This window comes from Schistocerca nitens, chromosome 11 (assembly GCF_023898315.1).
Source record: "Schistocerca nitens isolate TAMUIC-IGC-003100 chromosome 11, iqSchNite1.1, whole genome shotgun sequence".
Taxonomy (NCBI): Eukaryota; Metazoa; Arthropoda; class Insecta; order Orthoptera; family Acrididae; genus Schistocerca; species Schistocerca nitens.
Window position 1 is genome coordinate 82,524,438 of NC_064624.1, and position 72,089 is coordinate 82,596,526.

General features: G+C 38.8%; 1 long non-coding RNA gene across 1 annotated transcript; it reads right to left on the reverse strand.

Annotated features, from left to right (window-relative positions):
- Positions 1–14,153: 14,153 nt before the first annotated feature.
- LOC126212937 (uncharacterized) lies at positions 14,154–44,273 on the reverse strand. Its single transcript, XR_007541009.1, has 5 exons — positions 44,147–44,273; positions 37,706–37,774; positions 29,772–29,829; positions 23,205–23,307; positions 14,154–14,395 (listed from the first exon to the last, which is right to left on the reverse strand). It is a non-coding gene; the product is annotated as an uncharacterized LOC126212937 (long non-coding RNA).
- Between the last annotated feature and the right edge of the window lie 27,816 nt (positions 44,274–72,089).

Genomic DNA, 72,089 nt, shown 5'->3' on the forward strand with positions numbered 1-72,089 from the left:
GCAAATGTGGGAAAATGGATGAAATGTAAGGGATATGTAGTGAAATGCCTCTTACATTTTTCCAGTTTCTGTATGATATCTGTACTTAATATACATCAAAACACATGTTGGATGCTTGCTTATTTTCTAATATATGTTTTCGGGCTTGACCTAGTAGCTTTATTTTTTATTATGAAAATGTGTTAGTTATGGGAAAGTGCATTTAAATATGGCGCAAACAAAGTATTAGGCAAACCCAGATATCTGTCTGTTATCACAACCTTTATTTCTCATCCACTGAGTTCCACAATTCCAGTTATCACTTTTCAACCTAATGTAGACCTCAGGCTATATTACAATTAAACTTGTTACTCCAGCCAAGCATTCAAGGAAAAAGGGGGCACTGGGGCATGAAATCCAATATAGTACTCTAGCTCAGATACGTGCTCTTACCCAATCTGTGTTACCGATATGCTTAAATTTAGATTGTTGTTGATCTGTAAACAAACAGCTATATGTCAATTATGTTTTCTTCAAATCCAGTTTATTTTTATGTGATCTTTTGACAAAAAGAGATGAATGAGGGATTTTTAATAGTATCTAAGCAATACTGAGATCTCCAAATTGTATGATTGTTATAGTTGCAAGTCACTGATTGTCAGAGTGTATCAGGTAGAGATAAATGTGAAACAAAACATTTTGAATAAATCATGAAGCTTTCGGTCAGTTTCAACTAATATTTTTTATGTAGTAGACAGTCACAATTTTCTTCCGTATTTTGATATATATACATACTACACAAACAACCAAATGATACATGGTGTAGGGTACCTTGTACCACTACAAATCATTTTCTTTCCTGTTCCACTTACAAGTAGAGTGAGGGAAGAAAGGCTATCTATATGCTTCCATACGAGCCCCGATTTCTCATATATTCTAAATTTTCTCAGTAGTGTTGTAGAAAAAGAACTCTGTCTTCCCTCCATTCTCATATTAGTTTGTCAAGCATCTTTATAATACTCGCACATTATTTGAACCTATCAGTAACCTTCGTCGATCCGTTATGGAAATTTACCAACAGCCCTCCTCCCCTCCCCATGAACTATCCATGGACCTTGCCGTTGGTGGGGAAGCTTGCGTGCCTCAACGATACAGATAGCCATACCGTAGGTGCTACCACAACAGAGGGGTATCTGTTGAGAGGCCAGAAAAACGTGTGGTTCCTGAAGAGGGGCAGCAGCCTTTTCAGTAGTTGCAGGGGCAACAGTCTGGATGATTGACTGATCTGGCCTTGTAACACTAACCAAAATGGCCTTGCTGTTCTGGTACTGCGAACGGCTGAAAGCAATGGGAAACTACAGTCGTAATTCTTCCCGAGGGCATGCAGCTTTACTCTAGAGAGCTGCATCAAACCAGTCTCGGGACTGAAGACCACAACAACAACAACAACAACAACAACAACAAGTGCTACCCAGTTTCGGCATTACATTGATGCCATCTTCCGGCCCCATTCGTCATACTCGTAAAATTGGTATACACGGAAGGAGCCATATAACTTGATCCGTGAATCAATCGTCCTACAACAGCTTAACACCTGAGTCTGTGTCGCCTAGCCACCAAGAGCTGTTGCAGGATGATTGATTCACGGATCCAGTTATATGGCTCCTTCCGTGTATACAGATTTCACGACTATGGTGAATGGGGCCTGAAGATGGCATCAATGTAATGCCGAAAGTGAGTAGCACATAGAAATTCATAAAATAAAATAAATTTCTACAGTGCATACGGCTGTTGGTAAATTATTGCATCAAGAAGTACTCTACATGGGTGGTCTAAGTGGTCTTCCCCTCATTCCCAATCTTGCAAAACATATCCATCTTCCCAGAGGAAGGAACTAATGGACCTGAAAATTAGAAATGTTATTTTATTCTAGTGCTGTTCTTATCTCATACTTCACAAAAAGCATTTCATAATTTTACAATGAGTATTGTCAGCCTCACATATAGCAGTAACATTAAAATCCTGTTTAATATGAACCTTAGTGTTAAACAGCATATGCATCCTTCAGTCCAAGCATTATGTTTAATTATAATTAATTATAGAAGGAGAGGCTAATAAAATAGTTTTTCACTTTGTATTTTTTTAATATCTTAGAATTTCCAGTTTTCTGCCTGGTACCTAGCAGCAACCTGTTTGACTGTTGTATTAGAATATAAAATTCTATCCTGAATCATAGACAGGGATGTGTAGTCTACATGAACAATATTTTTACTTCCAGCATTTTGCAAGTTCATTTCACTGAACATAGTAAAACTATCCCTGTTATTAACAACAAATACTATTAGTGAGTAAATATATTAACATGTAAGTGTAAGACTCCCAAGGACACTGAAGAGAGTTTTGTAAGGTGCTCAGCTATCAGTTTTACACAATAATTTTACTCATGTGGCTAAAGAGTTACGTTAAACATCCACATCAAATTTGTATAAAATCCCAAGATTTTCAGATAGCCTCAATCACCGTCAGCATGGACTAAGTCTGACTGCCATAAAACTGGTGAGGTTCACAGTTTTATGCCCAGTGGATGGCACATGATTGGCTAAATTACATCATGATGACAACATGGTGATGGCATATGCTAAGATGACAATCTCTGCATTCGTAGGCTATATTAGTGTTGCTGTCCAGCATGGCTTGCAGTGCCATCACTCATATCGGATGATGACTATCATACAGTATAGGTACCCAGATATACGAGTGGTTTCAAGACTTCTTACGTAATAGAATCCAGTAAATTGTCAACGATGGTGAATATTCATCAGAGACAGGAGTTCCATCAGGAGTGCCACAGGGAAGTGTGATAGGACTGCTATTATTTTCTGTATATGTAAGTGATTTGGCAGACAGGGTGTGCAGCAATCTGCAGTTGTTTGTTGATGATGTTGTGGTGTATGTGAAGATGTCTTCATTGAGTGACCTTAGGAGGATACAAGATAACTTAGACAAAGTTTCCAGTTGGTGTGATGAATGGCAGCTAGCTCTAATGTAGAAAAACGTATATAACGCAGATGAGTAGGAGAAACTGTTGTGTAATGTTCGAAATACTGCATTAAAGTTAAGTTTTTTAAATAATTCAGCATAATGTAGCAAAGTGATATGAAATGGAACAGGCATGTTAGGGTAAGGTATTAATGGTAGACTTTGGTTTATTAGGAGATTTTTGGAAAAGTGTAGGTCATCTGTTCAAAAATGGTTCAAATGGCTCTGAGCACTATGGGACTCAACTGCTGAGGTCATAAGTCCCCTAGAACTTAGAACTACTTAAACCTAACTAGCCTAAGGACAACACACACATCCATGCCCGAGGCAGGATTCGAACCTGCGACCGTAGCGGTCGCGCGGTTCCAGACTGTAGCGCCAGAACTGCTCGGCCACCAGCGGCCGGCGTAGGTCATCTGTAACGGTCTCTGCGCATAGGGCACTAGTGCAACACATACTTGAGTACTGCTGTTGTTTCTGCGATCCCCGCCAGGATTAAAGGAAAGGTGGGCTGCAGATTTGTTATGAACAATATGCAAGTATTATGGAAATGCTTTGGGAACTCAAATGGGAATCTGTGGAGGGAAAGAAATGTTCTTTTTGAGGAATAGTTTTGAGAAAATTTGGAGAACCGACACTTGAAGCTGACTGCAGAAAGATTTTACTGCCACTAATGTACATTTCACCACTAAGATCAGATGAGAGAAATTGGGGCTCTTACAGAGGCATGTAGACAGTCATATACCCCTCTCTCTATTTGTGAGTGGAACAGGAAAGGAAATGAATAAAATATCATCAGTTTCCAAGCCACGTCAATTTGAAAACTCCGAGGCAAGAAAATTACCAGTAGCGGTACAAGATACCCCCTGTCACACTCCACATGGTGGCTTGCAGAGTATGTGTGTAGATGTAAAACTATGTAAAGTTCTCCTCTGCAATTTTTCTTTCTCAAGTGCATGTTTCCATGTATTGATTTAGTTATACTAGCTAATTTGAAACTGTTTTAAAATATTAAGTTTCATATTCAGATATATTAACTTGTGTGTGAGATTTGATCTGTTCTTGTATCTAGCTAAAACTAAAACCAAGAGCAAGTAAACAAATAAATAAATAGCTAGGTGTGTTACCAGTGTCTCTTGAAGCTGTGACCATACAGTCTAATTTCTACTGCTTCCCTAATCACAGACACAGTTGGAGTCATGGGCCTGAATCCTCGTCTGTACAAACAGCCTGTTTATTCATTAGGCTGTTCTTGGAAACTGCTGCTTTTAGTGTTCCTGTACTTAAGGTGGCAATGTTCAACACAACAATTAGCAACAGTCTGTATAGAGTGCCCTTCACAACAGATACCGCAATTACAAGTAATTTTATAAATCCTCAGTACTCTGAGGCGAAGAGTATTTTTGACAGATCGTGTCTCTCTAATTTTCCTGGTTGGCCAAAAGATCGATCTGATTCTGTGGCCAGTTTAGACTCTACTTATCTTATTTGTTGTTGCACCACAGAATGGGAAGCATTCTACATGCTGGACCACATGGCTCAGTTGAATGGTATCAAGCCTTGTTTTCTTTGACAGATTTGACCTAATTACACAGGCTTGCATGAGTAATGGAAAGGTGAACAGGCATGGGCAAAGGACGAACTACGCTAAATAGGAAATAAAGGGGTGAGGGTGAGGGCTTGAGGTGATGAGATGCTCAGAGCCGTAAGAGATTATATCACAACATTAAGATAAGACTGTGGAATGCACATCCTAATGCATAATTGAAATTTTTATAGCACTGTATTATACGAATTAATAGCAGCCCCACTTTCATCACATAATTTGTTAGATAGCCAATACCTAAATTACACAATATCTTAACAAATGCGAACAATCTCATGCTTGGATGAATACGCAAACACAAACATTATTTCAATACTACTCATGAAGATAAAAAAAAAAGTCATTAAAAATAGAAAACAGTAGACAATATCCAAACACGGGGAGAAGAAAGAGAGCCTTCACCCATCTGCAAAACCACAGGCCAGACCAGTTTCACAAAGACTGTATAACTGCACACAGCACCTAATGTCTGTCAATACCAGTCATTATAAGATGACCTCTACATTTACCTGTTAGTGTTGGCATATGCAGTCACCAGTACCAGGTACTTTCTGTTTACATCTTCCTTTGATCATGCATGGTCATTTTCCATTTAATCACCCACAATCAACTCCATCTTCTTTTCTTGCTCCCCTACCCTCACTTGCGCATCCCACCGGTAATCATTGTAAAAATAAATTGATGTGTTTCTTTTAACCAGGATGAGTGATTTGTGTTTAACAGATACAATAGATGACATCTTATCAGATATGAAAAACAGTACTGTAATTTTAATGCTATTCATTGTGTATTCAAATGCATATCATTTTCTTATATATAATGTTGGAGTACATGATCTCTTAAACTATTGCTTCTCTTCATTGCATTTTTGGTGTTTGTAAATTTTAAGACACTTTATTGTAATGTGACTTCTATAGTGCAGTGGCATTATAAGTCAATAAAGATAAACCTGCCAAGGGCCCAATGCTTCTCCACAATCCTCCTGCCTATTCTGGTGCATATTTATCCATGCTTCTTCCTATTCCGACTCACTCATCGATTGTAAATAATATTATGTATAATACATACCTATATACAGTTGCGATAATTTAATAACATGTTAATGCACTATGAAATTTCACTTTCGCTTTATTATGTGTTTTTGCAACACCTGATAGACTTACAGTAGGTCTCCCTTCCATATTTTAAGTTTGGCAATGCTACAGATTGCTAGCTGTCATTTATATAAGGTGTGAAACTTTGCTTCTGCCATTTTTCCCCAATATTGAGGCTTTAATAAAACAAATTGGTTACACATGTATCATTCAATGTATTTTCCATCGCTGACCGCTACTTTCTCCCATCTTTTGGGCAATGTACGAATCCCGCATCGAAAAAATTGTTCATCTTTTGAAGCAATCCACGAATTGATCCAATTTGTAGCTTCTTCATGAGATCGGAAGTGTTGGTCAGCCAGGCCATGTGCCATTGATCTAAACAGATGATATTCAGAGGGGGCAATGTCTGGAGAACATGGGAGTCAGGTAGGGCTTCCCATTTTAATGTTTAGAGGTACGTTTTGAACTCTTTTGCAATGTGGGGTCATGCTGCAAAATCTATTGTGCCTCTCACTGTATTGCGGCCGTTTGTCTTTCAATGCGCCCGTCATTGTTTCACTTGGTTTTAACACCTCACAGTACAAGACGCCAAACTGGTCCCACTAAATGCAGAGCATGATCTTGGAGCCGTGAATATCCGGTTTGGCCGTCGACGTGGAAGCATGGCCGGGATATCCCCATTGTTTAGGGTTATCGTAATGAACCCATTTTTGTCCCCGGTTACAATGTGATGCAGAAATCCCTTCCATTTTTGCCTCTGATGCAACTGTTCACAAACACACAAATGCTGTTCACCGTCTCTTGGTTTCAGCTCACAGGGGACCCAAGTTCCTTCTTTTTGAACCATGCCCATAGCCTTGAGACATTTTGAAATGGTTTGCTGTGTCACTCCCACTAATCGTGCCAATTCTTCTTGAGTTTGAAGAAAGTCTTCACTCAGCAATGTCTCCAATTCTGCATGTTCAAAATCATTCTCTCTTTCACCACTATGCCGGTCTGCGACGTTAAAATCACCATTCTTGAAGCATTGAAACCACTCGCAACACTTTCTTTCACTAATAGCATCCTTACCATACATACTTGAGAGCATTTGAAGAGACTCAGCCGCTGGTTTCTTCATATTGAAACAAAACAGTAACATATGACTCTTCAGTTTCACCTGGTGTATTTCTTGCTCGAACAGTCCACGGGTGTACTGTTCGAGCAAAACGGTAACACCTCCCACAAATGACGAGAATTAGGCTCGTACACAGACATTTTGAATCAAGAACAACTTTATGATGCATACACAAATAGAGTAATGACTGTGCTGACCGAGGTTCAAGCTAACTGCCTGACATCTGCGATCTATTTCTTTCGACCGCTATGTACATGGTGGCAGCCAGTCAAGGAATATTTTAGGGAATTGGTTTAAAAAAATTATTTCAAAGGCCCAGTCAAATCTTTACAAGTTTACTCCTAGAGCAACTTACGCTGTGCCTACGTGACACAAATAACCTGTCTTTCAAAACTGAGGCAGTTCTGTCGAGTTGAAGCTGCTGACAAGAGACACCCTGAGACCTCTGCTGAAACGTATTCACGCCATTGGTTTTAGCCAATAGTGTGTGTGGGATACACGTCACGTGTGTGGATGCTAGAGTGTTCTGCGGTGTGGAACACAGTTGCCTCACTCTGTTGCAATCCAGACCTCGAGCAGAACAGACGTCTTTTTGGAAGGCAGAGCCTCTGGCTCTGCTTTTCATGACCAGCCACCAATGTAAGTTAACATGAACCGCTTCCCCTTCCGTTGCCCATATCAATTAATTGTTTGACGTCCTAGACAAGCCTGCTAACTTCTGACCGTAGGCGCACCCCTTGTATGCCATATGCTGAAATATATTATCTTTCCTGTTCTGTCATTTAACAGCAGCCCTGGATGCCCACTCTCAACTCCCGTCCACTCGACCTCCTGCACACTGTCGTCACGAGGCATATGTAACAACCTTCCCCCCTTCCCTGCCCATATACAGTATAGCTACTTAACGTTGTCGCCACGTATCGGGAAACGGTGTAAGCAAAGTTGTACACGATGTATAAGCTGAGATTATTTTGTACTCCTCCCACTGTGTTGTCTTGTTCTTCTGCCTTCCCTTCACTTTCCAAACCATACTCCCTTACTCATACCACACGTATTAATGATGAACTTTTGTTGGGATGTGATCTTTTGTGCCTTTATGATTCTTAGTTATCATGAAGGAAAAGACCCTTTACATTTATTTTATGGTGTTACAGTTGATTTTGTTAACTGTCCATAAAAATTTGACACTAGATCCTAGCACCACTACAATCATGCTACCGAGTTATATGTTATGATTGCTGATTTTGTAATGGCATAGCACTGTCAGTTGAGCACCAATGTTACAATAGATAATACTTGACATAATGAGATTTTCACTCTGCAGTGGAGTGTGCGGTGATATGAAACTTCCTGGCAAATTTGTGCCGGACCGAGACTCAAACATTGGACCTTTGCCTTTTGTGGGCAAGTGCTCTACCAACTGAGCTACCTATGCATGACTCACGCTCCGTCCTCACAGCTTTTCTTCCACTAGGAGATGAGGTACTGACAGAAGGAAAGCTGAGAGAACGGGGCGTGAGTCATGCTTGGGTAGCTCAGCTGGTAGAGCACTTGCCCGCGAAAGGCAAAGGTCCCGAGTTAGAGCCTCGGTCCGGCACACAGTTTTAATATGCCAGGAAGTTTCAATTCTTGACATGATATTCTGAAATTAGGTTTTCCTGTGGTATGTTAACTAGTTTGTTGATGAACCCACATGTTTGCTCTTAATGTGTCATACAGAATTTGTGCACGTATGGCAGCTGTGATGTTTTCTGACAGTCTAAAGACGGGCATTGCCTAAAATGCATTAATAAGAAAATTTAAATTACAATTGGGCTCTTCTTGTTAGTGACTCAAAACGGTAATAAATACATGCTCAGTTACTCATATAATCGTCATGGGCCTCTTGAGTGACTTCAGTTTGAAAATTTAACTGGAAACTGCAATAAATTATCACTACAATTACATATCTTGCATCTCAAAACAGCTTCTGTGTTCCAGTTACAATATTTAGCTGTCACTTTCCTGTTATTGCTTGTTTAACATTTAGTCAACTATCTGGTGATTAAAATTTTTCATTCCACCTCATTTCCTCATGCATTTATTAAAAAAAGATAATAATAGAAAATACTCACAACTTAGAAATAATAGTACTTCGTTGTTAGAAAACCCACCTTTATTTGTTCTATTTCATGATCCTGCCATTGTTTGTTTCTACCTTTTTTAAAATTCAATCATTTTACAACTTTTTGCTATCTTTAGTGTATTTAAAAATATATAGCAGGTGATTCATACAAGCTACTGAAATACCAAGATGAGTTTAATCACAGCATTCCCAGAAATTCTATAGAATGAGTTAATACTGTGGTTAAGATCACTTTACAGAGAACTCTCTAAACAATCATTTAAAGTCTCATGTTGCAGTTTACCACTGTATTTGGTGAGATGCCAGTGTTTATTTTGGCAAATATATTATTGACTTAACGTGAAAGTTCAGTGGTTTTTAGAATACATGAGATTTGAAAATATATTCCAATTATTAGAAAAAATTTACTTCCTGTATTTGCTTTTAAAGCGCATCTGAAATCAATTATCTGTACTCTTTACTTTCAGTTGGTTCTTTTATTTCACTGCATCAATTCACTTTCTTGTATTTTATTGTTTTGACACATGCCTGCCAACTCATCAGGCCTAACATATTTAACCTGTAACTAGTACCACCAGATTGGCCGTGTTTACAGCAAGGAAGATTGTGACTACACCATTTTTTGTTTTAGTGTGGTGAGACTGACACCATCCTACTGCTTGAAAGATTGCTCTCCCAGACAGAAGTGGTGTTACATTCTCATAATGAAATGAAAGTAAGTGAACAGATATGTTAATGTTGAGGTGTAACATGAATTTATGAGGACCAGGAAGCTTGCTGTTGGTTGTGTTTCTATGTACAAAAGCTGTTGTATACGTGTGTCCACATAGCATGAAACTGGTTACAGATTGTGACACACACATCACCAACATTTGGAACTGGCCAAAGACCAAAACTGGCCAGTAACGCAATGAAGGCATCTTGCACAATAACACAGACAGCCTACAGTGGTTTCTCGAAATGGTTTCGTCATTTAGAAATGTGACAGATAAATGGTTCTCTTCAATAATAATAATAATAATAATAATAATAATTGTGACAGATAATAATAATAACCCCCGTGGAGGCCCGGGAAAAGGATAGGCCTCCGGTATGTTCTGCCAGTCGTAAAAGGCGACGAAATGAACAAACCACTAATATGGCTAACCCCCCTTTTAGTGTGATTAGTTGGTTCAGAACAGAACTAATGAAGCCTCGTACAAGCACTGTCATGGTCGGGGACGACGCTTGAACCCTATGCCCGTCCACAATGGTAACGACACTGCTAGCCACACAGAAAATGATTTAAATCCAAATAGAGGTGTTTTGCAGGATATGCTTCCTGCAACCACCCTAGAAGGAAAACAAAGACAGAGGATGAGATGGTCAGATGAAGTTAACCGACACCTCACGTTCTGTTATTACCAAGCAACAAACTTAGGAACCAACACAACTGGATACAGATCACAAGTATACACAAAATTTATTACCAGATACCCAGAATTAAAATTTTTAACAGAACAACGACTCGCTGATCAGATCCATGTAATAATCAAAAATAACGGGATACCCCAGTCAGAATTAGAAAACATCAAACAAGAAGTACAACAAATACTGGAACAAAATAATGTGCAATCAGAAGAAGAAGAAGAAGAAAATACACTAATGGACTCAAACATCCCAGAGCAAACAAAGAACAACATGCATCAATTAAACAATCATAGGAAAACGAAATCTTAAGACAGCCACCAGAATAAGCACAAATAGAACACGAAGTGACGAACATGTTAGATATAGAAGAAAAATATCAGCTGACATATATAGAATACAAAGACACAAATACAGACATTAGACCATTCTTGCATAGACCACCAAATAACCCACAAGTTGAAACAACAATAACAACTATCAACACAATCATACACAACAAAATAAATGAAAATACAACTATGGAAGAGTTACAACTACTGGTTTACATAGTAGCACTCACTACACTAAATACACACACTAGACAGAGATCAGAACAAACCAACACACAGAAGAAACCCACAAAACCTGCATGGCAACACAGGCTACAGATCAGAATAGAAAAACTGAGAAAAGACATCGGACAGCTAACACAATTTATAAGAAATGAAATATCAGACAAAAAACGAAAAAGGTTAGGTAAAATCTCACAACAAGAAGCGATAGAGCAATTAGATGAAAAGAAGCAGAAATTACAAGCATTGACCAAACGACTTAGAAGATACAAAAAAAGTGAAAATAGAAGGAAACAAAACCAAACATTCAACACAAACCAAAAGAAATTTTACCAGACAATAAATAACACACACATTAAAATAGACAATCCACCAAACATAACAGACATGGAACACTTCTGGAGCAACATGTGGTCAAACCCGGTACAGCATAACAGGCATGCACGGTGGATACAAGCAGAAACAGACACATACAAGATGATACCACAAATGCCTGAAGTGATAATTTTGCAACATGAAGTCACCCAAGCAATTAATTCTACTCAATTGGAAAGCCCCTGGAAAAGATAAAATAGCAAATTTCTGGCTAAAGAAGTTCACCTCAACACATTCACATCTAACTAAATTATTTAACAGTTACATTGCAGACCCATACACATTCCCTGATACACTTACGCATGGAATAACTTATCTGAAACCTAAAGATCAAGCAGACATAGCAAACCCAGCTAAATATCGCCCCATACCATGCCTACCAACAATATACAAAATATTAACTTCAGTCATTACACAGAAGTTAATGACACATACAACACAGAACAAAATTATAAATGAATAACAAAAAGGCTGTTGCAAAGGAGCACGAGGATGTAAAGAGCAACTGATAATAGATGCAGAGGTGACATATCAAGCTAAAACTAAACAAAGGTCGCTACACTACGCATACATTGATTACCGAAAAGCTTTTGATAGTGTACCCCACTCATGGTTACTACAAGTATTGGAAATATACAAAATAGATCCTAAATTGATACAGTTCCTAAACATAGTAATGAAAAATTGGAAAACCACACTTAATGTCCAAACAAATTCAAATAATATCACATCACAGCCAATACAGATTAAGCGTGGAATATACCAAGAAGACTCATTAAGTCCTTTCTGGTTCTGCCTTGCTCTGAACCTACTATCCAACATGCTAAATAATACGAATTATGGATAAAATATTACTGGAACATACCAACACAAAATCAGACATTTGCTATACATGGATGATCTAAAACTACTGGCAGCAACCAATCAACAACTCAACCAATTACTAAAGATAACAGAAGTATTCAGCAATGATATAAATATGGCTTTTGGAACAGACAAATGTAAGAAAAATAGCATAGTCAAGGGAAAACACACTAAACAAGAAGATTACATATAGGATAACCACAGCAACTGCATAGAAGCGATGGAAAAAACAGAGGCCTATAAATATCTAGGATACAGACAAAAAATAAGAATAGATAATACAAATATTAAAGAAGAACTAAAAGAAAAATACAGACAAAGACTAACAAAAATACTGAAAATAGAATTGACAGCAAGAAACAAGACAAAAGCTATAAATACTTATGCTATACCAATATTGACCCACTCATTTGGAGTAGTGAAATGGAGTAACACAGACCTAGAAGCACTCAATACACTTACACGATTACAATGCCACAAATATAGAATACATCACATACATTCAGCAACAGAAAGATTCACATTAAGCAGAAAGGAAGGAGGAAGGGGATTTATCGACATAAAAAACCTACATTATGGACAGGTAGACAATTTAAGAAAATTCTTTATACAACGAGCAGAAACTAGCAAAATACACAAAGCAATCTCTCATATAAATACATCGGCTACACCACTACAATTTTATAACCACCTCTACAACCCTTTAGATCACTTAACATCAATAGATACGAAGAAAGTAAATTGGAAAAAGAAAACACTACATGGCAAGCACCCATATCATCTAACACAGCCACACATAGATCAAGACGCATCCAACACATGACTAAGAAAAGGCAATATATACAGTGAGACGGAAGGATTCATGATTGCAATACAGGATCAAACAATAAACACCAGATATTACAGCAAGCATATTATTAAAGATCCCAATACCACAACAGATAAATGCAGTCTTTGCAAACAACAAATAGAAACAGTAGGTCACATCACAAGCGGATGTACAATACTAGCAAATACAGAATACCCCAGAAGACATGACAATGTAGCAAAAATAATACATAAACAACTTGCCATACAACATAAACTAATAAAACAACACGTTCCCACATACAAGTATGCACCGCAAAATGTACTGGAGAATGATGAATACAAATTATACTGGAACAGAACCATTATAACAGATAAAACAACACCACATAACAAACCTCACATCATACTCATAAACAAAAAGAAGAAATTAACACAACTAATCGAAATATCCATACCCAATACAACAAATATACAGAAGAAAACAGGAGAAAAAATTGAAAAATACATCCAACTGGCTGAGGAAGTCAAGGACATGTGGAATCAGGATAAAGTTGACATTATACCGATTATACTATCAACTACAGGAGTCATACCACACAATATCCACCAGTACATCAACGCAATACAGCTACATCCAAACTTATATATACAACTACAGAAATCTGTAATTATTGATACCTGTTCAATTACCCGGAAGTTCCTAAATGCAATGTAACATATACTGTACAGTTAAAAGGAAGTCACGCTTGATCAAGATCCGTGTCACTTTCCATTTTTAACTAGACATAACGTCTGAGAAAGAAATAATAATAATAATAATAATAGTAATTATAATGACAAGAACTTTATTCATCATCTTATAATACAAGGATAATTTTGCTTAATCCATGAGTTCATAACAAAGGGCTACACATATGGACATTTTTTACAACAAACTTTGATACAATAAGGCACAGGTCTAAAAGTAATTTACTTGTAGGTGAGCCTTCATCTGAAGGAAGAGAGCCTTTCACCTTAACAGCTAAGATGTGTATCAACAATATAAGGAAAATACAGATTACTAGTCACTAAAAATACAACACATTGAGTTACTGACAGGACAGGCATAATAAAAGGACACTTTAAACCAAAGCCTTCTTTGTTTTAAAAAAGAAAGACAAAAACACCCCCTCCCCACACACACACACACACACACACACACACACACACACACACACACACACACACACACAGTCACAGTGAATGAATGACTGTGTATGTGTGTTTAATTTTCTGAATAACGCTTTGGCAGAAAGGTAATGCTTCACGTCCTTTTGTTATGCCTGTTGACAACTCAACATGTCTTCTTTATGGTGAGCAGCTATCTACCTTTTCCTCATATTATTGTTATTCCAGCCTGAAGTTTCCACTGTTTGATTTCAACTGAAATATAATTTATTACATTAGTTATTTAAGAAATAACTTAAAAACTTAAAACTAATACTGGATAATAAAGCGTTTCTATTACATGATGCTAAAAGTACATAATGAGGCCTATACGAAAATGCCTTTATTCAGTGCAAAACCGAGATACTCATCCAGTGGCTAATGTGGGTTGGCAATAGATATTCTTTCTAGTTTGGCTTTAAATTTTGCAGTGGAGAGTGATCTGACTGAATTGACAAGCATCAATCCTGCATATAGTAGGTTTCTCTGATAAAGTGCAGTTTGGTGGCTTGTAAGATGAAACTGATGTATGTTTCTGGTATTATGCTTGTTCAGGTCAGTGTTTACATTTAGACGAGCTTGGGGCAACATAATCGGTTTAAAAGTATACACTGACCAGCAAGAATATTATGATCATGAACCTACTATCAGTATAAACCCATCCAGGCAATAGCAGCGTCACCTGGTGAGGAATGACTGCTGGTCAGACACACGCATGGTGCATTGTAGTATCAGTGAATATGCTGTCCGTGTATAGAATGGGAAAGACCCATGACCTTTCTGAATTTCACCAAGGGCAGATTGTGATGGCCTGCAGGCTCAACATAAACATTTCAGAAACGGCACCACTTGTTGGGTGCTTAAGCAGTGCTGTGGTGAGTGTCTTCAACAGGTGGGGAAACTAACTACAGGCATCATGGGGTTGGATGACCACCCCTCAGTAGAGATGTCGGACAGTGTAGGCCGGGCAGACTGTGGCAGAATGAACATCGGAATTTAATGCTGGGCTGTGTGTGTGTGTGTGTGTGTGTGTGTGCATGTGTGCGTTTGTGTGTGAACACACAGTGCACAGAACACTTCTAATGATGGGATGCAGCAGTTGACAATCCGGGCATATGCCAATCTTGACACCACGACATTGGCAAGTGTGACTGCAATGGGCGCGAATCTGTTGTCCTCCAGGGGAACAGCTCCTCGATACCTGTACCGCAGGATCCAACAAGTTGGCTGCACCTCCATTATGCTATGGGCATCCACAGGTCCAGTGGAGCTCGTGCGAGGCACCACGATGGCCGAGGAGTGTCGTACACTGGTTGCAGATGTACACTCCTTCAGGACAATCGTGCAGAGTGTAATGGTACTTGAATTATGTAACCATTACGGCAGCTCACCTGAACCTCTCGATACCAGCATTATTCTACTGTGTTTCTGTAAAGTAGTTAACATATTTCTGAGACACCATTCAGATTCGATTTCATTAATGTAGAGGTACTTTGATACATTGATATGTTTATGTTGCAACGATATTATTCTTATGTGTATTCTTTCTTTTGTCACTATGATCTTTGACGTACTTGTAAGTCTTGATTTTTGGGCGCGTAAGCGATTATCAGTTAGTTAGCGAGTCGGACCTTGAGAAAGTCAAATCTTGGACGTCATGTTGAAAAGACGTATATTGTAGTCAGCTTATAAAATGTGAACAGTGAGGAAGATGTTTTCAAGTATGTTTTGTATTGCGAAGTGATGTTTTGTGTGTTAGAGATATTGCAACAAAAGCAATAAAAAGGAAGTTTAACTTAAATTTAGAGTGCTGATTATTTTTTACATCGTCATCATTGTGCTAACTTTCAAAGGTTTAATCTTCAAAGAATGGTTTGTGAAACACATCTATAAAACTTTTGAATATAGCAGAATAACACCTAGGCCTCTTTGCATCCGAGCTTGGAATCACCACCACCTAGATTTTCGACAATTGAGCCACGATTTTACAATGAGACCAATGTGGGAAATACGAAAAGATAAGTGCCTAGTTTATTCATTATTACATGAAATGACTTTATTAACTGTGCTCCAATGACACCTGCCACATAATAACTTTGTTGTTGCCCGAAAATGCAGTATTTAGCAGCGTGAGCAACACCACAATCATTATTAAATTTTGACCTTTGTTGTGGTAGGGTTGTTAGAAGAGCCATATTTCAACAAGATAATGTGCCATGTTACAACACAAGGAGTGTGATGGTGTGGTTCAAGGAACACAGTGGCGTGTTCCAATTGGTATGCTGGCTCCCTAAATAGCCAAACCTGAACTCGATAGAACACATCTGGGAAGTGATTGGAAGTGGCATCAGAGCCCATTGCGCTTCTCCCCAGAATTTACAGAAATTAGGTGACCTGTGTGTCCATATGGGTTGCCAGCTCCCTTCACAGACCTGCCAATGCCGCACTGCTTCCGTGCCGTGATGCGTCACTGCTGTTATCCGTGCCCGAGCTGATCGTACAGGGTATTAGGTAGGTGGCTATAACGTTGTGGCTGATCAGTGTACAAATTTATAACAGTTAATATCCCAGCTTTAGGGTATTGAACACAGCACGAGTCTCTTAGTTCTGCACCACAAATTATTCTTACAGCCTTCTACTCCAACTTTAAAAGCTTATGAAGATTTGCTCGTGTTTGGCATCCCATACTTCTAATCGATACTTTATACTAGAATACATTGACATATGATAAGCAGACAATACGTGCGTATTGTTTCGGTATTTGCTCTACATATTTATTGCAAATACATTTTAAGCCAGTTTACTTCCCAGTGAGTGAACATATGTATCCCAGTGTTGTTACTCCCATGATTTTGATATATATTGCTTTGATGGCAATATCAGTTCCACAGCACAGCTGAATTTCAAAATATGTCTTGTGGGATTAAAATCCATTACTGCTGTTATCTTGTGTTGACAATGAGAGTACTTTCATTTAAATACTGAACTATATAATTTGTAATACAGTTTCATAGTGATCTTTATGCCTGCACACAATGGATGTAGCATCAGTATACAGAACTAGTTTTGAATTTGGGGAGCAGTATTTTGTCATTTACATAAAAAAAAAATCAACAAACGAAGGCAGCAAAGTACAAAGCCGAGGGTACCCTGTATTACATATCAGTGCACACAGATCTGTGTGTGCCACTCATCATTCTTAAGAGTGAAAAATGATTTTTGTGAGATCAGATTTTCTAAGACTAAAAAGAAGATATAAGATGTAGACTGGCAATGGCAAGGAAAGCGTTTCTGAAGAAGAGAAATTTGTTAACATCCAGTATAGATTTAAATGTCAGGAAGTCGTTTCTGAAAGTATTTGTATGGAGTGTAGCCATGTATGGAAGTGAAACATGGACAGTAAATAGTTTGGACAAGAAGAGATAGAAGCTTTCGAAATGTGGTGCTACAGAAGAATGCTGAAGATTAGATGGGTAGATCACATAACTAATGAGGAGGTATCGAATAGAACTGGAGAGAAGAGAAATTTGTGGCACAACTTGACTAGGAGAAGGGATCAGTTGGTGGGGCATATTCTAAGGCATCATGGGATCATCAATTTAGTATTGGAGGGCAGCATGGAGGGTAAAAATCATAGAGGGAGACCAAGAGATGAATACACTAAACAGATTCAGAAGGATGTAGGTTGCAGTAGGTACTGGGAGGTGATGAAGCTAGCACAGGATAGAGTAGCATGGAGAGCTGCATCAAACCAGTCTCAAGACTGAAGACCACAACAACAGCAACAACAAGACTGAACAATTATCAGCATAATTACCCAGCAATTTTCCCTGAGTGTTTACTATCTCTCTCTACAAGCAACAGATGGAGATTAGCTAAAACAATATCTGTACTTGCAGATGGAGGTCTGACTATATCCAAAATTGTGTGTCCTTCCACAACTACAGCTAATTGCAGAAAGTTCAGTGTCACCTTCAACACTTAAAGAACTTACATCTTTGGGGCCCTAATTTTTGCCACTTTTGCATCATCACCTTAAGGCTTGCTCTCCCTGTTAAATGACGAGCAGAAATGCTTTGTTAATGGGTGCATAATAAGGTTCTTTTTTGGTACACCTGTGCTCTGTAATACCTGAAACATCTGGTTTATTAACACATGCCATGATGTCCAAATCTTTGTGCTTACTTCCTCAGCTTGTAAAGTTTTGGAGGATAATCTTGAAACTGTATTTGGATTGGTGGATCATAACTGCAGATTTAATTCCAACTTGTGTGTTATCTAAATTTGCATAGCCACCACATTTTTTAATTTTTTATTTTTTGTTTGTAGCCATAAATATTCTCATTAAGCTTATCAGATGTACATGTCAAACTGGGAAGAGGACACAAAACGGCTACACACAATAATAATAAAAAGAAAGATTCCAAAGGAGCTCCTGACAGCTAAATGTAAAAGTCATTTGTTTTTGGATATATTACATCCAAAAGCTTAAGAAGGCTGTTAGTTTAGTATCTTCAAGGCATAATGCTGCTCCACTGAGCATCACAATAAACAGCCTGAGATAGTAGAGTACTGTGATACTACCTAAGAAGAAATTGATGCACCTGGATGTGAAGTGCACAATTTACTCCACACAGCAGGTGCTCCAGAAGATGGACTCTCACTGTTCTGTGCCATCATGTATATTTCTCTGGTAAATACATAAGTGGTATATTCTACACTGACAGAAAATTGAATAATCACATTTTTGCTTAAAGTTCCTTAAATGGCAATTGATGAGACCATATCTGAAAAGACAGCTATCAACCCCACTTTCCACAGGAGGTAGGACTACAAATTACCAAAATTCTGAAATGTGAAACTTGTAAACCTGGAGTTGATCTAGCAAAACAAGTAAGGTCTGACACATGTCCTAGATCAGACGAGAAAACAAAAGGTTACTGTCTTAGCTGTAGCACACAAATATGCAGTGACTACGAAGTGGGTGTGATGACTATGTACATTTGTTTAACTCCTGGTTTAAGTAATTTACATCATAGCTAACACTTGGTTCAAGAATCATGAAAGGAGGCTGTATACATGGAAGAAGCCTGGAGATACTGACAGGTTTCAGATAGATTATATAATGGTAAGACAGAGATTTAGGAACCAGGTTTTAAATTGTAAGACATTTCCTGGGGCAGATGTGGATTCTGACCACAATCTATTGGTTATGAACTGCAGATTGAAACTGAAGAAACTGCAAAAAGGTGGGAATTTAAGGAGATGGGACCTGGATAAACTGAAAGAACCAGAGGTTGTACAGAGTTTCAGGGAGAGCATAAGGGAACAATTGACAGGAATAGGGGAAAGAAATACAGTAGAAGAAGAATGGGTAGCTCTGAGGGATGAAGTGGTGAAGGCAGCAGACAATCAAGTAGGTAAAAAGACGAGGGCTAATAGAAATCCTTGGGTAACAGAAGAAATATTGAATTTAATTGATGAAAGAAGAAAATATAAAAATGCAGTAAATGAAGCAGGCAAAAAGGAATACAAACGTCTCAAAAATGAAATCGACAGGAAGTGCAAAATGGCTAAGCAGGGATGGCTAGAGGACAAATGTAAGGATGTAGAGGCCTGTCTCACTAGGGGTAAGATAGATACTGCCTACAGGAAAATTAAAGAGACCTTTGGAGAGAAGGGAACCACTTGTATGAATATCAAGAGCTCAGATGGCAACCCAGTTCTAAGCAAAGAAGGGAAGGCAGAAAGGTGGAAGGAGTTTATACAAGGGTGATGTACTTGAGGACAATATTATAGAAATGGAAGAGGATGTAGATGAAGACGAAATGGGAGATAAGATACTGCGTGAAGAGTTTGACAGAGCACTGAAAGACCTGAGTCGAAACAAGGCCCCGGGAGTAGACAACATTCCATTAGATCTACTGATGGCCTCGGGAGAGCCAGTCAGGACAAAACTCTACCATCTGGTGAGCACGATGTATGAGACAGGCGAAATACCCTCAGACTTCAAGAAGAATATAATAATTCCAATCCCAAAGAAAGCAGGTGTTGACAGATGTGAAAATTACCAAACGATCAGTTTAATAAGTCACAGCTGCAAAATACTAACGCGAATTCTTTACAGATGAGTGGAAAAACTGGTAGAAGCGGACCTCGGGGAAGATCAGTTTGGATTCCGTAGAAATGTTGGAACACGTGAGGCAATACTGACCTTACGACTTATCTTGCAACAAAGATTAAGAAAAGGCAAACCTACGTTTCTAGCATTTGTAGACTTAGAGAAAGCTTTTGACAATGTTGACTGGAATACTCTCTTTCAAATTCTAAAGGTGGCAGGGGTAAAATACAGGGAGCGAAAGGCTATTTACAATTTGTACAGAAACCAGATGGCAGTTATAAGAGTCGAGGGGCATGAAAGGGAAGCAGTGGTTGGGAAGGGAGTGAGACAGGGTTGTAGCCTCTCCCCGATGTTATTCAATCTGTATATTGAGCAAGCAGTAAAGGAAACAAAAGAAAAATTTGGAGTAGGTATTAAAATTCAGGGAGAAGAAGTAAAAACTTTGAGGTTCGCCGATGACATTGTAATTCTGTCAGAGACAGCAAAGGACTTGGAAGAGCAGTTGAACGGAATGGACAGTGTCTTGAAACGAGGATATAAGATGAACATCAACAAAAGCAAAACGAGGATAATGGAATGTAGTCAAATTAAATCAGGTGATGCTGAGGGAATTAGATTAGGAAATGAGACACTTAAAGTAGTAAAGGAGTTTTGCTATTTAGGGAGTAAATTAACCGATGATGGTCGAAGTAGAGAGGATATAAAATGTAGACTGGCAATGGCAAGGAAAGCGTTTCTCAAGAAGAGAAATTTGTTAACATCGAGTATAGATTTAGGTGTCAGGAAGTCGTTTCTAAAAGTATTTGTATGGAGTGTAGCCATGTATGGAAGTGAGACATGGACGATAACTAGTTTGGATAAGAAGAGAATAGAAGCTTTCGAAATGTGGTGCTACAGAAGAATGCTGAAGATAAGGTGGGTAGATCACGTAACTAATGAGGAGGTATTGGATAGGATTGGGGAGAAGACAACTTGACAAGAAGAAGGGATCGGTTGGTAGGACATGTTTTGAGGCATCAAGGGATAACAAATTTAACATTGGAGGGCAGCGTGGAGGGTAAAAATCGTAGAGGGAGACCAAGAGATGAATACACTAAGCAGATTCAGAAGGATGTAGGTTGCAGTAGGTACTGGGAGATGAAGAAGCTTGCACAGGATAGAGTAGCATGGAGAGCTGCATCAAACCAGTCTCAGGACTGAAGACCACAACAACAACAACATCATTTCATTGCTGTGGTTCTTACTGTTATCCACTAATATGAGAATGTCAACAACTACTTTGTTACTTTAAAATCTTCAATATGTTAGCTGTGGCAGACACTTATAAATGTCAACATAAACCACTGACCCTGTGCTTGTAAGTGTCAGCTGCACTTAATGTGCAAAACAAGAAAATTTTTGCAATTTATTTGAAAGTCCTAATTAAGCTTCCATTTTCATGCATGTTTATTTTTAAATATTAAAACTGATGAGAGTTTCATTTCTAGGCATCATCCTAGCACTGCAACTAAAAGTGCACCATGCACGACAGGTTCAATGTAATCTCTCCTGTCCACAAATTTGCACCTCACACATGTTGCTATTGCACCAAATATGTCAATATAATACTACAGTTAATTTTCCATATATCTAAGCAAAACCAATTCATGTCCATCCAAGTGTATCTCATCTGTGCACTGCATCTTTCCCTTAACTTTAGTGTGCTTTACAATAAAATTCATACAGCAAGTTTTCTGAGTAAATTACCCATTCCATACCTACAGCTAATGCTTGTGTAACCCAGTGTGCCTTTCAGATGTGTTTACTTGTGTGTCAATACAAATGTCAGGTTTGGTTCTCAAGTGTGTCTTGAAATACATACCCCACATCAATTTTTAAGTACTTAGTCTCAGTTGCAAAATATGTTATGCACTATCAGTGCCATTTCACTGCAAAAATTTTAAATCATGCTGGGGATATACGGATAACAAAGTTTCCGCATTTCTCAGAAATTTAATTTTAGTTGCTTCAGCCAATGAGAACTAGGGAACAAAGTCTTACACTGCCCTGTTCTGTGTGCAGTGGTCTCATGGTAATAACCAGATAGCAGCATTTTTACACTTTATTCTTACTGAGCAAAAATACTTACTTGTATCTGATATTCCTTACCATTTCCAGGCGATTTTTGGGTCTGCAGTATTTTTATTCCAATTTCTACAAAGCCAAACGATTAAATGACTAGAAAGTTGTTTACGAATTCAGTTTTAATACATATTTAGCATAAGATATTAACTGTCTAAAGGATAATTGCTCAAACAGTAATTACCATTCTAGCTGTATCTTTTTAGCCAAGACTATTATAGATGCATATACTTTACTCTCAATGTTCTTAAGTCCCCCCTTAACACATTGACTACCATGCTGCTGCCACCAGCGACAACAGCACAGCACGCTTAATGCTGTATACCTTACCTGGTGGTGAAACATGTCATTAACCATATCAGTAAACTTGTTAAATATAGAAAAACCACACCCAAGAAAGGCAGCAAGATAAACTCTCAGAGAATACTATAATCTAAAAATGTAAAATTACAACTAAATAAGCAATTTCCAATTATGTGTACCAAGCAAATTATGCTTTGAGTCAGTGATTTCTTTTGCCACAATTGATTAAGAAACATGCAAACTGAAGGACTAGTGAATAATCATACTTTACCTGTGAAAAGCAGCAAAGCCATTAGAGACAGCTATGTGCATAGTCCAGTTTATGTTGAAATTATCAACTCGGTATTTCAATTAAATTTTGTGAACTATAGGCAACACGATAAAGGAATCAAACGAAAAAAACACAAAATTAATTTCTTTATTAACAATGCTCGGATTTCCACACCACCATAGAGGTACCAAGGTTGATGCGTTACTCACTTTTTTTACATGGCAAGTTTCCCCAGTAGGCCTATAAACCATGAAAAACACAAATAGCTACTTCTTGCTGTCTTCCCTTCTTTGGACTTTCACTTCAGAAACTCTGAAACATCCATTACAAAAATAGGTAACACCACTCACAAATCTCGATTCTGTCACTGCAATTCATAGCAATTTTACTGTAAAAATACTGACTATGGTCACTGATGTCATTTTGAACATTCAGAAATTTTCAAGTGTGAAGGAACATGTTACTGAAACAAAATATTAGAGCGATACTGAAGTTAGAATACAGTTACTACACAAATTCTGACCAACAAAAGTTACAAAGATTGCAACTTAAATACCGAAGCCATTTCTTATGATAATATGCTGTTACCACAAATAATCCTCATAGTTGTACTGAAAGAAACTTTACAGGGTAACACAGTGCATCACAATACTATAGGCACAAAGAAGGAAATTCTGTAGATTTACCAGACACTTTACTTTTCTTGCACATCATAAAATTATTATACGAAGTTACTTACCATCCATTGTCTGGAATATAAACTTTCCTTTCTCCTCTGCAAGCATGTGCTTTTGCAGCATGTGTTCTCAAATTTGCCAAGACGTTGAAAACAAATTGCAGTCATCTTGCAGGCACTTCACAGTAACTTCCATTTTTGGTTCTATATGCACACACCTCGAAAATGAAGGATACAAAGGTTTCCATAATTGAAATGCTTTATCGCACATGGAACACAAAATCTGGCATTGTACATACACCCACACGGCATCACAATGAATGGCTTGGCTCAAAGAATATCTGGGGTTCAAAAACTACCAGCGATACTGGCTAGCGTGAGAGATGACCTCATGTCATGATATAACGTCATGATTCCTGAGGGCCTGCGAGCTGCTTCTGCAAAGGATGGCTAGCTTCAAAGAAATCCGTGGTTTCAAAACTGCCAGTGATATTGACTAGCGGGAGAGATGACGTCATGATCCCGGGATTACAGAAGTGTCAGATTCCAGCCGTCTGCTTTGACCCATGACATCATCAATATGGCAGAAATGGCTAGTCTATGCATCTCCAATATGGCACCTGTGATGTCACTACATACACATGGCAACAAACATGAAAATATGTATAAATAAGACAATAACATCTCCATCCAAAACTTCAATCAAATTAACGAGACAACTGCAGGAAATTGTGGGTTTTAGGGAGAGGTCAAGCTAAATATAAGAGGTTTTTTTAAAAAACCAAACAAACAAACAAACAAACACACATGGGAGGGCACCATGAAACACAACAAGACAACATCTACAAACACAACCAACTCATAAACACCGTGGTGTAATGACATCACCCACGACAATACCCTTACATCAATGCAGACAGGTGGAATCGGACGCTTCTGTTGACCCCACGATTCCTCAGGGCTTGCGAGCCGCTTGTCATTACACCTTCTACAGCCACAAGGCATTATACGTAGCTATTTCAACTGGCACCGACTTCTCATTGGTTTTCCATAAGCGCCAGTTAGTCGTAGCCACCGGTATGTAGATCTTTGAATGCTTCGTTATTATGATTTTCCCAGGAGCTATCTTGGTGTGTGTGGGTGTATGTGTTGTGCTTTTCTTAATTTCTCACCGTACGTTACACCATGGCTGATGTTGCACAGACTGGTGGTGTGGCAGGCTTGTGTGACGTATGGGGGTGAAGCATCGCAAGAATATACAAGTAGAGCCTAGGAAAGAAATATTACATATTTATGATAAGCTGGTGACAGACATAAACAAACACATGAAGAGACACAGTTCTGCTTCTGGAAAGGTAGGAGAAATGTTGGTTACCTCTCAGTCACCATTTAAATGCTGCGTGAACCTTAATGCAATAATGTAACACAACTGCCGTAACCAGATGGCTGGTTTATAGTCAAGTGTGCTATATTAGCAAAAATGTTATGAAGATATCACCAGTGTGAATGTCTGCAGTAGCCTCTGTGCATTGCAGACTAAGCAGAAACGTTCACGTATCACAAACAGCCCACAAATGGGTGCAAGCTAAGGCTATAAAAGAAAGGGTTGAGAGGGTTAATTACTAGGCAAGTCATGGGAGGCGAATGCCAGAACTGCTGTAAAACTCTTTGACAATTAACAGGTAACTAGTACACTTATGCAAAGTAAAGTGTCACTTGTGATGTAGGCCCTCTGGATAGATCATTTACAAAGAGCTGGAGGTGCGGCCTTTCCCCTGAATTTTTAAAGTAGTTTCATGAAGTACAAATAACTTATTTTAGATATTTAAGTAATGCAGGCCCTAGTTTCTCACTGCACCTTCACTGTGTTGTTCCACATCCCTTAAGATTCTGCTTCGTAATTGGCAGTATTAAACATGATGGATGAATAACTGCATTAATTCTGTTTACACGCTCCTTTTCCATCACAGTATGATATTAAGATATTAAGCAAACACCAGTTTTCTTTGTTGTTTAGATGACACACTGAGTGCAATACGTTCTGATGCTCTCAGAGGCAAGAATTGATATACCATTTGGATTGTGTTCACAACAAAAAATGGAGTTCAAAGAAATGACATTTAATTCTGTGGAAGGTGACGAAACTAAAGTGTACTCTATTGTATGTACGTATTTGCCAGATAACTAATGTTGTAAATTGTTTGTATGTGTAGGTCTTTCCAATGAGTTAATGATATGGTGTAGTAATCGTTATCAGGAGAAAGAAAACTGGCATTCTACGGATCGGAGCGTGGAATGTCAGATCCCTTAATCGGGCAGGATAGGGAAATGGATAGGTTAAAGTTAAATATAGTGGGAATTAGTGAAGTTCAGTGGCAGGAGGAACAAGACTTCTGGTCAGGTGAATACAGGGTTATAAATACAAAATCAAACAGGGGTAATGCAGGAGTAGGTTTAATAATGAATAAAAAAATAGGAGTGCGGGCAAGCTACTACTAACAGCATAGTGAACGTATTATAGTGGCCAAGATAGACACAAAGCCCACGCCTACTACAGTAGTACAAGTTTATATGCCAACTAGCTCTGCAGATGATGAAGAAATTGAAGAAATGTATGATGAAATAAAAGAAATTATCCAGGTACTTTCAGAAACGACTTCCTGACACTTAAATCTATACTCGATGTTAACAAATTTCTCTTCTTCAGAAACGCTTTCCTTGCCATTGCCAGTCTACATTTTATATCCTCTCTACTTCGACCATCATCAGTTATTTTGCTCCCCAAATAGCAAAACTCCTTTACTACTTTAAGTGACTCATTTCCTAATCTTATTCCCTCAGCATCACCCGACTTAATTCGACTACATTCCATTATCCTCGTTTTACTTTTGTTGATGTTCATCTTATATCCTCCTTTCAAGACACTGTCCATTCTGTTCAACTGCTCTTCCAAGTCCTTTGCTGTCTCTGAGAGAATTACAATGTCATCAGCAAACCTCAAATTATTTATTTCTTCTCCCTGGATTTTAATGCCTACTCCACATTTTTCTTTTGTTTCCTTTACTGCTTGCTCAGTATACAGATTGAATAACATCGGGGAGAGGCTACAACCCTGTCTCACTCCCTTCAGAACCACTGCTTCCCTTTCATGCCCCTAAACTCTTGTAACTGCCATCTGGTTTCTGTACAAATCGTAAATAGCCTTTCGCTCCCTGTATTTTACCCCCGCCACCTTTAGAATTTGAAAGAGAGTATTCCAGTCAACTTTGTTAAAAGCTTTCTCTAAGTCTACAAATGCTAGAAATGTAGGTTTGCCTTTCCTTAATCTTTCTTCTAAGATAAGTCGTAAGGTCAGTATTGCCTCACGTGTTCCAACATTTCTACGGAATCCAAACTGATCTTCCCCGAGGTCCGCTTCTACCAGTTTTTCCATTCGTCTGTAAATAATTCGCATTAGTATTTTGCAGCTGTGGCTTATTAAACTGATAGTTTGGTAATTTTCACATCTGTCAACACCTGCTTTCTTTGGGATTAGAATTATTATATTCTTCTTGAAGTCTGAGGGTATTTCGCCTGTCTCATATATCTTGCTCACCAGATGGTAGAGTGTTTTCAGGACTGGCTCTCCCAAGGCCATCAGTAGTTCTAATGGAATGTTTTCTACTCCCGGGGCCTTTTTTCGACTCAGGTCTTTCAGTGCTCTGTCAAACTCTTCACGCAGTATCGTATCTCCCATTTCATCTTCATCTACATCCTCTTCCATTTCCATAATATTGTCCTCAAGTATATCAGCCTTGTTTAGACCCTCTATATACTCCTTCCACCTTTCTGCTTTCCTTTCTTTGCTTAGAACTGGGTTTCCATCTGAGCTCTTGATATTCATACAAGTGGTTCTCTTTTCTCCAGAGGTCTCTTTAATTTTCCTGTAGGCAGTATCTATCTTACCCCTAGTGAGATAAGCCTCTACATCCTTACATTTGTCCTCTAGCCATGCCTGCTTAGCCATTTTGCACTTCCTGTCCATCTCATTTTTGAGACGTTTGTATTCCTTTTTGCCTGCTTTATTTACGGACTTTTTATATTTTCTCCTTTCATCAGTTAAATTCAATATTTCTTCTGTTACCCAAGGATTTCTACAAGCCCTCGTCTTTTTACCTACTAGATCCTCTGCTGCCTTCACTACTTCATCTCTCAAAGCTACCCATTCTTCTTCTAATGTAGTTCTTTCCCCCATTCCTGTCGATTGTTCCCTTATGCTCTCCCTGAAACTCTGTACAACCTCTGGTTTAGTCAGTTTGTCCAGGTCCCATTTCCTTTAATTCCCACTTTTTTGCAGTTTTAGTTTTAATCTACAGTTCATAACCAACAGATTGTGGTCAGAGTCCACATCTGCCCCTGGAAATGTTTTACAATTTAAAACCTGGTTCCTAAATCTCTGTCTTACCATTATATAATCTATCTGAAACTTGTCAGTATCTCCAGGCTTCTTCCATGTATACAACATTCTTTTATGATTCTTGAACCAAGTGTTAGCTATGATTAAGTTGTGCTCTGTGCAAAATTCTATCAGGCAGCTTCCTCTTTCATTTCTTAGGCCCAATACTTATTCACCTATTACGTTATCTTATGTATTTCAACTAAATTATTTTCTCAGAATAACACATAAATGCTGTACTTACGTTTGCGCTACTTATACAGTGTAATTTTATTTTCGGAGTTCTTTCTGTGGAAGGAACAGATAGAAGCTGAAGAGAGGTTTCATTCTTAAGACCAAGGGAAAAACAGAAATGTGATTATCTCTGAAGATCTCGTAGAGTTAATTGCAAATGAAACAAATCACTGTTAGCCTCAGCAAGATAATAGTAACAAACAATTCAGAAGGAACTGGAGTAGCCAAACTATGTTTTTTTGCCATATCATTTTGAATGACGTGGAACAAGAAATTATATTTAGTAGAGTACTGGAGTAAAGACAAACTTCTGCAAAGCAATATTTTTGGAGAAGCAATGGCTAGAGATCACTATTCCAAATTATTATGAATGCTGCATTTCAACCATGATGTCGATTCTACCAATGATTGTTATACAAAATACAGAACATTATCACTGATTTATTACAAAAAAAAATTTAGTCAGTCATTTCAGCCATTCCAAAAGCTGTGCATAGGCGAAAGTTTACTTTACATACAGCCACTAATTTTAGGAACATAATCCACAGCGACATGTTTTTGGGGTCAAGCTACCATCATCCGGCTTCAAAATTAATCCTACATAAAATGCACTTCAAAAACACTCAAGGTAAAAATATAAAAACAAATAAAAATACTAAGCTAAGAAGTCCTTGTCTTACTTGAAAAGTGGTAGCATCAGATTCCCTGCTTCCTTATCCATGTTAACACACTTTTAAGGCACCACTTATTTATAAACACGTGTGCAGCTCTGACGTGCACTGAGAGGCAGCTGGTGTGACTGATGTTTACTGCCTTACATAAACAATGTTTTGAAGAATATGCAGATAAGGATGCAGGGAATCTGGTGCTTCCAGTTTTAAAGTAAGATGATAGTCTACATGTCTGAATAAACTTATATTTTGACCTCCAGTGCTTCTGAAGTGCATTTTATGTAGGGTTAACTTAGACAGCCTGATGATGAGAGCTCGACTCTCGAAACACATTGCTCTGGACTTGTTCCTAATATTGGTGACTGTATGCTAAAATATTTATAAACTGCGGAACCTTTTCACACCCAGTTGCATAGACAGACATTTCAGGAAAGACCTCATAAAGGCATTTGTTTGGAGTGTTTCGCTGTACAGAATGAGATAAGAACACAAGCGGCAGACCGAGACTGGAATACTTTGCCTAGATCATGGACAGTAACGACTGCACCACATACCACTCTCAAGATGAAGGCCCAAGAAAGAAAAGCTTTGTGCACTGCCGACAACCAACCTGACGACTGAAGAACTAAGAAGAAGAAGACAAACAGCAGAACCACAATTTCATTGAGAAAATGAGTTGCAGTCAGGCCTTCTTACTGAGCTTATTGCAACTTGTATTCTAGTCGTAAGTACTGAAATATTATAAAACTCAGTGACTCACCAGATTTATTAGCAATGGGTGACTGCCAACTTCAAAAGTCCTCCGGCGATTCATCAAGCTGGAAAAATTTACAACAGATGTCAAATTTATAATGTTTTCATGGTGTATGAAATTTACATGACGGAAATTATGTTTAAAAGGTTTAATTCTCTGTTTCCTCGTGGTACATTACTGAATACTTTTGACACTTCACTTTTCACTTCAAGTAATCATAACAAGGGCCCACATTTTTATGACAAGTCATATTTTTTCCTGAACTTCATGGTGTATTTAACAACAATTTATGCATAAATTCAGATGTTATAGTATAGATAAATGTACTTCTATTATGCATCCAAAGTCATATTTACATCTTTTTTTCAGTAACAGGTTATATTTCCGCCAACTTTTGCAAAACTTTATATATTTGTTGTATCTTATATGGACACACGAATAAAAACATGAAAATGTTGCTCACATGACAATGTTTCAGATTATAATGCCACAAATAAACACAACAATTACTACAAAGCTTTATTTATCACGACTTTAGTAGACTGGTAGAAGCTGACCTTGGGGAGAATCAGTTTGGATTCTGTAGAAATGTTGGAACATGTGAGGCATACTGACCTACGACTTAAGACTTATCTTAACATAGATTAAGGAAAGGTAAACTTATGATTCTAGCATCTGTAGACTTAGAGAAGGCTTCTGACAATGTTGACTGGAATAGTCTCTTTCAAATTCTGAAGGTGCCAGGGGCCAAATGGCTATTTAAAATTTTTACAGAAACCAGACGGCAGTTATACGAGTCAAGGAACATGAAAGAGAAGCAGTGGTTGGAAAGGGAGTGAGACAGGGTTGTAGCCTATCCTCAATGTTATTCAGTCTGTATACTGAGCAAGCAGTAAAGGAAACAAAAGAAAAATTTGGAGAAGGAATTAAAATCCACGGAGAAGAAATAAAAACTTTGAGGTTTACCGATGACATACTAGTTCTGTCAGAGACAGCAAAGGACCTGGAAGAGAAGTTGAATTGAATAAACAGTGTCTTGAAAGGAGGATGTAAGATGAACATCGACAAAAGCAAAACAAGAGGATAATGGAATGTAGTCGAATTAAATCAGGTGATGCTGAGGGAATTAGATTAGGAAATGAGACACTTAAAGTAGTAAAGGAGTTTAGCTATTTGGGGATAAAAATAACTGATGATGGTCGGGGCTATAAAATGTAGACTGGCAATGGTAAGGAAAGTGTTTCTGAAGCAGAGAACTTTGTTAACATTGAGTATAAATTTAAGAGTCGGAAAGTCTTTTCTGAAACTATTCGTATGGAGTGTAGCCACGTATGGAAGTGAAACAAGTACGATAATTAGTTTAGACAAGAAGAGAATAGAAGCTTTTGAAATGTGGTGCTACAGAAGAATGCTGAAGATCAGATGGGTAAATCATGTAACTAATGAGGAGGTACTGAATAGAATTGAGGAGAAGAGGAATTTGTGGCACAACTTGACAAGAAGAAGGGATCGGTTGGTAGGACATGTTCTGAGGCATCAACGGATCACCAATTTAATATTGTAGGGCAGTGTGGAGGGTAAAAATCGTAGAGGGAGACCAAGAGATGAATACATTAAGCAGATTCAGAAGGATGTATGCTGCAGTAGTTACTTGGAGATGAAGAAGCTTGCGCAGGATAGAGTAGCATGGAAGGCTGCATCAAACCAGTCTCAGGACTGAAGACCACAATAACAGTAGACAAGTAGCATTACACACTAGTCAGTTTGCTGATGTAAGACACTGTTGGGTGGGGCCAACAAAACATTCTCAAAACTAACAAAGGCACCTCCCGACATGATAAACATCGCACACGTGGTCACACTATTCAGTCAGAACATAAACTCAAGTGGTTCAACAAAAGCCGTCCATCAGCATGGAGTTGCAAGGTTTCGTTTGTGAGTTTGATGATAAGTTCTTCAGCACTGGTGGGGAAATGTTATTTTGTTAATTAAGTGAAGTCAAAGTTAGTGCAGAACAGCACTTTAATGTGCAACAGCACTGTAATACCACCAAATACAGCAGCTGTGTGAAGAGAAGTGCTGAAAATGGCAGCAGACAAATGCTGTTAGTTGAGCAGACAGGTTCATCTTCAATTGTACAAACATTTAAAGACAGGTGAAATGATGGTGTCTTGCAACATCCCATCTGAGAAGCTGAAGAATCCACATTTCAGACAGTTCTTGAGAAGTACACAAAACATCCTCTTCCAGGTTAATCTATATTGAGAAAGAACTATTTATCAGTGTGCTATGAAGAGAAGCTCAAAAAAAAAAAAAAAAAAAAAAAATAAAATAAAATTTAAAAAAAAAAATTGTGTTGCTGAACTAAAGATCAACGTCCCTATACAAAGGTACCAATGTGGGTGGACATTATGTTGCAGATGTTATGGGGTGTTCTGAAAGTTGACAGGCCTGGAAAAATGTTCCTCCTAATGCGTGAAGCTCTTGAGAGAGAGTACAAATTGCAACAGTTGCCATTTTGTTTCACAACTCTGTGAAGCTACTGTGACAAGATGTTGTGAGCAGAGAAAATGTTTTGCTTCTAGCAACAGATGGTGCTTCATACACGGCTAAAGCAGCTGAGGGCTTCAAATTCTCTACCGCAGTATGGTTTATGTCATTTGACTCGTGCATGCGTTATGCAGAGTTGCAGAAGAGGTGTGATCAAATTGCTCCGATGTATGAAAATTAATTACTTGTGGCACAACAATTAATGTGAACGTCCCGCTACAGGTGCAGAAATCCAAGGAACGAGCACCTTCACTGCCCCTCCTTCCCCCACCCTGTGCTTAGATGATTGGATTCCTGGCTTAATGCTGCTGAATATTACTGGATGATTCACACTAAAAGAAAGGTAATCTTTTGTGAGCTCAACAGCTATGAATCAAGTGCTACCAAAACTGTGAAAGAGGTCTTCACACACACACACACACACACACACACACACACACACACACACACACCTTGTCTGGAAACTTGGCATCACCAATGCCAACTTTCCAGTGGTAACAAAAGCCATCACAAGACTGGCAGCTGCTGGTATTCAACTGCATTTTGGAAAATGATGTCAACAATGAAACAGGTCAGCAGTTATTGACCTCTCCTATCACCTTACTTAAAGAGGAGTTTAACAATGGTGTATTTCAGTTTCTTTGGAAAAATGTCTTGACTCAGTTGATGCATTACATATTTCCAATAATACGAGGCTTATTTTATGAGAATAAATCTTTAGTACTCTACTGGAACACCATCAAAACCAGATAAGTTTTTATTGATGAATAAGTTCAAAATGGAATGAAATTTTAATCACGAAATAACTGTCACACGATAAACATCACCGTGAAGGTTGACAAGTATCAGACTGGTGCTTCACAATATGACACTTGCTGTTTCTGTGAGTGCATTTAGTTGATTACACTGTCAGTTTTAAAAGAAAACAGCTGCAGATCCTAAGAACAAAATCTGTAACTGTGTGCTACCGGCCATTCTGCCAAGTTGTCAGTTACATTTTATGCACAATATTTCGACATCTCACGCAGCCGTCTTCCACGGATGCTACGAGTTTTGCTGTCACTCACTTCCCAGACTCCAACCAGACTGTGTGGAGTGGAGTCCACCCAGCAAGTGCACAAAACAGTAAAACTCACAGCACCTAAAGAAGAAGGCTCGTCCAGTTGTTGAAATATTGTGCACGAGATGGAAACGACAACTCAGCAAAACACCAGAGTGTACACCTATGATCAGTCACCCTGAGATAACCAGAGAGGTCACAACAGTGCTGTTTAAAACACAAAATTGTTTGTCACGCAGCATTCCATACTCCTAGATTTCTGTAAAGCATCTGACACGGCACCACACTGCCGACTGTTAATGAAGGTACGAGCATACGGAATAGGTCCCCAGATTTTGTGAGTGGTTCACAGACTTCTTGAGTAACAGAACCCAGTACATTGTGCCTGATGGTGTGTGTTCATCAGAGACAGGAGTGCCCCGGGAAAGTGTGACAGGAAAGTTGTTGTTTTCCTACATATGTAAATGATTTGGTGGACAGTAGTCTGCGGTTGTTAGCTAATGTTGCTGTGGTGTACAGTAAAGTGCCATCGTTGAGTGACTGTAGGAGGGTAGTTGATGACTCAGACAAAATTTCTAGTTGGTGTGGTGAATGGCTGCTACCTCTAAATGTAGAAAAATGTAAGTTAATGCAGATGAGTAGGAAAAACAAACCCACAGTTTACAAATAATGAGATGCTTGACACAGTCATGTCAGTTAAATATCTAGGCGTAATGCAAAGCGATATGAAATTGAATGAGCATATAAGGACTGCAGTGGGGAAGGCGAATGGTCCACTTTGGTTTATTGGGAGAATTTTAGGAAAGTGAGGTTCATCTGTAAAGGAGACCACATGTAGGACACTAGTGCAACCTCTTCTCGAGCTCTGCTCAAATGTTTGGGATCCGCACTAGGTCGGACTAAACGAAGACATCGATGATTAACCGGAGGGCACAGGCGCAGGAGCACTGACTCTGTACGCCTCTTCCTGTTCCTATTCTGTAATGATTTCGCCATGCAGTGGGCTTTCGGTTAGCTATTACACGCAGTTTTAGGTGCGGTGAATGTGTGAGACATAAAAACTAGATAGAGCTAGAGACTACCCGTCTCAATTTTTAAAATATTGTAAACAGAGTGAAATATGTATCGTCACCAGTTTTTATTAAAATATGCAATAACTGGTGGAAATGAGCGAAATATGCAAATGGATATGCAGCATGCAAATGCGTATAATACGGTCCCTAGTCTTCACCAAACATCCCTCGGTTGGGATCGCGCCACAGCTTCAGCATACGGTCTATAGAGACTCGTGCATAATGCTCGAGGATGACATCGTTTTGAAATTTTGTCAACATTTAACTCGTAACAAGTATTAAGTTTTATGTCTGTACTTCCTACAAAAAGTACATAAAATTTCTCTAAGTTGACTACGATCTAGACCTCCGTAGTGCTGTTAAATGTCATTAGGGCCAGGGTTACATTTTTCTTCATTTAGACAACATTTTCGCATTAAAATACATTTGCTACTTGAGTACCAGCAAGAACAATGATTTGCATAGTGGAACTGCCAACAGGGTTGGAGCCTGCAAAACCAGCACAGGTCCCATTCGTGTATTGCTGGTGGGAGCTGTCAACTGACAACTAATTTATATACAATAATATAATGTTGTGAAAAAGTTCGCGTATTACAAATATGCACCAACGAGAGGCTAAAATGACAATATAACACTCTTCTCTCCCTGCACGAAGATCGCAAATTGTGTGGGCATACGGGATGTGACTACACAATGTATAGAAGTGTGGATCAGTCCCGGGGGAACATTCAGATCGCTGAAGCAGTTAAGGTGAACGCTCGTAACGAGTGGAAAATTTGAGTTCGAGTCTCGGTCCAGCACAAACTTTCGTGTGTAACAAAATGCTGACATCGATGCAGATATGAAATAAGTAGATTTCTTTCATAATGTTCATCCACAGCTTTTAGGCATGCGTGTCTGAAAACCATTATATTGTGACGATGCAGACACTGTATAAACACAGCCTTTTTTTGATATTGCAGTGCCTGTGTTGTTAAAAGTATGATGCAATGTTCCTTTGGACATACATGCATGCCCAAAAGAACAAGCACTGTGCTGACCACAGCCCACATGGAATACACAAAACATATTTGCAGTTGCAAATACGGACAACCATCAGCTGTATAATGGAATGAAAACAACTAAAATTTGTGCCATACTGGAACTCGAACCTAGGTTTCCTGCTTTACACAAGTGGTCACCTTAACTGTTTTGGCTATCTGTTCACAACTCTTGGCCAGGCCCAAACTTCTATATGTACCCCACGTACTGGAATTTCTCTCTCTCTCTCTCTCTCTCTCTCTCTCTCTCTATCTCTATCTCTCTCTTTTTTTTTGGCATAATTCGCATCTATTTTTGTTGATTTCATATTTCTTTTAATGATTAGATGCACCTACCTCAGAGGTTGTCACGCGAGTGAAAATACACAAAGCCTTATTTCTTTGAAACTGACTGCTACAGAAAGGTGCTGATTGGGAACTTTGTGACAGTAATGTTTGCTTTTGCAAAAACTTCAAAACCTTTTTCTTCCGAACTAGCCTTTGTTTTCTTCATTTGGCTATATTTAAAAATTTAAAAATGATTGTTCTGTTGAAAAGCCACAGCTTTTTCCTGACAGTGAGCTGAATGCGTCTCTAATTTAAGGTGTTTCTGGACATTATCTCTCTTTTCTACACAATTCGATGATAACAAAATCTACAAACTATTAATTTCTATCTTTTGTGGGCATTCGTACGTGTGCGACCCATGCTTTACAATGCTACAGACAGAACAGACAAGGCAGTTAGCATAGAAGCAGAACTGAACATATCATAATGCTATGTTAACATTAGGAGAAGAATTTTGGCACATAGTGCAGACACTACAGGCTACAGTGGCAGATGACAACAAGCATAAACAAACTAGAATTTTGACTGCCAGAGGGAAGAAGAGTGGTGTGCAGAAACAAACCCCGCCTCCCTTTCACATGGCAACAGCCAACACTATTGTCAAAGGGATCACCCATCTCTTCTAACGTTGTAAGGTTCGTAATCGAAATCCGTAACGGATCAGGATTAGTAGCTTCACTTATTTCAAAATCAGAAAACGATAAGCAACACGTGACACAAAATATTTGGGGGAAAGCTACAGCTCAACTGCTCGCTAATGTTAGCGGACTATTGTTAACGACTCAGTGCAGGCCTGATATCTAGCAGTATTCGATACAACCACTGCTCAAAACATACTCCACCTAATTTGACACTTTATAAATGTCCACATTAAACCATATTTTGGGCTTTTTTAACAAACAAATGTACACATTTCTTTGTTATAAAATACTAGGTCCCACAGCTGAGTACTACATTGTATTACACAGCACGTATCTTAAATAGACCACTCAACTGCCCACAACTGGCCTGGCATCAGATCATTTAGTGTACTGATATGTCGTTGCATTTGTACACTTTCATTTTGCAGAAAGGTTCTTATACACATTACCTTTACAAATTGGCCTTCACCAGAAGATGCACAATACCATTAACCAAAAACTGGTTACATTTTCAATATTTTTATGCAGGAATCAAGCTATTTCAAATTATCTCTGATAAAATAGTTCATCTGGATACAATTTACTACAAAATAGCATCTAAAACGTAATTTTGCATTTTGAAGCAGAAACGTAAATTTTTCCAATCCCTATAAATTAAGTGCAAGAGTGCAGGTTGTGACGCACAGGTGACGACATATGGAAGTGTTTCTTGTCATGACTCCTGTACGGATAGCCAAAGTGGTTATGGTGACCTAACACATAAACTGGGAGATCTGGGTTTGAGTCCCAGAGATCCGGGTTTGAGTTCCAGTCCAGCACGAATTTTCTGCCATCTGATTTCTCCTGAAACTGCTGCTATTGCTGGTTGTGTCCTTTTCCAGTAACTGAGCAACGACAGTCTTTTCATCTGTTTACACATCTACAGTACTTGACTTGCCTGTCCCCGAACCACATGCACATCATCATCAAGTCCTCCAGCATTTAACAATAATTTTCTAGTTATGTGAAATCACTGTTTACAACTGTATCATTTGCAAAGAGTCCCTTAGAAATATCTACCTAAACTGTGTGTGTATACACAGTACAATTGTGGCTTATTATAATGCGTATTCTCCAGTTTGACTTTCAACAATAGTATATAAGAAATTTTATGTATATGCGTTTTCTACTACTGGTAAATGAAATACAATTAACAGTTATCTCATTACTTCAGTGTGTAACTGACAGTCAGTATTTCATGAATACTTACACCTTCCTCTTCTTTGAGGAATATCTGGACCAGTGAGAGTGTGGCTGCTTCATCCACTTGGTCATTTATCTGCAAGTGGAAAACAAATTAGTCAATGATCTTCATAAAAAAACAACACAAGGAACTTTTATACAAATTTTAAACGAAAAATAATCAAATACAGCCCACTGAACTTGGAAACTGAAGACAGAAATGGAAATATGTGCAAACAATTTCCAATATTTCCAAAACCATCTCAACTACGAAGAACACAGAAAAGTGGTCTTGAAGAGCTCGACAACCAGCCCTAACTCTGAACCATCCATCACTGAGGAATTACAGTCATTTCAAATCTCAAAAACCACAAGGTCTCAGGGAGACCAAATCGAGCTGAACTTTGAGGAAAAAATGTCACAGACGCTCACCACAACTTTTTTGAAGAAATATGAATACATGAAAAACCCCTGATGAATGGAAGACGGCCCTCGTCCACCCACTCCATAAGAAAGTGTCCCAAGCAGATCACAACTATGGAGGAATCTCCCCCTAGACATAACATACAAGATACTCTCCACAGTCTTACTAAACAGAGCAAAATCCCAGTTAGACAATTAACTTGAAGAATATGAAATTGGCTTCAGGAAAGGAAGAGCCTGCCCAAAACAAACACTAAACCTCAAAAACTTCATGACATACCAAAAATGAAGAGCAAAATGATATGTTATGACTGTCATTGAGTTTTTAAAATCATGAAACTCAATACACCAGGAATCCCTTATATATACTAAAAGAATTAGCCCTAGATAACAAAAAATATAAATCCAATCAGAGAGACCCTTATCACCACATATTCCAAAGCCAAATTCATGGGAGAACACTAACCCTTTTGAAATAAAAACTGGTATAAGCTAAGGAGATGGAATCCCCCAGTGCTAGTTAAGTGCTCCCAAGAAAAACTTGTTGGGCAGACGGGTACACAGAGATAGTGGAATCTGCCTAGGAGCACAAAACAAAAGGCATCAAAGCCAACTATCTAGCCTTTGCAGATGATATAACCCTACTAGCTGAGACCTGGGAAATAGCCAAAGAACAGACCCTTGAACAGAAAAAGCAGGTCTCAAGGTCTCAAAACCCTCAAAAAGACCAATGTAACAACAAACACAAAAAAAACACCACAACATTTTAAAGTGGGACAACAAAAAGTAGAGATAATCAAAGAACTCAAATACCTTGCAGAATCCATCAGCTGGAATGGGCTCGAGAAAAAGGCAATGGAAATTAGAAGTAAAGTTGATCTGGTCTTCTATCTCGCAAAAAACACATACAACAAAAGGTCCCTCTCACAGCACACAAACATAAGCATTGTAACAGTGTAGTAGTCAAACCAGAAGCCCTGTATGCAGCTGAAACACTATCACCAACCATGGCCTAGTTGAAAGACTGGAGATAGAAGAAACGAAGATATTAGAAACGTTTCTTGACCCCAGATTTCACAACAATTAATCCGCACCAAAAATGAAACCCTTTTCACAACTACCGAAAAACTCTCAGACACAATTAGGACAAAAAGAATTCATTTTTATGGATACATCTTCATTCTGAACCAAAATAGATCAACTGAATAAATTATGACTACTTCTGCAGGAAAAAAATGGATTACTGAAATGGTAAAGGACTTCAGATAACTCCAAATCACAAGAGCTATGTTCAAAAATAAAACGGAGAAAAAGAGAGAAGAGGAAAAGAACACAATGGGAGGGGAGGGAGGGAAGGAGAGGGGGGGGGGGGGGGGCTAGGTTCCAAAATCAAATCCTAATGAACATCCACATCTCTGAAGAAGATAGGAAAGCAAGGTCAAAAGAATGAAACAATACTGAGCTGCTAACAGAAAGGCACAAAACATTAAAAAGTGATTAATTTAACATATCGCAAAGTCGGGTGAAACAAAAATAAAAACAAGACTCTGCCGTTATTATAACGTGTGGTTTCTAAATTTCCTCAATATTAAGTGTGTTGTTGTTGATGATGTAGCCTTCAGTCTAAAGGTTGGTTTGATGCAAATCTCCATGCTAGTCCATGCTGAGCAAGCCTCTTCATCTATGCATGATACTGCAACCTACATCCATTAGAACCTGCTAGCAGTAGCCAAACCTTGGTCATTATCTCCAATTATTAACCCCACCCCCCAGTTACTTTCCCGTTACCAAACTGGTGATTGCTCAGTATGAGTATTATTAACCATACCCTTCTTTTAGTGAAACTGAGCCACAAAACTCTTTTTTGGCGATTCTGATTAGTTATTCTATCTACCCACCTGATCTACAGCATCATTCCACAGCACCACATTTCAAACGTTTCTATTCTCTTCTTGTCTGAATTGTTTATCAACCATGTTTTATTTCAGTACCGGTCTACACACCAGACAAATACCCTCAGAAAGGACTTCCAAACACTTATACTTTTAGTTTGATGTTAACAAATTTCTCTTTTCTCAAAACACTTTTCTTGCTACTAACAGTCTGCATTTTATATTCTCCTTCACTGACCATCATCAGCTTTTTGTTGCACAGATATAAAAACACATTTCATTTCCTAATCTAACTCCCTCAACATCACGATTCATCTACCTTCCACTGACCTTGTTTTACCTTCGATGGTGTTCATCTTACAGCCTCTGTTGAAGACATTACACATCCCACACCACACTGCTCTTCCAACTAATTTGTCGACTCTGAAGAAATTACAGTGTCTTCGGCAAACTTCAGTTTTTATCTCTTCTTCCTGAACTTTAATTTCATTTAAGAATTCCTCCTTGGTTACCTTTACTGCATGCTCTATGTACATATTGAAACACATCGAGGATAGGCTACAACCCTGCCTCACTCCATTACCAACCACTATCTCCCTCTCACGTCGTTCAACTCTTTGTGACTGCAGTCTGATTTCTGTAATAGTTGCAGTTACCTGTTTGGTCACTATAATTTATCCCTGTTATCTACAGAATTTCTAAGAGTACATTCCAGTCAACATTGTCAAAAGCATTCTCCGAATCTGCAAATGCTATAAATCCAGGTTTCCCTTTCTTTAACCAATCTTCTAATATAAATCACAGGGTCATTTTTTCCTCACATACCGCTACATTTCTCCACAACCTGCACTTACCTTCCCTGGGATCGGTTTCTACCAATTTTTCCATTCTTCTGTAAATTATTTGTGACAATATCATGAATTATTAACCAGAACAAATTTTCACTCTGTAGCGGAGTGTATGCCATTAGGAAACTTCCTGAGTAAGGCTGTGGCTAAACAATGTCTCTGGAACACCCTTTCTTCCAGAAGTGTTAGTCCCACAGGTTTTGAATGAGAAGTTTGGAAGGTAGGAGATATACTGGCAGGGGTAAAGCTCTGAGAATGGCGAAGATCTCTGGTTTGAGCCATGGTGCAGCGCACAGTTTTGATCTGCCAGGAAGTTTCATGAGTTATTAAACTGATAGTTTGTCTGTCTCATATATCTTGCACAGCACATGCAATAATTATATAATGGTTGGCGCTCTCAAACACATCAGTAATACTGGGCCAATGTTGTCTCAGGGTATATACGCTGACAAGGAAAAGGGGGGGGGGGGGGGCGACGGATTTTTTCCCAAATATCCCAGTTAAAAATAAACTTTCCCTGTGTTAAGTGACAATATACTTTTCCTTGGCGCTGCCCAACTGACAAATCCTTTGAATTGTAAAGGTATTGTATACAAGTGTAGAACTTCCCGGTACTTCAGCAAAAAATAACTTGTTTTGGAAAAATATTTGATGCGCAGCACCATGTGCAGCGCATATTTTCAAATTACAAAAGTATAAATACGAATTGCACCAATTAAAGCACGGTATCTTTCGAAGCACCGAAAACGAGATTGCGATGAGCCATTGCCACCAATCATAGCTCAAGTTACAGTACTCCCCAACCAATGACAGCAGATATTCAGAGCACAGGACTTGTGTTGTAGTCGGCCACTAGCAACATCACTGTTAAGTAGAGTGAATATGCAAATAGGAAAAGTTAATGGTTTAAATTAATATACATTCAGTATAGCTACATGAAAAGATAAGCTATCACCTACAATATACCAGTCATCAAAAGCTTTTTGCCTTTTCTTAGGATACGATGGATCCTTTGAGAAGGACTCCAACTTTTCCATAGAAAAGCCAATTACATGGAAAATTGCTCAAGATTTCACCTCGAACTGCTTTGAAGGATAATTTTACTTTTTGCCACCGTTATTGCATAATTTGTAATCTATGACAGAAATAAAACAGATATGAAAAACTAAGCTTGTCCTTTTTTAGTGTGTTACCTTTCAAGATATATCAAACACAAATACGCTGATTGGTTGGTTGGTTGGCTGGTTAGGGGGAAGGGACCAAACAACAAGATCATCAGTCCCATCGGATAGGTGAAGGCCATCCCCTTTTATAAGGAACCATCCCAGCATCTGCCTGAAGCGATTTAGGGAAATCATGGGAAACCTAGCCAATGGCCTTGCTGCAGTCATAACACCGGTTCCTGTCAGGTCACCGAAGTTAAGCACTTTTGGGCTTGGCTAGTACTCGGATGGGTGACCATCTGGTCTGCCAAGCCCTGCGGGCAAGCGAGGTGCACTCAGCCCATGTGAGGCAAACTGAGGAGCTACTTGATTGACAAGTAGTGGCTCAATCTCGTAAACTGATATACGGCCGGCAGAGCGAAGTGCTGACCACGTGCCCCTCCATATCCGCATCCAGTGACGCCTGTGGGCTGAGGATGGCACGGCGGCCGTTCGGTACCATTGAGCCTTCTGAGGCCTGTTCGGAGAGTTTTTTTTATGGAAAACCTAAATCAGAATGGCCAGACGCAGGCCTGAACTGTCGTCCTGCCGAATGGGAGACCAGTGTGCTAACCACTGTAAGGTGTTACTCAGTCTAATATGCTGGAAATATTTAAATAATGGCATAAATGGCTAGTCTTCTAGATTCAAAATTTTTCTACACGGCTGTCCCTCAAAGTGTTAAGTTTTGAGTGACAGTCAAACGTTCTGTGATTTAAGAAATTAATCACAGATTCTCACATGTGATGTAAGTCATCTTGCATAATAGGAAATTTACTTCGTAAATCATGCTTCTCAAACCACCATCCTCAATATTTTCCCATGACCTGTTATAAAAGTAAACTTTTGTGACATCATACTCATTGAAAGCAGTTTGTTGTTACAATATATAACACAGTCTTCATCCTAAAGCCTTCAACACATTTTGCGGTTGGCAGACACTTGTGTGTGCACTTTGTTTTGTAGTAAATGGTGCACTTTCTTTGCAACTAAAATTTTATTTTGGTGTTATTCTCTCATTTATGTTTTCTTTCTGCAATACTATCCTGCTGTAGTGGGCCAAAGTAAAATTTTTGTTACGAATATCAGTTCTTACTCGTCGAAATTACAAAAATTTAACTGGAAACTAAAACAATGAAAAATTATCAGAAATCTTAAAGATTCCTGTGTTCTCCCCAGATTTCCCAGTCAGCCTGGGGTATATACACCCTGCGTCTATCCAGCAGCCTTGTTTCAACTTCAGTCTTTCACTGTAGCAGACATGATATGAAACTGCATCCATACAGCTTCTCTGCGATAGCTATAAGGAACAGAAGTAATATTTATTCCTTGAGAAAAGCTTTCATTACCCAATATTGCATAAATTAGTCTTTATTGTGGACAACTGGTTTTGACGGTTCTAACTGTCATCCTCTGGTCTTCAAAAAATGTTTGTTATGAAACATGTTCCACTGTGAGCTTGTACCTTATGCCACACTGTCATTGCACTGCTTAAAATGCAGGACATTATACATAATTTTGTCAAAAATAAAACCATTTACAGTTAAAAAGCACCTCGTGCACAGGAGCATGTTTGCATAAGTAGTGCTCGCAGAAGCTTGTTAATTCTTGAAGCACATGATATACAGCAAAATGCACATCTGTTTATGTTTGCAGAAATGTTCCACACATTGTGGATCCACACCTCAGCCGAAGTATATGGTGCAACTACAGTTTAATGTATATTTTACATTTTAAGACTTAACGAGCCTCTGCGAGTGCTATGTATGTGAACATGCTCGTGTGCACAAGCTGCTTTTTTAACTGTAAACGGTTTTGTTTTCGAAAAACCTATGTATAATGTGCTGGGTTTTATCCATAAGCTACAAATTCACAATGGCACATGTTTCATCACAGACATTTCTTAAGACCAGAAAACGACAGCTCCAACTGTTGAAACCGATTGTCAACAATACAGACTAACTTATGTGATCTTTGCTAATGAAAGCTTTTTCCCCCTCACAAAACACAGACTGTGTCATCCAAGTTCTCAACATGACAGAATTCAGTCAATATTCACATTACTGCAGTGCATACTCGACAGTCAATGTTTCAGAATACTTACAAACTGCACTTCTTTGACAAATGTCTGGACTGATGGAAGTGGTACAACTTCATCTCATTGGCCAGGTATCTGAAAGCGGAAAAAAAGGTCACTCAATTATCTGTCCTCTTTTCTTTATTTCCTCTTTTTTTTCCCTTTAAATTAGTTTTATTCGTACAGCCATCTTACAAACGGTGTTTTTGTTCTTTTTTTTCTCTTTCTTTAAAAAACAAAAAATCAACATTTCACAATATTATAAGGGCATTTAGATATGAAGTTACAAATTCTCTTACACAGTGTTCAATGGGTACAGTGGATAAGAATGACTGTTGTTATTGTCAAAAGTATGATCATATGGTGCATAAAGTGAAACTTGAGACTGGATTGAGGACTTTTTGGTAGGGAGAACATAGCGTATGATCTCGGATGGAGAGTCATCGTCAGATGTAAAGTAACTTCGGGTATGCCCCAGGGAAGTTTGTAGGGACCCTTGCTATATGTGTTGTACATTAATGACCTTTTAGACAATATTAATATAACAATGGAAATAATCAATTATTGATAATACAATGTAATGCCACTGGCTCTGAAAGCTTGCAAAAGTCAAATCCTTTTGTGTGTGTGTTCCCCTGCCGCCATTTGGTGAGTAGGCAATATTAATAGTAACATCAGACTTTTTGCAGATGCTGCAGTTACCTATCTTGGAGTACTGTCTGAAAGAAGCTGCATAAATATTCAGTGAGATCTTGACGAGATTGCAAAGAGGTGCAAAGATTGGAAACTTGCTTTAAAGGTTCAGAAGTGTAAAATTTTGCACTTCACAAAATGAAAAAAATGTAGAATCCTACGACTATACATCAGTGAGTTACTGTTGGGAATCAGCCAGCTCATACAAATACCTGGGTGCAACACTTTTTACGGATATGAAATGGAATAATCACAAAGGTTCAGTCACGGGTAAAGCAGATGGCAGGATCCTGGGGAAGATAATCAGTCTACAAAGGAGATTGCTTGCAAATCACTCGTGCAACTGGTTCTAGAATATTGATCAAGTGTGTGGGCTCCGTACCAGAAAGGACTAACGAGGGATAATGAATGTGTACAGAGAAGGGCAGCACAAATGGTCACAGATTTGTTTAATCCACGGGAGTGTGTCACAGAGATACACAAGGAGCTGAAATGGCAGACTCTTGAGGATATACATAAACTATCCCAAGAAAATCTATTAAGAATGCTTCAATAACCAGCTATAAATGATAACTCTAGGGATATACTACAACCCGCTATGTATTGCTCACACAGGGATCGTGAGGATAAGATTAGAATAATTACTGCATGCACAGAGGCATTAAAACAGCAATTCTTCCCATGCTGCTTATGTGAATGGAACAGGAAGAAACCCTAATAACTGATACAATGGGACATGCCCTCTGTCGTGCACCTCACCATGGTATGCGGAGTGTAGATGTTGATGTAGATGTCGATGACAAGTACGACACCCAGTAGTCTGATTGGCAGCATTTAATTGTTGAAATATTCTTCTTCTATTGCATAGGTTTCTTCCATCTCATTTTACACTAAAAAACCTGATCTTACAGGACTGAATATTTTAGTTGCTCTGATAAAGGCACTGGCATATCTAAGGCAAGGCTTATCATTCTCATAACAAGCCAGCTGGTAACTCACCACTGCACAGATATTTATTTATATTCAAATAATATCACATCACATCCAATACAGATTAAGCGTGGAATTTACCAAGGAGACTCAATAAGTCGTTTCTGGTTCTGCCTTGCTCTGAACCCACTATCCAACATGCTAAATAATACAAATTATGGATACAATATTTCTGGAACATACCAACACAAAATCACACATTTGCTATACATGGATGATCTAAAACTACTGGCAGCAACCAATCAACAACTCAACCAATTACTAAAGATAACAGAAGTATTCAGCAATGATATAAATATGGCCTTTGGAACAGACAAATGTAAGAAAATAGCATAGTCAAGGGAAAACACACTAAACAAGAAGATTACATATTGGATAACCACAGCAACTGCATAGAAGCGATGGAAAAAACAGATGCCTATAAATATCTAGGATACAGACAAAAAATAGGAATAGATAATACAAATATTAAAGAAGAACTAAAAGAAAAATATAGACAAAGACTAACAAAAATACTGAAAACAGAATTGACAGCAAGAAACAAGACAAAAGCTATAAATACCTATGCCATACCAATATTGACCTACTCATTTGGAGTAGTGAAATGGAGTAACACAGACCTAGAAGCACTCAATACACTTACACGATTACAATGCCACAAATATAGAATACATCACATACATTCAGCAACAGAAAGATTCACATTAAGCAGAAAGGAAGGAGGAAGGGGATTTATTGACATAAAAAACCTACATTATGGACAGGTAGACAATTTAAGAAAATTATTTATACAACGAGCAGAAACTAGCAAAATACACAAAGCAATCACTCATATAAATACATCGGATACACCACTACAATTTTATAACCACCTCTACAACCCTTTAGATCACATAACATCAATAGATACGAAGAAAGTAAATTGGAAAAAGAAAACACTACATGGCAAGCACCCCGTATCATCTAACACAGCCACACATAGATCAAGACGCATCCAACACATGGCTAAGAAAAGGCAATATATACAGTGAGACAGAAGGATTCATGATTGGAATACAGGATCAAACAATAAACACCAGATATTACAGCAAGCATATTATTAAAGATCCCAATACCACAACAGATAAATGCAGTCTTTGCAAACAACAAATAGAAACAGTAGGTCACATCACAAGCGGATGTACAATACTAGTAAATACAGAATACCCCAGAAGACATGACAATGTAGCAAAAATAATACATCAACAACTTGCCATACAACATAAACTAATAAAACAACACGTTCCCACATACAAGTATGCACCACAAAATGTACTGGAGAATGATGAATACAAATTATACTGGAACAGAACCATTATAACAGATAAAACAACACCACATAACAAACCTCACATCATACTCACAAACAAAAAGAAGAAATTAACACAACTAATCGAAATATCCATACCCAATACAACAAATATACAGAAGAAAACAGGAGAAAAAATTGAAAAATCCATCCAACTGGCTGAGGAAGTCAAGGACATGTGGAATCAGGATAAAGTTGACATTATACCGATTATACTATCAACTACAGGAGTCATGCCACACAATATCCACCAGTACATCAACGCAATACAGCTACATCCAAACTTATATATACAACTACAGAAATCTGTAATTATTGATACCTGTTCAATTACCCGGAAGTTCCTAAATGCAATGTAACATATACCGTACAGTTAAAAGGAAGTCACGCTTGATCAAGATCCGTGTCACTTTCCATTTTTAACTAGACATGTCTGAGAAAGAAAAGAAATAATAATAATAATAATAATAGTAATTATAATGACAAGAACTTTATTCATCATCTTATGATACAAGGATAATTTTGCTTAATTCATGAGTTCGTAACAAATGGCTACACATATGGACACTTTTTACAACAAACTTTGATACAATAAGGCACAGGTCTAAAAGTAATTTACTTGTAGGTGAGCCTTCATTTGAAGGAAGAGAGCCTTTCACCTTAACAGCTAAGATGTGTATCAACAATATAAGGAAAATACAGATTACTAGTCACTAAAAATACAACACATTGAGTTACAGACAGGACAGACATAATAAAAAGACACTTTAAACCAAAGCCTTCTTTGTTTTTAAAAAGGAAGACAAACACCACCTCCACCCCCCCCCCCCCCCCCCACACACACACACACAGTGAATGAATGACTGTGTATGTGTGTTTAATTTTCTGAATAAGGCTTTGGCAGAAAGGTAATGCTTCACGTCCTTTTGTTGTGACTGTTGACAAGTCAACATGTCTTCTTTATGGTGAGCAGCGATCTATCTTTTCCTCATATTGTTGTTATTCCAGCCTGAAGTTTCCACTGTTTGATTTCAACTGAGATCTAATTTATTACATTAGTTATTTAAGAAATAACTTAAAAACTTAAAACTAATACTGGATAATAAAGCGTTTCTATTAAATGATGCTGAAAGTACATAATGAGGCCTATACGAAAATGCCTTTATTCACTGCGAAACCGAGATACTCATCCAGTGGCTAATGTGGGTTGGCAATAAATATTCTTTGTAGTTTGGCTTTAAATTTTGCAGTGGAGAGTGATCTGACTGAACTGACAAGCATCAATCCTGCATCTAGTAGGTTTCTCTGATAAAGTGCAGTTTGGTGGCTTATAAGATGAAACTGATGTATGTTTCTGGTATTATGCTTGTTCAGGACAGTGTTTACATTTAGACTAAGAGCTTGGGGCAACATAATCGGTTTAAAAGTATATACTGACCAGCAAGAATATAATGATCATGAACCTACTATCAATATAAACCCATCCAGGCAATAGCAGCGTCACCTGGTGAGGAATGACTGTTGGTGAGACATACGCATGGTGCATTGTAGTATCAGTGAATATGCTGTCCGTGTATAGAATGGGGAATACCCATGACCTTTCTGAATTTCACCAAGGGCAGATTGTGATGGCCTGCAGGCTCAACATAAGCATTTCAGAAACGGCACCACTTGTTGGGTGCTTAAGCAGTGCTGTGGTGAGTGTCTTCAACAGGTGGTGAAACTAACTACAGGCATCACGGGGTTGGATGACCACCCCTCAGTAGAGATGTCGGACAGTGTAGGCTGGGAAGACTGTGGCGGAATGAACATCGGAATTTAATTCTGGGCTGTGTGTGTGTGTGTGTGTGTGTGTGTGTGTGTGTGTGTGTGTGTGTGTGAACACACAGTGCACAGAACACTTCTAATGATGGGACGCGGCAGCTGACAATCCGGGCATATGCCAATCTTGACACCACGACATTGGCAAGTGTGACTGCAATGGGCGCGAATCTGTTGTCCTCCAGGGGAACAGCTCCTCGATACCTGTACCGCAGGATCCAACAAGTTGGCTGCACCTCCATTATGCTATGGGCATCCACAGGTCCAGTGGAGCTCGTGCGAGGCACCACGATGGCCGAGGAGTGTCGTACACTGGTTGCACATGTACACTCCTTCAGCACAATCGTGCAGAGTGTAATGGTACTTGAATTATGTAACCATTACGGCAGCTCACCTGAACCTCTCGATACCAGCATTATTCTACTGTGTTTCTGTATAGTAGTTAACATATTTCTGAGACAGCATTCAGATTCGATTTCATTAATGTAGAGGTACTTTGATACATTGATACGTTTATGTTGCAATGATATTATTCTTATGTGTATTCTTTCTTTTGTCACTATGATCTTTGACGTACTTGTAAGTCATGATTTTTGGGCGCGTAAGCGATTATCAGTTAGTTAGAGAGTCGGACCTTGAGAAAGTCAAATCTTGGACGTCATGTTGAAAAGACGTACACTCCTGGAAATGGAAAAAAGAACACATTGACACCGGTGTGTCAGACCCACCATACTTGCTCCGGACACTGCAAGAGGGCTGTACAAGCAAAGATCACACGCACGGCACAGCGGACACACCAGGAACTGCGGTGTTGGCCGTCGAATGGCGCTAGCTGCGCAGCATTTGTGCACCGCCGCCGTCAGTGTCAGCCAGTTTGCCGTGGCATACGGAGCTCCATCGCAGTCTTTAACACTGGTAGCATGCCGCGACAGCGTGGACGTGAACCGTATGTGCAGTTGACGGACTTTGAGCGAGGGCGTATAGTGGGCATGCGGGAGGCCGGGTGGACGTACCGCCGAATTGCTCAACACGTGGGGCGTGAGGTCTCCACAGTACATCGATGTTGTCGCCAGTGGTCGGCGGAAGGTGCACGTGCCCGTCGACCTGGGACCGGACCGCAGCGACGCACGGATGCACGCCAAGACCGTAGGATCCTACGCAGTGCCGTAGGGGACCGCACCGCCACTTCCCAGCAAATTAGGGACACTGTTGCTCCTGGGGTATCGGCGAGGACCATTCGCAACCATCTCCATGAAGCTGGGCTACGGTCCCGCACACCGTTAGGCCGTCTTCCGCTCACGCCCCAACATCGTGCAGCCCGCCTCTAGTGGTGTCGCGACAGGCGTGAATGGAGGGACGAATGGAGACGTGTCGTCTTCAGCGATGAGAGTCGCTTCTGCCTTGGTGCCAATAATGGTCGTATGTGTGTTTGGCGCCGTGCAGGTGAGCGCCACAATCAGGACTGCATACGACCGAGGCACACAGGGCCAACACCCGGCATCATGGTGTGGGGAGCGATCTCCTACACTGGCCGTACACCACTGGTGATCGTCGAGGGGACACTGAATAGTGCACGGTACATCCAAACCGTCATCGAACCCATCGTTCTACCATTCCTAGACCGGCAAGGGAACTTGCTGTTCCAACAGGACAATGCACATCCGCATGTATCCCGTGCCACCCAACGTGCTCTAGAAGGTGTAAGTCAACTACCCTGGCCAGCAAGATCTCCGGATCTGTCCCCCATTGAGCATGTTTGGGACTGGATGAAGCGTCGTCTCATGCGGTCTGCACGTCCAGCACGAACGCTGGTCCAACTGAGGCGCCAGGTGGAAATGCATCTCTACGATCGTCTCCATGGGAGAATAGCAGCCTGCATTGCTGCGAAAGGTGGATATACACTGTACTAGTGCCGACATTGTGCATGCTCTGTTGTCTGTGTCTATGTGCCTGTGGTTCTGTCAGTGTGATCATGTGATGTATCTGACCCCAGGAATGTGTCAATAAAGTTTCCCCTTCCTGGGACAATGAATTCACGGTGTTCTTATATCAATTTCCAGGAGTGTATAATGTTGTCAGCTTATAAAATGTGAACAGTGAGGAAGATGTTTTCAAGTATGTTTTGTATTGTGAAGTGATGTTTTGTGTGTTAGAGATATTGCAACAAAAGCAATAAAAAGGAAGTGTAACTTAAATTCAGAGTGCTGATTATTTTTTACATCATCATTGTGCTAACTTTCAAAGGTTTAATCTTCGAAGAATGGTTTGTGAAACACATCTATAAAACTTTTGGATATAGCAGAATTAAACCTAGGCCTCTTTGCATCCGAGCTTGGAATCACCACCACCTAGATTTTCGACAATTGAGTCACGATTTTACAATGAGACCAGCGTGGGAAATACGAAAAGATAAGTGCCTAGTTTATTCATTATTACATGAAATGACTTTATTAACTGTGCTCCAATGACACCTGCCACATAATAACTTTGTTGTTGCCCGAAAATGCAGTATTTAGCAGCGTGAGCAACACCACAATCATTATTAAATTTTGACCTTTGTTGTGGTAGGGTTGTTAGAAGAGCCATATTTCAACAAGATAATGTGCCATGTTACAACACCAGGAGTGTGATGGCGTGGTTCAAGGAACACAGTGGCGAGTTCCAATTGGTACGCTGGCTCCCTAAATAGCCAAACCTGAACTCGATTGAACACATCTGGGAAGTGATTGGAAGTGGCATCAGAGCTCATTGCACTTCTCCCCAGAATTTACAGGAATTAGGTGACCTGTGTGTCCATATGGGTTGTCAGCTCCCTTCACAGACCAGCCAATGCCGCACTGCTTCCGTGCCGTGATGCGTCACTGCTGTTATCCGTGCCCGAGCTGATCGTACAGGGTATTAGGTAGGTGGCTATAACGTTGTGGATGATCAGTGTACAAATTTATAACAGTTAATATCCCAGCTATAGGGTATTGAACACAGCACGAGTCTCTTAGTTCTGCACCACAAATTATTCTTACAGCCTTCTACTCCAACTTTAAAAGCTTATGAAGATTTGCTCGTGTTTGGCATCCCATACTTCTAATCGATACTTTATACTAGAATACATTGACATATGATAAGCAGACAATACGTGCGTATTGTTTCGGTATTTGCTCTACATATTTATTGCAAATACATTTTAAGCCAGTTTACTTCCCAGTGAGTGAACATATGTATCCCAGTGTTGTTACTCCCATGATTTTGATATATATTGCTTTGATGGCAATATCAGTTCCACAGCACAGCTGAATTTCAAAATATGTCTTGTGGGATGAAAATCCATTACTGCTGTTATCTTGTGTTGACAATGAGAGTACTTTCATTTAAATACTGAACTATATAATTTGTAATACAGTTTCATAGTGATCTTTATGCCTGCACACAATGGATGTAGCATCAGTATACAGAACTAGTTTTGAATTTGGGGAGCAGTATTTTGTCATTTACATAAAAAAAAATCAACAAACGAAGGCAGCAAAGTACAAAGCCGAGGGTACCCTGTATTACATATCAGTGCACACAGATCTGTGTGTGCCACTCATCATTCTTAAGAGTGAAAAATGATTTTTGTGAGATCAGATTTTCTAAGACTAAAAAGAAGATATAAGATGTAGACTGGCAATGGCAAGGAAAGCGTTTCTGAAGAAGAGAAATTTGTTAACATCCAGTATAGATTTAAATGTCAGGAAGTCCTTTCTGAAAGTATTTGTATGGAGTGTAGCCATGTATGGAAGTGAAACATGGACAGTAAATAGTTTGGACAAGAAGAGATAGAAGCTTTCGAAATGTGGTGCTACAGAAGAATGCTGAAGATTAGATGGGTAGATCACATAACTAATGAGGAGGTATCAAATAGAATTGGAGAGAAGAGGAATTTGTGGCACAACTTGACTAGGAGAAGGGATCAGTTGGTGCGGCATATTCTAAGGCATCAAGGGATCATCAATTTAGTATTGGAGGGCAGCATGGAGGGTAAAAGTCGTAGCGGGAGACCAAGAGATGAATGCACTAAACAGATTCAGAAGGATGAAGGTTGCAGTAGGTACTGGGAGGCGATGAAGATAGCACAGGATAGAGTAGCATGGAGAGCTGCATCAAACAAGTCTCAAGACTGAAGACCACAACAACAACAACAACAACAACAACAACAAGACTGAACAATTATCAGCATAATTACCCAGCAATTTTCCCTGAGTGTTTACTATCTCTCTCTATAAGCAACTGATGGAGATTAGCTAAAACATTATCTGTACTTGCAGATGGAGGTCTGTCTATATCCAAAATTGTGTGTCCTTTCACAACTACAGTTAATTGCAGAACGTTCAGTGTCACCTTCAACACTTAAAGAACTTACGTCTTTGGGGCCCTAATTTTTGCCACTTTTGCAACATCGCCTTAAGGCTTGATCTCCCTGTTAAATGACGAGCAGAAATGCTTTGTTAATGGGTGCATAATAAGGTTCTTTTTTGGTATACCTGTGCTCTGTTATACCTGAAACATCTGGCTTATTAACACATGCTATGATGTCCAAATCTTTGTGCTTACTTCCTCAGCTTGTAAAGTTTTGGAGGATAATCTTGAAACTGTATTTGGATTGGTGGATCATATCTGCAGATTTAATTCCAACTTGTGTGTTATCTAAATTTGCATAGTCACCACATTTTTTGATTTTTTATTTTTTGTTTGTAGCCATAAATATCCTCATTAAGCTTATCAGATGTACATGTCAAACTGGGAAGAGGACACAAAACGGCCACACACAATAATAATAAAAAGAAAGATTCCAAAGGAGTTCCTGACAGCTAAATGTAAAAGTCATTTGTTTTTGGATATATTACATCCAAAAGCTTAAGAAGGCTGTTAGTTTAGTATCTTCAAGGCATAATGCTGCTCCACTGAGCATCACAATAAACAGCCTGAGATAGTAGAGTACTGTGATACTACCTAAGAAGAAATTGATGCACCTGGATGTGAAGTGCACAATTTACTCCACACAGCAGGTGCTCCAGAAGATGGACTCTCACTGTTCTGTGCCATCATTTATATTTCTCTGGTAAATACATAAGTGGAATATTCTACACTGACAGAAAATTGAATAATCACATTTTTGCTTAAAGGTTTGACACGTGTCCCAGATCAGACGAGAAAACAAAAGGTTACTGTCTTAGCTATAGCACACAAATATGCAGTGACTAAGAAGTGGGTGTGATGACTATGTACATTTGTTTAACTCCTGGATTAAGTAATTTACATCATTTCATTGCTGTGGTTCTTACTGTTATCCATTAATATCAGAATGTCAACAACTACTTTGTTACTTTAAAATCTTCGATATGTTAGCTGTGGCCGACACTTATAAATGTCAACATAAACCACTAACCCTGTGCTTGTAAGTGTCAGCTACACTTAATGTGCAAAACAAGAAAATTTTTGCAATTTATTTGAAAGTCCTAATTAAGTTTCCATTTTCATGCATGTTTATTTTTAAATATTAAAACTGATGAGAGTTTCATTTCTAGACCCCTAATTTTCAAAGCTGGATGGCATCATCCTTGCACTGCAACTAAAAGTGCACCATGCACGACAGGTTCAATGTAATCTCTCCTGTCCACAAATTTGCACCTCACACATGTTGCTATTGCACCAAATATGTCAATATAATACTACAGTTAATTTTCCATATATCTAAGCAAAACCAATTCATGTCCATCCAAGTGTATCTCATCTGTGCACTGCATCTTTCCCTTAACTTTAGTGTGCTTTACAATAAAATTCATACAGCAAGTTTTCTGAGTAAATTACCCATTCCATACCTACAGCTAATGCTTGTGTAACCCAGTGTGCCTTTCAGATGTGTTTACTTGTGTGTCAATACAAATGTCAGGTTTGGTTCTCAAGTGTGTCTTGAAATACATACCCCACATCAATTTTTAAGTACTTAGTCTCAGTTGCAAAATATGTTATGCACTATCAGTGCCATTTCACTGCAAAAATTTTAAATCATGCTGGGGATATACAGATAACAATGTTTCCGCATTTCTCAGAAATTTAATTTTAGTTGCTTCAGCCAATGAGAACTAGGGAACAAAGTCTTACACTGCCCTGTTCTGTGTGCAGTGGTCTCATGGTAATAACCAGATAGCAGCATTTTTACACTTTATTCTTACTGAGCAAAAATACTTACTTGTATCTGATATTCCTTACCATTTCCAGGCGATTTTTGGGTCTGCAGTATTTTTATTCCAATTTCTACAAAGCCAAACGATTAAATGACTAGAAAGTTGTTTACGAATTCAGTTTTAATACATATTTAGCATAAGATATTAACTGTCTAAAGGATAATTGCTCAAACAGTAATTACCATTCTAGCTGTATCTTTTTAGCCAAGACTATTATAGATGCATATACTTTACTCTCAATGTTCTTAAGTCCCCCCTTAACACATTGACTACCATGCTGCTGCCACCAGCGACAACAGCACAGCACGCTTAATGCTGTATACCTTACCTGGTGGTGAAACATGTCATTAACCATATCAGTAAACTTGTTAAATATAGAAAAACCACACCCAAGAAAGGCAGCAAGATAAACTCTCAGAGAATACTATAATCTAAAAATGTAAAATTACAACTAAATAAGCAATTTCCAATTATGTGTACCAAGCAAATTATGCTTTGAGTCAGTGATTTCTTTTGCCACAATTGATTAAGAAACATGCAAACTGAAGGACTAGTGAATAATCATACTTTACCTGTGAAAAGCAGCAAAGCCATTAGAGACAGCTATGTGCATAGTCCAGTTTATGTTGAAATTATCAACTCGGTATTTCAATTAAATTTTGTGAACTATAGGCAACACGATAAAGGAATCAAACGAAAAAAACACAAAATTAATTTCTTTATTAACAATGCTCGGATTTCCACACCACCATAGAGGTACCAAGGTTGATGCGTTACTCACTTTTTTTACATGGCAAGTTTCCCCAGTAGGCCTATAAACCATGAAAAACACAAATAGCTACTTCTTGCTGTCTTCCCTTCTTTGGACTTTCACTTCAGAAACTCTGAAACATCCATTACAAAAATAGGTAACACCACTCACAAATCTCGATTCTGTCACTGCAATTCATAGCAATTTTACTGTAAAAATACTGACTATGGTCACTGATGTCATTTTGAACATTCAGAAATTTTCAAGTGTGAAGGAACATGTTACTGAAACAAAATATTAGAGCGATACTGAAGTTAGAATACAGTTACTACACAAATTCTGACCAACAAAAGTTACAAAGATTGCAACTTAAATACCGAAGCCATTTCTTATGATAATATGCTGTTACCACAAATAATCCTCATAGTTGTACTGAAAGAAACTTTACAGGGTAACACAATGCATCAGAATACTATAGGCACAAAGAAGGAAATTCTGTAGATTTACCAGACACTTTACTTTTCTTGCACATCATAAAATTATTATACGAAGTTACTTACCATCCATTGTCTGGAATATAAACTTTCCTTTCTCCTCTGCAAGCATGTGCTTTTGCAGCATGTGTTCTCAAATTTGCCAAGACGTTAAAAAAATTGCAGTCATCCTGCAGGTACTTCACAGTAACTTCCATATTTGGCTCTATATGCATACACAAGGAAAATGAAGGATACAAAGTTTTCCATAATTGAAATGCTTTATCGCACATGCAACACAAAATCTGGCATTGTACATACACCCACACGGCATCACAATGAATGGCTTGGCTCAAAGAATATCTGGGGTTCAAAAACTACCAGCGATACTGGCTAGCGTGAGAGATGACCTCATGTCATGGTATAACGTCATGATTCCTGAGGGCCTGCGAGCTGCTTCTGCAAAGGATGGCTAGCTTCAAAGAAATCCGTGGTTTGAAAACTGCCAGCGATATTGACTAGCGGGAGAGATGACGTCATGATCCCGGGATTACAGAAGTGTCAGATTCCAGCCGTCTGCTTTGACCCATGACATCATCAATATGGCAGAAATGGCTATTCTAAGCATCTCCAATATGGCACCTGTGATGTTACTACATACACATGGCAACAAACATGAAAATATGTATAAATAAGACAATAACATCTCCATCCAAAACTTCAATCAAATTAATGAGACAACTGCGGGAAATTGTGGGTTTTAGGGAGAGGTCAAGCTAAATATAAGAAGTTTTTTTAAAAAACCAAACAAACAAACACACACACACGAGAGGGCACCATGAAACACAACAAGACAACATCTACAAACACAACCAACTCATAAACACCGTGGCGTAATGACATCACCCATGACAACACCCATACGTCAATGCAGACAGGTGGAATCGGACGCTTCTGTTGACCCCACGATTCCTCAGGGCTTGCGAGCCGCTTGTCATTACACCTTCTACAGCCACAAGGCATTATACATAGCTATTTCAACTGGCACCGATGTCTCATTGGTTGGCCGTAAGAGCCAGTTAGTTGTAGCTACCGGTATGTAGATCTTTGAACGCTTCGTTATTATGATTTTCCCAGGAGCTATCTTGGTGTGTGTGTATGTGTTGTGCTTTTCTTAATTTCTCGCCGTACGTTCACCATGGCTGATGTTGCACAGACTGGTGGTGTAGCAGGCTTGTGTGACGTATGTGGGTGAAGCATCGCAAGAATATACAAGTAGAGCCTAGGAAAGAAATATTACATATTTATGATAAGCTGGTGACAGATGTAAACAAACACATGAAGAGACACAGTTCTGCTTCTGGAAAGGTAGGAGAAATGTTGGTTACCTCTCAGTCACCATTTAAATGCTGCGTGAACCTTAATGCAATAATGTAACACAACTGCCGTAACCAGATGGCTGGTTTATAGTCAAGTGTGCTATATTAGCAAAAATGTTATGGAGATATCACCAGTGTGAACGTCTGCAGTAGCCTCTCTGCATTGCAGACTGAGCAGAAACGTTCACGTATCACAAAAAGCCCACAAATGGGTCCAAGCTAAGGCTATAAAAGAAAGGGTTGAGAGGGTTAATTACTAGGCAAGTCATGGGAGGCGAATGCCAGAACTGCTGTAAAACTCTTTGACAATTAACAGGTAACTAGTACACTTAAGCAAAGTAAAGTGTCACTTGTGGTGTAGGCCCTCTGGATAGATCGTTTACGAAGAGTTGGAGGTGCGGCCTTTCCCCTGAATTTTTAAAGTAGTTTCATGAAGCACAAATAACTTATTTTAGATATTTAAGTAATGCAGGCCCTAGTTTCTCACTGCACCTTCACTGTGTTGTTCCACATCCCTGAAGACTCTGCTTCATAATTGGCAGCATTAAACATGATGGATGAATAAGTGCATTAATTCTGTTTACACGTTCCTTTTCCATCACAGTATGATATTAAGATATTAAGCAAAAACCCATTTTCTTTGTTATTTAGATGACATGTACTGAGTACAATACATTTTGATGCTCTCAAGAGGGAAGAACTGATATACCACTTGGAGAGTGTTCACAACAAAAAATGGAGTTCAAAGAAATGACATTTAATTCTGTGGAAGGTGACGAAACTAAAGTGTACTGTATTGTATGTACATATTTGCCAGATAACTAATGTTGTACATTGTTTGTATGTGTAGGTCTTTCCAATGAGTTAATGATATGGTGCAGTAATCGTTATCAGGAGAAAGAAAACTGGCATTCTACGGATCGGAGCATGGAATGTCAGATCCCTTAACCGGGCAGGTAGGTTAGAAAATTTAAAAAGAGAAATGGATAGGTTAAAGTTAGATATAGTGAGAATTAGTGAAGTTCAGTGGCAGGAGGAACAAGACTTCTGGTCAGGTGAATACAGGGTTATAAATACAAAATCAAATAGGGGTAATGCAGGAGTAGGTTTAATAATGAATAAAAAAATAGGCGTGCGGGTAAGCAACTACAAACAGCATAGTGAACATATTATAGTGGCCAAGATAGACACGAAGCCCATGCCTACTAAAGTAGTACAAGTTTATATGCCAACTAGCTCTGCAGATGACGAAGAAATTGAAGAAATGTATGATGAGATAAAAGAAATTATCCAGGTAGTGAAGGGAGACGAAAATTTAATGGTCATGGGTGACTGGAATTTGACAGTAGGAAAAGGGAGAGAAGGAAACATAGTAGGTGAATACAAATTGGGGCTAAGAAATGAAAGAGGAAGCCGTCTGGTAGAATTTTGTGCAGAGCATAACTTAATCATAGCTAACACTTGGTTCAAGAATCATAAAAGAAGGTTGCATACATGGAAGAATCCTGGAGATACTAAAAGGTATCAGATAGATTATATAATGGTAAGACAGAGATTTAGGAACCAGGTTTTAAATTGTAAGACATTTCCAGGGGCAGATGTGGACTCTGACCACAATCTATTGGTTATGAACTGTAGATTAAAACTGAAGAAATTGCAAAAAGGTGGGAATTTAAGGAGATGGATAAACTGACTAAACCAGAGGTTGTACAGAGTTTCAGGGACAGCATAAGGGAACAAGTGACAGGAATGGGGGAAAGAGATACAGTAGAAGACGAATGGGTAGCTTTGAGAGATGAAGTAGTGAAGGCAGCAAAGGATCAAGTAGGTAAAAAGATGAGGGCTAGTAGAAACCATTGGGTAACAGAAGAAATATTGAATTTAATTGATGAAAGGAGAAAATACAAAAATGCAGTAAATGAAGCAGGCAAAAAGGAATACAAACGTCTCAAAAATGAGATCGACAGGAAGTGCAAAATGGCTAAGCAGGGATGGCTAGAGGACAAATGTAAGGATGTAGAGGCTTATCTCACTAGGGGTAAGATAGATACAGCCTACAGGAAAACTAAAGAGACCTCTGGAGAAAAGAGAGCCACTTGTATGAATATCAAGAGCTCAGATGGAAACCCACTTCTAAGCAAAGAAAGGAAAGCAGAAAGGTGGAAGGAGTATATAGAGGGCCTATACAAGGGTGATGTACTTGAGGACAATATTATGGAAATGGAAGAGGATGTAGATGAAGATGAAATGGGAGATACGATACTGGGTGAAGAGTTTGACAGAGCACTGAAAGACCTGAGTCGAAACAAGGCCCCGGGAATAGACAACATTCCATTAGAACTACTGACGGCCTTGGGAGAGCCAGTCCTGAAAAAAGCTCTACCATCTGATGAGCAAGATGTACGAGACAGGCGAAATACCCTCAGACTTCAAGAAGAATATAATAATTCTAATCCCAAAGAAAGCAGGTGTTGACAGATGTGAAAATTACCAAACGATCAGTTTAATAAGCCACAGCTGCAAAATACTAACGCGAATTATTTACAGACGAATGGAAAAACTGGTAGAAGCCGACCTCGGGGAAGATCAGTTTGGATTCTGTAGAAATGTTGGAACACGTGAGGCAATACTGACCTTACGACTTATCTTAAAAGAAAGATTAAGGAAAGGCAAACCTACGTTTCTAGCATTTGTAGACTTAGAGAAAGCTTTTGACAATGTTGACTGGAATACTCTCTTTCAAATTCTAAAGGTGGAAGGGGTAAAATACAGGGAGCGACAGGCTATTTACAATTTGAACAGAAACCAGATGGCAGTTACAAGAGTCGAGGGACATGAAAGGGAAGCAGTGGTTGGGAAGGGAATGAGACAGGGTTGTAGCCTCTCCCCGATGTTGAGCAAGCAGTAAAGGAAACGAAAGAAAAATTTGGAGTAGGTATTAAAATCCAGGGAAAAGAAATAAAAACTTTGAGGTTCGCCGATGACATTGTAATTCTCTCAGAGACAGCAAAGGACTTGGAAGAGCAGTTGAACAGAATGGACAGTGTCTTGAAAGGAGGATATAAGATGAACATCAACAAAAGTAAAACGAGGATAATGGAATGTAGTCGAATTAAGTCGGGTGATGCTGAGGGAATTAGATTAGGAAATGAGTCACTTAAAGTAGTAAAGGAGTTTTGCTATTTGGGGAGCAAAATAACTGATGATGGTCAGAGTAGAGAGGATATAAAATGTATACTGGCAATGGCAAGGAAAGCGTTTCTGAAGAAGAGAAATTTGTTAACATCGAGTATAGAAATAAGTGTGAGGAAGTCATTTCTGAGAGTATTTAAATGGAGTGAAACATGGACAATAAATAGTTTGGACAAGAAGAGAACAGAAGCTTTCGAAATGTGGTGCTACAGAAGAATGTTGAAGATTAGATGGGTAGATCACGTAACTAATGAGGAGGTATTGAATAGGATTGGGGAGAAGAGAAGTTTGTGGCACAACTTGACTAGAAGAAGGTATCGGTTGGTAGGACATGTCCTGAGGCATCAAGGGATCACAAATTTAGCATTGGAGGGCAGCGTGGAGGGTAAAAATCGTAGAGGGAGAGCAAGAGATGAATACACTAAGCAGATTCAGAAGGATGTAGGTTGCAGTAGGTACTGGGAGATGAAGGGGCTTGCACAGGATAGATTAGCATGGAGAGCTGCATCAAACTAGTCTCAGGACTGAAGACCACAACAACAACAACAACAACAACAGTAATCATTAGTGTTTATGTTGAGTATTATTAATCTAAATACAGATAAGAAAGTATTTAGGGTAATCCATGACTGGCAATTTATTTTCAGGATATAACTTTAAACAACTCTACAGTGTCCGATAGACTTATTAAATTGTTAATCTGGATTTGCCCCAGCATGCTACATGTTTCTAAATTTTGTTGTGGTGACAGGCTGATCTGTGGTATAGCCCTAGGCTTAGGTTAGGTTAGGTTGGAAGTATGGCATAAAGCATTCTGACATGGATTGTATTTACATACCACACCCATTTTTAGATTATACAACACATGAATGGGGCAGACTGTCTCCATTACCACAATTTCTCCAGCACCTTGCTTATAATAATTATTAGAGAGCGGGTAATACTTGCTCAGTGTTATCTTGTGTGTGTTGTTGTGGTCTTCAGTCCTGAGACTGGTTTCATGCAGCTCTCCATGCTACTCTATCCTGTGCAAGCCCCTTCATCTCCCAGTACCTACTGCAACCTATATCCTTCTGAATCAGTTTAGTGTATTCATCTCTTGGTCTCCCTCTACGATTTTTACCCTCCACGCTGCCCTCTAATACTAAATTGGTGATCCCTTGATGCCTCAGAACGTGTCCTACCAACCGATTCCATCTTCTAGTCAAGTTGTGCCACAAACTTCTCCCCAATCCTATTCAATACCTCCTCATTAGTTACGTGATATACCCATCTAATCTTCAACATTCTTCTGTAGCACCACATTTCGAAAGCTTCTATTATCTTCTTGTCCAAACTATTTATTGTCCATGTTTCACTCCATACAAATACTCTCAGAAACGACTTCCTCACACTTAAATCTATACTCGATGTTAACAAATTTCTCTTCTTCAGAAACAATTTCCTTGCCATTGCCAGTCTACATTTTATATCCTCTCTACTTCGACCATCATCAGTTATTTTGCTCCCCAAATAGCAAAACTCCTTTACTACTTTAAGTGACTCATTTCCTAATCTAATTCCCTCAGCATCACCCGACTTAATTCGACTACATTCCATTATCCTCGTTTTACATTTGTTGATGTTCATCTTATAGCCTCCTTTCAAGACACTGTCCATTCTGTTCAACTGTTCTTCCAAGTCCTTTGCTGTCTCAGAGAATTACAATATCATCGGTGAACCTCAAAGTTTTTATTTCTTCTCCCTGGATTTTAATACCAACTCCAAATTTTTCTTTCGTTTCCTTTACTGCTTGCTCAATATACAGATTGAATAACATCGGGGAGAGGCTACAACCCTGTCTCACTCCCTTCCCAACCACTGCTTCCCTTTCATGCCCCTCGACTCTTATAACTACCACCTGGTTTCTGTACAAATTGTAAATAGCCTGTCGCTCCCTGTATTTTACCCCTTCCACCTTTAGAATTTGAAAGAGAGTATTCCAGTCAACATTGTCAAAAGCTTTCCCTAAGTCTACAAATGCTAGAAACATAGCTTTGCCTTTCCTTAATCTTTCTTCTAAGATAAGTCATAAGGTCAGTATTGCCTCATGTGTTCCAACATTTCTACAGAATCCAAACTGATCTTCCCCGAGGTCCGCTTCTATCAGTTTTTCCATTCGTCTGTAAATAGTTCGCGTTAGTATTTTGCAGCTGTGGCTTATTAAACTGATAGTTCAGTAATTTTCACATCTGTCAACATCTGCTTTCTTTGGGATTAGAATTATTATATTCTTCTTGAAGTCTGAGGGTATTTCGCCTGTCTCATACATCTTGCTCACCAGATGGTAGAGTTTTGTCAGGACTGGCTCTCCCAAGGCCGTCCGTAGTTCTAATGGAATGTTTTCTACTCCCGGGGTCTTGTTTCAACTCAGGTCTTTCAGTGCTCTGTCAAACTCTTCACGCAGTATCATATCTCCCATTTCATCTTCATCCTCTTCCATTTCCATAATATTATCCTCAAGTACATCGCCCTTGTATAGACCCTCTATATACTCCTTCCACCTTTCTGCTTTCCTTTCTTTGCTTAGAACTGGGTTTCCATCTGAGCTCTTGATATTCATACAAGTGGTTCTCTTTTCTCCAGAGGTCTCTTTAATTTTCCTGTAGGCAGTCTATCTATCTTAACCCTAGTGAGATAAGCCTCTACATCCTTACATTTGTCCTCTAGCCATCCCTGCTTAGCCATTTTGCACTGCCTGTCGATCTCATTTTTGAGACGTTTGTATTCCTTTTTGCCTGCTTCATTTACTGCATTTTTGTATTTTCTCCTTTCATCAATTAAATTCAATATTTCTTCTGTTACCCAAGGATTTCTACTAGCCCTCGTCTTTTTACCTACTAGATCCTCTCCTGCCCTCACTACTTCATCTCTCAAAGCTACCCATTCTTTTTCTAATGTAGTTCTTTCCTCCATTCCTGTCAATTATTCCCTTATGCTCTTCCTGAAACTCTGTACAACCTCTGGTTTAGTCAGTTTATCCAGGTCCCATCTCCTTTAATTCCCACTTTTTTGCAGTTTCAGTTTTAATCTACAGTTCATAACCAACAGATTGTGGTCAGAGTCCACATCTGCCCCTGGAAATGTCTTACAATTTAAAACCTGGTACCTAAATCTCTGTCTTACCATTATATAATCTATCTGAAACTTGTCAGTATCTCCAGGCTTCTTCCATGTATACAACCTTCTTTTATGATTCTTGAACCAAGTGTTAGCTATGATTAAGTTGTGCTCTGTGCAAAATTCTATCAGGCAGCTTCCTCTTTCATTTCTTAGCCCCAACCCATATTCACCTACTACGTTATCTTATGTATTTGAACTAAATTATTTTCTCAGAATAACACATAAATGCTGCACTTATGTTTGCGCTACTTATGCAGTGTAATTTTATTTTCGGAGTTCTTTCTGTGGAAGGAACAGATAGAAGCTGAAGAGAGCTTTCATTCTTAAGACCAAGGGAAAAACAGAAATGTGATTACCTCTGAAGATCTCGTAGAGTTAATTGCAAATGAAACAAATTACTGTTGGCCTCAGCAAGATAATAGTAACAAACAATTCAGAAAGAACTGGAGTAGGCAAACTATGTTTTTTTGCCATATCATTTTGAATGACGTGGAACAAGAAATTATATTTAGTAGAGTACCGGAGTAAAGACAAACTTCTGCGAAGCAATATTTTTGGAGAAGTAATGGCTAGAGACCACTATTCCAAATTACTATGAATGCTGCATTTCAACCATGATGTCGGTTCTACCAATGATTGTTATACAAAATACAGAACATCGTCACTGATTTATTACAAAAAAAAAATTTTGTCAGTCATTTCAGCCATTCCAAAAGCTGTGCGTAGACGAAAGTTTACTTTTTTTTTTTATAAAGGGTGGCTGTCTTTCAGACAATACATCCCGTCAAAAAGAAACAGATTTGGAATAAAATCTTTTTTTCTCTGTGACTGTGAGACAGGATTTGTACAAGATTTAATTGTTTACATGGGATCATCTGCCCTGGTGGATACCAAAAATAAGGATACAGGAAAGTCAGGAGCGATAGTTGAAGCACTTGTAAAGCCCTATTTAGGAAAGGGCCATACCGTTCACATAGATAATTGGTATTTCAGTGCAGCTTTATTTAGAAAGCTACACAATAATTGCACAAATGTGTGTGGGACCATAAGAAAGAGAAGGAAAGGAATGCCTAAAACTGGTGAACGATTAAAATGAGGACAGGCAACCTGCCAATCGTGCAAAAATTTAATATTCAAAAAGTGGATGGATAAAAAAGAAGTCTATAAGCTTTCTACCATGCACTCAGATGAATTTGATACAGTAAAAGTTATCCAAAAACCTGTATGCATATTGGATTATAATAATTCAATGGGTGCAGTTGATAAAGCTGACACGGTTATAAGCACTGTGGAATCAACACTCAAATCTCAGCAATGGCATCGCAAACATTTCTTTCACTTGCTGGACATTTGTGTGTGGAATGCCTATTGTCTTTATAAACACAAAAGGAAAGAACTGGTATCCATGGCAAAACTTCAATTGCAGTTAATTAGGGAGATACTGGAAGAGTATCATCGAAGCATAAAATATCAACACTGAACAGGCAATAATCATCCACTGAGCTTAACAGAAAGACACTTTTCTTCGGTTTACAAACCAGTAGGAAAAAACTGAAATAGAAGGTGTGTTGTTTGAAGTGCAAATGACAGAAAATGAGAATCTAAGTACAAGTGTAAAAATTGTAATGTGGGTTTGTGCGTTGAACCTTGTTTTCAAATTTATCATACTGAATTACATTATTAAGAATCTTTCAAATGATCCTAAATGGCTTTTCTTATAATACTTATAAAATCTCCAAATATATTGTTATGTAACACTTAAATACAGTAACCTGCACATCATCTTACTGACGTGCAACGTGCACAATTCGCGGCACGCTGCACCGATCAGTGGCACCAGCTCAGCGAAGCAGACTGCTGTAACAAAAGGGTTAATCGAACAACATGTAACAACCCAAATTATGCTATTGTGAGTTAGCACTTTCTTCCACCAGTCTCTTCAATTAGAAGTGATGCTGGCCCAGATGGAACCACACTCAGTTTTTCTTATAACATGTAAATTAATGAAGCTAAAAAAAAGATCTTTGTGGTGAGTCAGCAAAATATCACTGCTCAAAGCTCAGTGAGCAACTGTAAACCACCGAATCCTTCACCTACTGATGGAGTAAAATTACATCAAATGGAAGATCAAAGAAGAATATTGCAAGCCAAATCTATCACACAAAGACTGATTTTAACAAGAGAACAAACTTTCTAATGTTGTCCATTTTAAACACCAAAGGTAGCTATTTTTAAGGCAATCTTTATACATATTTTAGCATACAACCACTAATTTTAGGAACATAATTCACAGCAACATGTTTTTGGGGTCAAGCTGCCATCATCCGTCTTCAAAATTAATCCTACATAAAATGCACTTCAAAAACATTCAAAGTAAAAATAGAAAAACAAATAAAATTACTAAGCTACGAAGTCCTTGTCTTACTTGAAAAGTGGTAGCATCAGATTCCCTGCTTCCTTATCCATGTTAACACACATCCTTCGAAGTGCTGCTTTTAAGGCACCACTTATTTATAAACACGTGTGCAGCTCTGACGTGCACTGAGAGGCAGCTGGTGTGACTGATGTTTACTGCCTTACATAAACAATGTTTTGAAGAATATGCAGATAAGGATGCAGGGAATCTGGTGCTTCCAGTTTTAAAGTAAGATGATAGTCTACATGTCTGAATAATCTTATATTTTGACCTCCAGTGCTTCTGAAGTGCATTATTATGTAGGGTTAACTTAGACAGCCTGATGATGAGAGCTCGACTCTCGAAACACATTGCTCTGGACTTGTTCCTAATATTAGTGACTGTATGCTAAAATATTTATAAACTGCGGAACCTTTTCACACCCAGCTGCATAGACAGACATTTCAGGAAAGACCTCATAAAGGCATTTGTTTGGAGTGATTTGCTGTACAGAATGAGATAAGAACACGAGCGCAGACCGAGACTGGAATACTTTGCCTAGATCATGGACAGTACTGACTGCACCACATACCACTCTCAAGATGAAGGCCCAAGAAAGAAAAGCTTTGTGCACTGCCGACAACCAACCTGACGATTGAAGAACTAAGAAGAAGAAGACAAACAACAGAACCACAATTTCATTGAGAAAATGAGTTGCAGTCAGGCCTTCTTACTGAGCTTATTGCGACTTGTATTCTAGTCGTAAGTACTGAAATATTATAAAACTCAGTGACTCACCAGATTTATTAGCAATGGGTGACTGCCAACTTCAAAGTCTTCCGGCGATTCATCAAGCTGGAAAAATTTACAACAGATGTCAGATTTATAATGTTTTCGTGGTGTATGAAATTTACATGATGGAAATTATGTTTAAAAGGTTTAATTCTCTGTTTCCTTGTGGTACATTACTGAATACTTTTGACACTTCACTTTTCACTTCAAGTAATCATAACAAGGGCCCACATTTTTATGACAAGTCACATTTTTTCCTGAACTTCATGGTGAATTTAACAACAATTTTTGCATAAATTCAGGTGTTATAGTATAGATAAATGTACTTCTATTATGCATCCAAAGTCATATTTACATCTTTTTTTTCAGTAACAGGTTATATTTCTGCCAACTTTTGCAAAACTTTATATATTTGTTGTATCTTATATGGACACACGAATAAAAACATGAAAATGTTGCTCACATGACAATGTTTCAGATTATAATGCCACAAATAAACACAACAATTACTACAAAGCTTTATTTATCACGACTTTAGTAGACTGGTAGAAGCCGACCTTGGGGAGAATCAGTTTGGATTCTGTAGAAATGTTGGAACATGTGAGGCATACTGACCTACGAATTACGACTTATCTTAACATAGATTAAGGAAAGGTAAACTTATGTTTCTAGCATCTGTAGACTTAGAGAAGGCTTCTGACAATGTTGACTGGAATAGTCTCTTTCAAATTCTGAAGGTGCCAGGGGCCAAATGGCTATTTACAATTTTTACAAAAACCAGACGGCAGTTATACGAGTCAAGGAACATGAAAGAGAAGCAGTGGTTGGAAAGGGAGTGAGACAGGGTTGTAGCCTATCCTCAATGTTATGTTAGTCTGTATACTGAGCAAGCAGTAAAGGAAACAAAAGAAAAATTTGGAGAAGGAATTAAAATCCACAGAGAAGAAATAAAAACTTTGAGGTTTACCGATGACATACCAGTTCTGTCAGAGACAGCAAAGGACCTGGAAGAGAAGTTGAATTGAATAAACAGTGTCTTGAAAGGGGGATGTAAGATGAACATCGACAAAAGCAAAACAATAGGATAATGGAATGTAATCGAATTAAATCAGGTGATGCTGAGGGAATTAGATTAGGAAATGAGACACTTAAAGTAGTAAAGGAGTTTAACTATTTGGGGATAAAAATAACTGATGATGGTCGGGGCTATAAAATGTAGACTGGCAATGGTAAGGAAAGTGTTTCTGAAGCAGAGAACTTTGTTAACATTAAGTATAAGTTTAAGGGTCAGAAAGTCTTTTCTGAAACTATTCGTATGGAGTGTAGCCACGTATGGAAGTGAAACAAGTACGATAATTAGTTTAGACAAGAAGAGAATAGAAGCTTTTGAAATGTGGTGCTACAGAAGAATGCTGAAGATCAGATGGGTAAATCATGTAACTAATGAGGAGGTACTGAGTAGAATTGAGGAGAAGAGGAATTTGTGGCACAACTTGACAAGAAGAAGGGATCGGTTGGTAGGACATGTTCTGAGGCATCAACGGATCACCAATTTAATATCGGAGGGCAGTGTGGAGGGTAAAAATCGTAGAGGGAGACCAAGAGATGAATACACTAAGCAGATTCAGAAGGATGTAAGTTGCAGTAGTTACTTGGAGATGAAGAAGCTTGTGCAGGATGGAGTAGCATGGATGGCTGCGTCAAACCAGTCTCTGTACCGAAGATCACAACAACAGTAGACAAGTAGCATTACACACTAGTCAGTTTGCTGATGTAAGACACTGTTGGGTGGGGCCAACAAAACATTCTCAAAACTAACAAAGGCACCTCCCGACATGATAAACATCGCACACGTGGTCACACTATTCAGTCAGAACATAAACTCAAGTGGTTCAACAAAAGCCGTCCATCAGCATGGAGTTGCAAGGTTTCGTTTGTGAGTTTGATGATAAGTTCTTCAGCACTGGTGGGGAAATGTTATTTTGTTAATTAAGTGAAGTCAAAGTTAGTGCAGAACAGCACTTTAATGTGCAACAGCACTGTAATACCACCAAATACAGCAGCTGTGTGAAGAGAAATGCTGAAAATGGCAGCAGACAAATGCTGTTAGTTGAGCAGACAGGTTCATCTTCAATTGTACAAACATTTAAAGACAGGTGAAATGATGGTGTCTTGCAACATCCCATCTGAGAAGCTGAAGAATCCACATTTCAGACAGTTCTTGAGAAGTACACAAGACATCCTGTTCCAGGTTAATCTATATTGAAAAAGAACTATTTATCAGTGTGCTATGAAGAGTAGCTCAAAAAAAAAAAATAAAAATTAATTAGTGTTGCTGAACTAAAGATCAACATCCCTACACAAAGGTACTAATGTGGGTGGACATTATGTTGCAGATGTTATGGGGTGTTCTGAAAGTTGACAGGCCTGGAAAAATGTTCCTCCTAATGCGTGAAGCTCTTGAGAGAGAGTACAAAATTCAACAGTTGCCATTTTGTTTCACAACTCTGTGAAGCTACTGTGACAAGATGTTGTGAGCAGAGAAAATGTTTTGCTTCTGGCAACAGATGGTGCTTCATACATGGCTAAAGCAGCCGAGGGCTTCAAATTCTCTACCGCAGTATGGTTTATGTCATTTGACTCGTGCATGCGTTACGCAGAGTTGCAGAAGAGGTGTGATCAAATTGCTCCGATGTATGAAAATTAATTACTTGTGGCACGACAATTAATGTGAACGTCCCGCTACAGGTGCTGAAGTCCAAGGAACGAGCACCTTCACTGCCCCTCCTTCCCCCACCCTGTGCTTAGATGATTGGATTCCTGGCTTAATGCTGCTGAATATTACTGGATGATTCACACTAAAAGAAAGGTAATCTTTTGTGAGCTCAATAGCTATGAATCAAGTGCTACCAAAACTGTGAAAGAGGTCTTTACACACACACACACACACACACACACACACACCTTGTCTGGAAACTTGGCATCACCAATGCCAACTTTCCAGTGGTAACAAAAGCCATCACAAGACTGGCAGCTGCTGGTATTCAACTGCATTTTGGAAAATGATGTCAACAATGAAACAGGTCAGCAGTTATTGACCTCTCCTATCACCTTACTTAAAGAGGAGTTTAACAATGGTGTATTTCAGTTTCTCTGGAAAAATGTCTTGACTCAGTTGATGCATTACATATTTCCAATAATACCAGGCTTATTTTATGAGAATAAATCTTTAGTACTCTACTGGAACACCATCAAAACCAGATAAGTTTCTATTGATGAATAAGTTCGAAATGGAATGAAATTTTAATCATGAAATAACTGTTACACGATAAACATCACCGTGAAGGTTGACAAGTATCAGACTGGTGCTTCACGATATGACACTTGCTGTTTCTGTGAGTGCATTTAGTTGATTACACTGTCAGTTTTAAAAGGAAACAGCTGCAGATCCTAAGAACAAAATCTGTAACTGTGTGCTACCGGCCGTTCTGCCAAGTTGTCAGTTACATTTTATGCACAATATTTCGACATCTCACGCAGCCGTCTTCCACGGATGCTATGAGTTTTGCTGTTACTCACTTCCCAGACTCCAACCAGACTGTGTGGAGTGGAGTCCACCCAGCAAGTGCACAAAACAGTAAAACTCACAGCACCTAAAGAAGAAGGCTCGTCCAGTTGTTGAAATATTGTGCACGAGATGGAAACGACAACTCAGCAAAACACCAGAGTGTACACCTTTGATCAGTCACCCTAAGATAACCAGAGAGGTCACAACAGTGTTGTTTAAAACACAAAATTGTTTGTCATGTAGCATTCCATACTCCTAGATTTCTGTAAAGCATCTGACACGGCACCACACTGCCGACTGTTAATGAAGGTACGAGCATACGGAATAGGTCCCCAGATGTTGCGAGTGGTTCAAAGACTTCTTGAGTAACAGAACCCAGTACATTGTGCCTGATGGTGTGTGTTCATCAGAGACAGAAGTGCCCCGGGAAAGTGTGACAGGAAAGTTGTTGTTTTCCTACATATGTAAATAATTTGGTGGACAGTAGTCTGCGGTTGTTAGCTAATGTTGCTCTGGTGTACAGTAAGGTGCCATCGTTGAGTGACTGTAGGAGGGTAGTTCATGACTCAGACAAAATTTCTAGTTGGTGTGGTGAATGGCTGCTACCTCTAAATGTAGAAAAATTTAAGTTAATGCAGATGAGTAGGAAAAACAAACCCACAGTTTACAAATAATGAGATGTGTGACACACTCATGTCAGTTAAATATCTAGGCGTAATGCAAAGCGATATGAAATTGAATGAGCATATAAGGACTGCAGTGGGGAAGGCGAATGGTCCACTTTGGTTTATTGGGAGAATTTTAGGAAAGTGAGGTTCATCTGTAAAGGAGACCACATGTAGGGCACTAGTGCAACCTCTTCTCGAGCTCTGCTCGAATGTTTGTGATCCGCACTAGGTCGGACTAAACGAAGACATCGAAGCAATTCAGAAGCTGGCTGCTAGATTTGTTACTAATATGTTTCAACAATAATCAAGTATTATGGAGATGCATCAAGAACTCAAATCGAATCACCGGAGGGAAGACAGCGTTCTTTTCGAGGAGCACTATCCAGAAAATTTAGAGAGCCACCATTTGTGGCTGACTGCAGAGCGATTCTACTGCCACCAATGTACAGTTCTTGTAACGACCACGAAGATAAGCTCAGAGAGATTAGGGGCCACATGGAGGCATATAGACAGTTGT